Raw genomic sequence first — 72089 nt, forward strand, 5'->3', positions numbered from 1 at the left:
CTTAGCGTGTGGCGCATGCGCAGTAACGCTCGCAGCTCCTCGCTGAGCGGAGCGGAAGCGCAAATACGCTCTGCTAAAACACTCTATTATCAGGGATGCCGTAGAAAACACGCGTTCCACAGCAGCCGACGCTCATTCACAGTCAAAACTGCCCTTGCGAGGCGGGAATGCAAGGGAGTGCAGCAAGCGTGTGCTTTACAATAGGTCAGGGGCTTAACCGTGTCTACACAAGTTCACTCTGTAAGGTAAAGAGAACTTCCCCCTGCAATGGATCCAGGCGTATTGTTTTGGTGGGCAATTTCATTTTGCCTTATGTTTTTATACATCAGTGCATTTGGCCATGTTTCAGAGCCTGCATTCGCGACGATGCTGGCGCTGCCTTGCCCTAACAAAATAGGCCTCCTCCCCACCACTATAGAACGCATCTTCTCGGCCGTTGCAGCTGAGAACCAAAAAGACTTCAACCGCAGGTCTAGGAGGGCACCCATCAAAAAAAATAATAATAATAACAGCGTCAGTCCACGTGCTTGCGAACCGCTACTCCAGCCTACGCTGCAGACCTTTAGCCGCCTCCTTCCGGATAAGTGTACGTATGCTTAAGGTTTCGGCAAGAGAAACCTTCATATTTCGCAACGCTGGAAGGAAGAGCCTGGCTGTGTTCTGCTTTTTCTGCAGCAAATCCGTGACTTCCTCTACAGTGGAGAGAAGCTTAATCAAGTGTTTCGCCAGCCTCAGTTCATATGCAGGCACTTTAGCCTTTTCACACGCGCGCAAGGTTTCTGTCAGACCTAGATGACTTGCAAAAGTGGTAACAAGCTTTCTTATCATTCGCAGCTGCGAGTTCCACCTCGTCGCGCGGTGCGATTCCAATGCAAACCGGCCGCATTCAATACTTCTTCCGTATCGGCGGTGCTCTTGCAAATATATGCAACGATGGCAACGCATTTTTGTACGACTTCCTTGGCATTTGGGTCGTAAAATAAAGCGTTGACGTTAATTAGTGAATACTGACAATAGAGGTACAGGTAGCGCAAACGGCAATCGTGCAATGTAATATAGCTTCAGAAAAAGAATGATGAAGTATGGAATAGTACGGTTTTGCACTCGACCACCCATTGACACTCTTCAAACTGCATTACTCAAAATAAAGTCATGACAGGCCCTACGATAAATTAAGTGCACAATAATGCATATGCTGCACCTTCCTTTTCTTTGTTAATAAATGTCGTGCGTGTAGTCTCATGGCTACGGAGCTACGGCTGGTATTATCTTAATCAAATGGGCTTCGTAATTAAAATAAACATACTAGCAGCAGACTGTCGCCTTGCTGACTGCTCCTTACATGCCAGGCAGCCAAGCGGTTTCAAAAATAGTAATTTATTGTGAAGTTCGTGGCTCTGACGTACTAATGTTTATAGGTGGGCTGGTTGGTTCTTGGGCATGTCATTACATAAAACAGCGCGTGGACGACAAATCGATGTATTTTCTGAAAAAGACGTATTTCTATTCCCATTCCATTCCAGCGAAAATGCGTGTAATTCTATTCCCATTCCATTCCTCCAAGCGTCGTCACCTTTCCATTCCGGGGCCACGAAAATGTGGAATTATTGCGGAGTCATTCCAATTCAGCTGTGGTAACTCTGCAACACTGGAGCCGACATCTCGCAAACGTTCACAGGATAGATGTCTCCCGGATACCTGCCTTTTGGGAACAACTTGATTCCAGCAGTTAAAATTAAGGAGACGGAGCGAAGTCTGAATGCCTGTTACGGTGAGCACGGTATAGGGAACGACCCACCTTTTTCTTTTAATGAGAACTTTTATTCAATAGAACATAAATTATGTAGAAAACACCGTTTGGACCGAGAGCTGTGAAGGCTAGTGGCCGGTCCAATACAACAATTACAACCCATTCAGCCGCACAGCGTGAAGGGCTGAATAACAATTGAGATGTACACAAAATTATAATGTACAACTGTAATAGAACATATTTATGAAATACACACATCGAATCTCAGAGAAAAATATGACACTAAAGGAAAATTCACATAACGAGCGTTTCAGACAGAGTTTATTACAATTGTAATGCAGTTAGGTGGTCATTTTAAGATTTCAAGCTGTTTGAAAGTATATTAGTGCAACGACTAGTGAATGCGTACCATTCCTACCCATAATAGAAAAGCATGAAAAAGTGCTTATGACGAGTTAATGATTGTGGTTAGAGCTTTCATAACATTCATTTCGAGCAATTTGCTGAAAGCCGTTACTCGCACCTAACATTTCTGATTCATAATGCTTGCTTTTACTTGCGTTATATTGTGTTAAACATTATGAAAGGCCCCTATAAGAACTCCGCATTGTGAACGGAAAAAAGGACTGACATTTACTCAATACAAATGCTGTGCTTGCAATCGCTTGGCACATGTGTAACTCGGAAATCCGCACACACGCTCGCTAAGTAAATCTGTCATTTTAGGAGTAGTGGGACATAGGAGCTTAGTTTGTAGGGAGCAGAGTGCTGCTCATGTCATGACCTGTACCACTGTCCAGACAAATGCTTACAAAACGTTGGTAGCAAATAAATAGCCAATTATCAAACTAACAAAATTGTGTGGAATCGTATTCTTTCGGCGCAGGCCGAAATTGTTTATTAGGTTCATGACTTTACAAACTACAGGTGATGGAAGAATTACGCTTTGTGTATTTATAGAACTACTTTTACGGAGGAACTACGCACAGCACAACATATAATACTCCTGAATTCCTGTGGAAACGTTATAATGCATACTATTGAGTAATATTTCATAGTGTCTTTCTAGCTCGAAAAGCGAACAGTGCATTTTTGTACTTGGAACTAATGACACGAAGAAATGATATACACTACTTGTGATGAATGCAGTCAGTTGCATTTCCCTTTAACGTAGTGCACAGTCATCAGCTCTGAGAACAAGCTGAGATATTGGCTCATCATAGTAAAATTCGCGTACTGTAAAAAATTAGATATTTTCGTACAAGATCGTACCAATCCAGCTCTCGATCTCGAGAGCTGGATTGGTACGATCTTGTAAAATAACCACTAACGGCAATTTTCAAGGTATAAAAAGCCGGATTATTTCAGCGCCATTACCGATGTTTTTTACTATCGAGCAAATACATCATTAAAACGTTACTCATTGAATAAGGCACACAGAACACAAAATTTCACAATGACAATGTAACCTCATGGTAAAACGTTGCGGGTTTTATCGCAGATGCATCTAAATCACAAACATAGTGAGGGAACGCTAAAGAAAACATCACGTAAGCGGTAGTGTCTATTCGCTGGAAAAGCACTAAAGCACTTGGATGCACACACATCGTACACCACCGCACATTCCTGACACACACTGCATAGGAAATTTGCACGCTCCAAAGACATGCGGTTCTTTCTGAGTAATATTCGTTGGTCACACGATAGACAAAGAAGTCAATGGCGACAGGAGTCCAACCGGCGCACATCCAATACACGGACACAAAAGCGAATGCATATGACACCGGGATAACCTGCGCCACACGAGCGATCTACCCTCGCACTTTTGATGCTTTCCAACCGAAACAGTTGCAACGCGCACGGAAACATCGCACAGTGCACAAGCGTACCTCCGACACCGGGTCAAAAATTCCCGAGACTACAGTTGATGTCGACGACAGCAGAAAATTATTTAGAACGAAGTGACGGCGCACGCAGGTAGGACAGGTAGGAGCGCAAAACATCATGGAGGGACTTCAATACCAGCTCACCGAAGTAATAGTTCATATCACGCCCCAGCAACGGCTTCCTAAGGCTAGCATAAACATATCTCGAAGGACATGCTTTTGTTGGCTACGCACAGCACAAGTTATTCAAAATGGAAAATACGTAATAGTATTTCTATCTACGCTAAACCATAGCGTACAATGTAGAAGGTTCGATGTTCCTTTTTCTTTCCTAATATTTATACGTAGTTGGGCGCAGCACAGCCCAAAACGTGAGTGTACTTGTTAATATTTTGGGCATCACGGAGGCCAAAACAGCCACTCAAGTATGCAGGCGGAGCTGTTGTGCCGGTTGGTTCGTTGTGCGAGCTGCTACTTCTGCGTTCTTATGATGCGTTTGTTGGATCGTGTTTTTGTGCATGCTGTACTGAAATATGCCGTAGTTCATGTGCACAAAAGTGCCAGAAGATAGCTTGTGTCTTCTGCAACCTCGCAGTATGCGTGGCGCTCCAGGAAAATGTTGACTGACGATTTTCATGCCGTGCAGCGCGTTTCCTTTCTGCCGGGTTGTGGGAAGTTTGGTGGACGTTGCAAAGAAATAATGCGTATTATTAGCGTACATCAGCTTGTCCACTACGCAGCGGTATGTATGCTGGGAGCAACATGGTCGACGCAGCACCGGCAATTTCGAAAGCACTTTTCGATCGCGTCGTACGATTCGAGACGTAAGTAATCGTGCCTGCTAACTGCACGCGTATTGTATGCGTTTCTCGAGCGTGCATAAAAAGCGCGAGCGTAAGAAATGGAACTCCGACGACGGCAGTGGAGCCTGTGCCGATGCTTGCTGACCGCTGGTTGTTAGAATTTTGTTCGACAAGTATATTCCCTGTGAGAAATTGAAAATGTTGACGAGCGTTTTCATTCGATGAGAATTATTACGTTCGGAAATAATCGTGTTCATCACGTGCACATATGCGTGAGCTTCCGCTTTTCTGCTGAAGTTGTGTAATGACGACTCATCTGCCTCTTCACCAATTCTTAATGCAACTACGTTTCCTCGCTTATGAATGCTTCGATATTGTAAATAATGTCTGCTTACGAGGTTTTCGGTTTACGAGCAGTTGTGGGGAAAAACATTAGCAATCAAAGCTTGCTACTATTACAACTTACTTTTTAAGACAAGATGTGTTGACATTACTTATACTAACGAAACATGACACGAGAAAATTGCCTAAACTAAGTTATGGAAAAAACGTTTTTGCAAACAAACTTTTTTTGTAACAGGCTGCTGCGGCATGTCTGCTCAAAATGTTACTGTAATGGAAGGGTCCTTGTGTGGCCACCTTCACTAATACAAACATTGTTTTCCTGACTATTTCTAGATGATCCTTGCATGTGTTTACGATGGAAATTTTGCTTACTACCATGAAATAAGACAGAACTTATTTTCTAGTGGCGAGGCCGCGAGCCAATAGAGTGTCCACATGACGGAGCTCCGGGAAAACAGGGAACCTTAGGATGGTCGCTGTAGCAATGGGTAATCTAGATGCCTGGGTAAGTATGAAGTGTACGTGTTCCAAAAGGTAGGATCTCGGTATCATTCGTGGATGAGTTTATCAACATGTTGGTCAACACAGCTTATTAAATAGGCTAATTATTTAAGCAATATGCTGCTTATTAGTGTTCATACCTGTTAAGCACAAATCATGGTATTTTATTGGGGGCGAGGTGTTACGGAATCGCCATCTGTCGGAGGCGCCTCCCTTGCGTAGTATGAGGGATCAGGCGGCGCGCTCCTCACAGGTTTCGCTTACGGCGTTCAATAAAAATATCACGCCGCAGCCCTCAATTAATGTAGGTACTCTCAAAACGAAGGAAGTTTTTCACTGTGAATATAATAATCTCGGGTACACTGAAAGCACAGAATTGTTTACAGACAGTATCTCTTTGCCGAATACGTACAGTGAACACCACTGCGCGGCGTCGCCGCGATGGAGACTCCCGAACCGGCTTCTTGCGTGAAAGGTAGGCAAACGCTGAGAGTAAATTCTATGAAAGATGTTCTTATAGTGGGCTGTCTGTATAACCAAATGGGGCACAACAGAATGAAGCCTCAATGCAGCGATCGCACGGGTTCGCAGCCACCGACTGCTCGTCTGCATGCATGTCCGCGCACAATATTTTGCTTTCGCTGTGAGCGCGTTTTCGCACCGTGCCGTGAGCTTTAGGCTGAAGCATATGAGCATTTGACAGTACACTCGCAACCTTTGTTGCGTGGACTCCATCTGGACTGTTCAAAAATAATTTAGTCATAGAGACTTTGACGCCTACGGCGACTGTGATGTGCTGTCGCGACGATCCAATCTTTCTTTCTTTTTTTTTGTCTTCTATATTCTTGGACATTTCAATATTATTTCTCAAGCTGCGTCGCACTGTATGTTTATCGGTCTTCTCAGCGTGAGATTTCCCTCTGCTTCTTTTTCGTAAGCCAGTGCAATAATTCTGAACACAAACTTGACCATATGCCATGCCTTTCTTTCATGTGCATCTTACCACTACCTTTCCGTTCCAGTGAACTTGCCAGTATCGATAGCATCAACAAGTTAATAGACCAAACCGTCATAACATTAGCCGGGCAGCGGGAGCGGGCGAGCGTCTCAGTGCGCGTTTTCTCCTACTCACCGAACATCGCGCAGTCCCGCCGCCGTAGCAGAAATCTTCCTTGCGTGTGTGCTTGCTGCGTAGCTGAGTTGTAGCCAATGGCTGTCTGCCGGTTTTAACTTTCACAAGCCAAGCTTCACGCAGCCGCTTGTCATGTGGATGTATACGTGTGAATAAGGCTGACACCGGTCTCCGTTACGTACGTCCGGCACTGCGACACCGAGCAGTAGCCTACCATGATGCACGCCTCCAAAGGCAGCCACGATCTATTATAGTAATTTCAAATGTTGTCAAGCAGACACCTAAGGCAGTAAAGCTTCACCACTTTATCAGAACCACGGCGATGGTGGGACTTTGAACTTTCGCTTTCAGCTCACTTTGGCGCTTCCGAAGCAGCCGATGCGGCGCAGTGTCCACGTGATCCCTCATGACACGTCATGCCGATGGTGGCGCCAGCTTTTCCAGTGGTGGAGCTCGCCCCCAATATAAACCTAGGCGTAACTTGTCCTGGTGGTGAGTATTCTTTATTATATCAATCGCTTGGCTGCAAGTTAAAATTAATTTTTGTTTAGTACACAGTGTATTTATCACTTTTTATTTTGGTCTCATTGATTTGAAACTGTTTCCTGTACTGTAGCTTTTATTCCGAATTTTTCTGTTTATGCTACACGCTCGTACGACTTCTGCGAATGTGGGAATCCCGGCTACGGCGGCCGCATTTGGTTGGGGGCGAAATGCGAAAACACCCGCGTACTTAGATTTAGGTACACGTTAAAGAACCCCAGGTGGTCGAAATTTCCCGACTCCTCCACTACAGCGGGCCTCATAATCAGAAAGTGGTTTTGGCACGTAAAACCCCATAATTTGATTTTAATGTGGAATTCAAAGTGTAATAGGCGGAATGCGTCGCAGGTCTAAGCACACGGCATGCTTACCAATGTTTAACAGTCATTTCTGCCTTGTTTCATGAATAACTGCCACTGGCTAATGCACATTTCATGAGCTTGAGCTTCTTTAAATGATACTATAAAGCCAGCATTCACCTTGCTGCAGGTGCGATTGTACTGAGCTATTTTCTGGCAAGCTTGATTTTTTCTCTCCCATATGTTTTTTTAATGTTCTTGGCAAGTTATCGCCATTAATCCACGTAGGCATTGTACCAGTTGAAAATCTGTGCCCAGTTACATTAATAATAATAATAATAATAATACTTTATTGATGACTTGAGAATTACAGTGGAAGAAATCGGGCCTGCCAAAGCCACAGTGGGCTTGAACGGCAGTGCCTGGCAGACAGCGACAGAGCCATCAGAAACACATTAGACAACAGTGAGAAAAAAAAAACACAAATGACAGGCTTCCCATCACGCATTAAAGTGTCTAAGAGCCTTTCTAAGACCATATTTCGTTTTCACATCTTGTATGCTTTGAGGGAGTAAATTAAACATTGCTGGGACATAATAGTTACGGAGTCTTCGACCATATCTCGTTTTACAGCGGGGTGTAACGTAAGGATTCTTTGGTCTCAGGGAACGAACAGGCACATAAGGAATGTTATACTGACTTATCCAAAAATGCTTTAAGACAACAGTTTCTAGCAGCAAAGAATTGAAATCAGGTAAGGACAAAGTTTTGAACACATCAGATTTGGGGGAGACATCATAAGCAACATGCTTCAGAATGCCACGAAGGACGGAGTTGACCCGGTTTACCAAATGTTGAGTGCCATGAATATATGTAGATATCCCGTACCGGATCACACTGTAGCATAAGGCATGTGCTACAAGCTTTCGGACAGACAATGGCATGTAAAATTTTATATTATACAAAACACAAGACACTGCGCGAAGTTTTTGACAAATATATGCGAAATGAGAGTTCCAGGATAAATCACTGTCAAAAAACACGCCAAGGTATTTAATTGAACAAGCGTATTGCACTGGGGCACACGAACAGTGATTGCAATGTGATGTGTGCAAATATAATGGGGACGATAGGGTAACTTGCTTGACAGGGTTGTGGAAACAGATTAGTTGAGTTTTGGACGCATTGATATGGACTACATTATTCTGAAACCAGTAAGTCACTTTTGTTGTTGCCATTTGTAAAGAAGAGATGGCGTCAGTGTAACTTCGAGCGTGTGAAACAAGAACAGTGTCATCAGCATACTGATATAATTTGACGTTCACAACATTAGACAAATCGTTAAAATATAAATTAAATAATAACGGACTTAAAATTGAACCTTGGGGGACGCCAGCTTTAATTTTGGTCAGGTTGCTACGAAATTTTCCAATAGACACAAGTTGGTGCCTATGAGATAAGAAGTTTTTCAGAAGCCGCAAAAACGCACCCCGAAAGCCTAGCAAAGAAAGTTTGGTTAGCAGTATACTATGGCAGACGCTGTCAAACGCTTTGCGGACGTCTAGAAACAATGCACAAGCAATCTGATTGTGTTCAAACGCAGAGTTTAGTGTATCGGAAAAATCTTCAAGCAGCAACTGCGTACCCCGATTCGGCACAAAACCATACTGGCTAGGAGATAACACGCCATGATTGCTTAAAAAGCTGCTCATTGTCGTGAGCAGATGTTTTTCCAATATCTGCCCAATGCATGAAAGGATTGAAATAGGTCGGTAGTTTTCGATATTGTTACGTGCGCCACTTTTAAAAAGAGGAATGACCAACGCATTTTTCAGATTATCTGGAATGATACCAGTGGTAATAATATTGTTTAAAATAAGTAGTAGCACATCTTTTATTGCTTCGAAAGTTCTGCGCAGCTCTAATATTGAAATGCCATCAATTCCTGGAGACTTATTTGGTTTTAGACTGAAAAGGATTGATTTGAGGTCATGTTCCGAAAACATGGGAAGAAGGGCGGATTCTGAAATACTAGTCTGCAATGTGCAAATATCTGGATGAGGTCTCGCTACACCAGACACCTTTGAAAAAAATGAGTTAAAATCATTAGCGGTGGCAGTACCATTTGAAGAAAAACGAGACATCAGATCAACATGGCGATTAGCGTTTATACCACCTCTAAGATTGTTAATTAGGGACCATGTTTTCCTGCTGTCACAACGAGCGTCCGTGAATTTCGCTCGTAAGTTATTACGTTTTGCAAGACGTATCATAGCATTGACCTTATTTCGAAGCTCTTTGAACCGAAGCCGCAAAACAGTACAATTAGGACTCCTGTTTGTTTGAGCCCATAACAAGTCTTTTGCCTGTATTGCCGCGAGTATTTCTGTCGACATCCATTTTTGGTCCAATTTACGTTGTTTTATTTTACAGACCCGTGTAGCTGCAAGCCGGAAATCGGTGAACAGTGTTACAAAGTTGTGATAGGCGTCGCCTGGAGGAACAGTCATCAAAAAGTTATGCCAGTCGTGATTTATTACAAATTTTTCGAAAGCCAAGGGGTCAACAATTGAGATTTGTTTGATTTCGTTTGGAGCGACCAAGTTGGTAGTGTCATCTGTTAGAGAGCAGCAGACCATGTAATGATCAGCGAGTTTCGTTGTAATAACGGCAGATTTGACACTTAAGTTATGTGCATGTATATTTATATGATCTATGCAAGATGTGACAAGATGACCAGCAAGGAATTCTTCGCGTGTAGGTTCACAGATCGTGTTTTGCAAGCCCCATTTGGAAATGACGTCCAAATAATTGCCAACTGTCGTTGCTGAAGGGCGTAGCGTATCTATGTTGACATCCCCAATTAGGCAAACATGGTCCATTGACGACATCGAGGCCAGGGCAACATCAAGTTCATCCAGGAATATACGACCGTTGCAACACGGTGGGCGATAAACCGCAAGCAGAATTAGTGACAAGGAAGGTGCGCAAAGACGCACTGCCACAATTTCAGCTTGGGAAAACGAGAAAGTCAGCTCAGTTGTCGCCCATGTGTCCCGGATGAAAACTGCCACGCCTCCTCCCCTTTTAATTGGCCTAGTGTATGAAAAAACTTTGTATCCAATAATCTGATACTGATTGATGCAGTCGGACGGAATGTTAATCTCGGTAAGCACGATCACATCGAAATAGGAGTTTAAAGGAGTAATTAAGGCCTGAAAATGGTCCCAATGTTTTCTAATACTGCGAATGTTGACGTGAACAGCACAGAAGGCGCAACAATTAGGATTTGGAAAGAAACTAAGAACCTCGTTTAGATTAGTACATGTCTTGAAGGCAACTTTGTTCATGTTCATGCAATACTCTCGAGATCAGATGCCTTATTGATATACAGAATAGGTGCATCTTCATCCCTCTTAGCCAGTATCCTGCCGTTTTTGGTCCAAACAAATTTAAATTTTGTTTCTTTGCCCTTCTGCCTTGCCAGCCGATACAGCTCCCGTTGGGCACGCGAAAGATTATCGTTGAAGTAAAGCCGCGGAAAGGTACTATCTTGAGCAAGTTCACGCAGAGTTCCTCGTGCAGAGAGCCATTGCTGTTTGGCTGAAACAGTGTGCATTTGCACAAGGACTACAGGAATGGCATTGCTGCGTGCGGGAAGTCGGTGAACGGCAGAAACATCGGTCAGTTTGAAATCAGAAATGTTTAGCTTCGCCGCCAGTCCTGACAAGAAGGAACGCAAATCCTCGTTGGGGTTATATTGCAGGCCATGAATCTCAAAATTGCAGCGCCGGCTGTATTGCTCTAATTCGCTAAGTTCAGAGCCAACCTTCTCAAGCAGCTCAGCCTGGGCAACAATCTTAGAGGAGAGTGTATCTACTTGCGTGCCAAGCTCGCCGACTGCTATCTGGTTCGCAGTTACAGTGGATGACACCGATTCATATTTAGCAGCAAGGGAATCGAGCGACCCCTGTATCAGCAGAACAGTTTCTGCAGTTTTTTCTCCGATAGCTTTGAAGGTCAGTAGTTCTTCCACTCGACTAGCCAACATTTCGACTGTAGTCGTCAGCCGGTCCAGTTTATCGTTTACAGTCAAAAGTTGCTGTTCTAGTACTCCATCCGATTTATTGCCCATTGCAGGTTGCTTGACGGCTTGCGTCTTGCATGCAAGGCATACCCAAGATCCCCGTTTTGCTGCCGACATTTTCGAAAAGGTTGATTCAGTGACCGTCGAGCAGTTTTTACCCAGGTGGAAAGCTTCATTACAAACAGAGCACGTCAGAAACTTATCGTCTCGCGGCAATGGCTCAGCACAAGCGGTACAATCAGGCATTGTGGTGCAGTCGGCGGCAGAGAGCAAAATAGAAAAACGAACGTTACTTTCTTACTTTCTTACGAACATTACTTTCTTTACTTTCGGGCAATACAGCATAGACTACATAGTTGGCTGGTAGATACCTCTGTGTATTGACGTTCAATGGGAGACGAAGAGCACAATTTCGCACAGAGTGCAAAATTGTCTGCTTGCGCTTGCTATGGCGTTTGCTCATTGTTTAAATGTTGCTCATCAAATGAAGTCGATTTTAACAGCACCACGCAGAACACCTGCTTGGCACTGGTGTAATTTTATAAGGGCTGATTCAAACAACAGGCTCTAATTGTAAAGCTATCAAGAATTGTATCTATTACCTTGGGCCCCTTTCTAGGTATTTGTTCAGGACAATGAGTAGTCTGCTATTCATTCTGCATGGTCAGAATATGTTCAACCAGCTAGTCCAAATTATAATGCTATCAGTCAGAGAATACGATTACTACACAGATGAATTGAAAGCGTTTTACCTAATTTTCAGAATATTTTGACAACATTAGTGTCTAGAACTAACATAATATGCACTGCCACTCTTACAGTCTTAAGTTGCGTAGGCAAGTATCTACAGCTAAGTATACCTGTGTATATATTTTCTTCGTACTAGGTGGTGTTTCAGCTATATTATGGTATACCTGCTTGTTTTGTTCTTGTTGACTTACACATCTGTGGTCTCTTAAGCACTGTAGTCATGTGACAGCTGATATATGGCAGCAATGTTGAAACTTGCTTGCACCCACTATTGCTACATTATGTCAACAGATACCTATCACCATATTTATGCATTTTCTGAAGACCAGCCGTGTTCGCTAGGTGAAATTTGTAGTGTCCTTATGATTTCGCCGGTCACTTATCTAATATTTCAGGTCAGAATATACACATGGAGGGAAAGAAGACCATGCAACATGACTGTTGCTAACAACTTACTCTTTATTTTGATGGCAGGATTAAAAGTAACGATAGCACTATATTTATGCTTAAATTGTGCACAATGTTCTTGAAGGAAGGCACAAGTTTCGATGTAAAGGCATAAATTGTGGATAAATGGTATATGCATAAAAAGGAAAAGTAAATCGTGCAGAGGAATTTCTATTGTTTGTCATTTAGAAATAACATTAATTTTCTTGCGTTGATAATGGGGGCTGGCCCACACATCTTATTTATGTGGTATGCCTCACTGATTTCTCTTGTCATTATTTCACCATGAGTGTAAACAGATCAACAATTGAGAGAAAAAATCAGTCACAAAAGACAAGAAGTGAGGTTCGCACTACAACGACTGGACTTTCAACTGAGCTTTATTAGAAAGTGCGCGGAACCTCTCTTCTTATCTTTTGTCTTTTGTGACTGTTTTTTTATCCCTTCAACTATGTACCAACTGGCCCGGATTTCAACCCTTCTGCAAAAATGATCAATGTTAATCTAGACTGAAGTCATATCCCGGAAAAGAACGGCCAAGTTGGACGAGCATACTGGCCTTTTGAGTTAAATATGCCGATTTCTGTGTGGCACACATTTGGCACATTTACTTACTGCCAGTCTTCCCTGTGCACTTTTGACCATACGTGAAAGGAATGCCGTACACTACCTCTCACCCACACTAGACATACTTGGTGGTACCTTTAAGTAAGCTAAACTGACTTGCCTGCTCGCCTTTTTCAATTCACTTGTTAACTGTTGTACAAAAACTGCCTACTTTATTTTTCGATGGAAATGTGTGCAGGCAGTCTACGAGAGAACTGAGAAAGGCACCCAGGCAAGGAAGGCTTGCTTAGTTGAAGATATGACCAAATTTGTCTTGTCTCTTTAAGGGGTAGTGTCGTTTCTTGTTCAATGGCAGCGTAACGCAGAGCGCGTAACTGCATACGCCAGTCGCCTACTGTCACCTACCTAGAGGAATTTTTAAATTACCGTACGGAAGTGCCTGGTGTTAGTTTGGGCAATTCCCAAATTCCGGCCCTACTTGTACGGCCGCACCTTTTCCTTGGCTACTGATCATCACGCAGTGTACTGGCTTTCCTAACTTAAAGACTCCACTGGCCAATTCGTTAGATGGGTGATATGGTTCCAGGAATATTCATTTCCTGTTCTATACAACTCAGACCGTTTGCACAAAGACGCCAACTGCCTCTCCGGTCATCCTGTCGACCACCCTGAATATGATGCGCATGACACCGACTCTTGCGTCCTGGTAATTTCTGATCTACACGGCATCCGCACCGATCAACGATGCGCTGACTGCTTACGTGTACTCGTCGATCGTCTCAGTTCTGGACATTCGGAGCCCATGCTGCACATGTTCGTGCTCCGCGCTGATGTTCCCTGGCGTCACAGCTTGCGCCCTGAAGGACCAGGATTTTTACTCGTACCACACCATCTCCGGACATCAGTTCTTGAACTGCTGCATGATGCACCTACTGCAGGCGACCGCCGCGTTTCGCATACTTACGACCGCGTACGGCACCGCTTCTACTTGCCAGGGCAGTACAGATTTATGCATCGGTACGTTGTGGCCTGTGCGCTCTGTCAGAACCGCAAAATAAACCTGCTGTGTTGCGCACTCGACGCCTTTGCCCTATCGCTGTGACCTCAGAACCCGTATTTCGCGTCAGCCTTCATCTTCTAGACCGTTTTGCAAAGTCAAAATCGGGCAAGAATTTGGTCATTGTCGAGCCTGATTACGCGACCCGGTGCGCGAGCAGGCGAGTTTAGCGGTGCAATTGCGGTGGCAGATTTCCTTTTACACGAAGTAATCCTCCATGAAGGCGCACCCCGGCAGCTCCTCAGTGATCGCGGCCGCATCGTCTTGTCCCGGTAGTTTAAGTCCTACTTCGCTCCTGTTCTGCCGAGCACAAACTGTCCACCGCCTACCACCCGCAGACAAACGGTGCGACGGAGCGGCTCAATCGCACGTTGACAGAATTGCTGTCTATGTACGTTTCTCTCGACCGCAGTGATTGGAACAGCACGTTAGCCTTTGTGGCCTTCGCTTTAATTTGTCCCGTCATGAGAGCGGTGGCTTGCCGCAGTCGGCAGCAAGCGCTCGGCACACGCTTACGCTTGTCTTTGGTGCAGATTTCGCTGGATGCAACAGCATTTGCTGGGAGCATCTGTACCATTTGTGGGCGGCGCGGAACGTGCTTCAACCATCCTGGAGGCCCTCGCCTAGCTTCTGTCGTCAGGAGCTAATCACTGGCTGCGAGATGGCGCACTAGTCAGGATGGCTGCGCCTGCGCATCTGCAACGTGTGGGAGGATAAAGTGTCGCCCAAGGTCGATCCAAATAGGTCGCGAAACTTCGGGCGAAAAGCGGTTCAGTACAGATTGTCACCGACATCAGCAATAGGGGTTATGGGAGCAGCGATTGAAGCGCGACTATGTTTGGAGGGAACAAACACTAGGAAAGAAAAAAGCGTTTTTTAATTCAAGCGAGACACAGTTACATTCATTCAACGAAATTAAAATTCCTGGTGAATTTATATATTCGTGACGAGTTAAGAAAATACAAGTTTATTCAATTTTATTATTACTATTAAATGCATTTATTTTTGGCGCCCATCGTTACAGGGGGCGTTGAGGCCACTATCACTCGCAATGCAGTGCACGTCTTGAAATGGGCAGAAAGGCGCACTCGCGAAGTTCACCTTTTGAAATACGCCCCCCTCACAGTTTGTGCTTTCTTGCTTGTCGAAATTTGCCTGAATTTGGTTACGCGGGTAGCTTCATCGCTTCTTAATCTGTTCAGTCAAAAGTAGTGAGTTACGACCGCCAGATAATTGGGTAGTTTTTGTGCGACTGCGCCGGCCGACGAGCTTGGCGTCCGACGATAGGATCAGCACTCTACACCTAAAGCTTTCGTCGGCCTCCAAAGAAAGTATGTTCTCTGCAGGGATGCGATTTCGACAACCGTACGGCTGGATTTTCCTTCATCGCTTTTCGCGCTGAAACCTCGAAACGCCCATCAAGTCGAATGGCGGGGCATTTGAATATATAGTTCCAAAAGCAGGCCAACAAAACAAATTTCGCGCCTTCGAAAACAAAATGACGTCACTTCTGCTTTTAACGGACATGGCGTCACATTATTTTTTCTTCCGCCGGAAATGTTCCCACCACATACAGATGGCGCTAAGCCCCATGAACCGGCGATGGACCGCCATGTTTTGAACGTATGGGCTCCTATGGAAGCTTCGCTAACAGGTGTATTTACCTTGTCTCGTCCGTGTAGCAGCTTCTTCGCAGTCGGCGGCAAGCGCTCGGCACACGCTTACGCTTGTCGTTGGTGCAGCTGAGGCGTAGTATTCACTGTTTTTGTCTTTCGCAATACTTCATGCTTGCCGGCAACTGCTGCCTTTCTGATTTTTGTGATGACAATGGAACCGAACTGTGGTTTATGTGGGAAAGTTCTGCCGGCTGAGGGCAAATTTCTAACCTGCGTTGAATGCTCACAGGGTTTTCACTTTGGAAAAAACTGTGCTGGCGTCGCTGAGAGTAGCATGTCCGGCAAAGGAGCTGATAAACGAGGCAGTTGGCGATGCTGTGCTTGTCTAGCGGACAACCAGGCATTGACGGAAGATGAATTAGTGCCTGTTTCGGCATCAGTATGTGAATTAGCAGCAAAGATAGAAGCCTTACTTCCGCTGAAAGACGCCATCAACTCCCTTGCCCTAAAACTAGATGAGCTTCTCGCTCTGAGAACTACGGTGGGTGCACTTCGCAAATCGGTGCCGAACGTCGAATCTTCCATTGCTTTCCTGTTAGAAAGGTATGAAGAAGTGCGCGCTTTCGACGCGAAGCGCCAGGTCACAATTTAGAAACTGGAGATAGAAGTAGCAACACTGCGCTCTGCTGCCTCTAAACAGTCAGAGCAAATTGGACAACTGCGAAAGGAGGCGAATGAGGTAGAGCAGTACAGCAGGTTGTCCAATTTGGGAATTGACGGTTTACCGCGGAAACCTAGAGAGGTACTTTTTTCACTAATCGGTGACGGCACAAAAGCTGGAAGTGCCTTTCCATGATTCTGATTTGGAAGCCGTCCATCAAATACCAGCGAAGAGTGAAGGGGCACCTGTCGTGCTGGTTAGGTTTGTGAGTAGAATTTTGAAAGAGAAATGAATGAGTTCACGTGCGAAATTCCGGTCCCTAGTGGAAAGCAAAAATATCTCTCCCATGTTATTCTGCGACAATCTAACGGGCTTTAAGAAACAACTGCTTTGGGCTGCGCGGCAAAAGGAAAAAGCAATGGAGTACAAATTTGCGTGGTCAAGAAATGCAAAATTTTTTGTCAGGAGATCAAAGGCACACCTCTAATACGCATCAATAGTTCTGCCGACCTTGATAGGCTTGTTCGGCAATGAAGACTGTCTTCACGAATGCAACAATTTAGCTGCCTTCTGCAACTTATCGCTTCAAGGGGACAGAGCGTTTTCGGCTGTGCACATGAACATTCGTAGCATTCGTCGTCGCTGGAACCAGTTTCTTGCCATTTTCATAACACTGACCACATAGGTGTCATCGTCCTAACGGAAATCTACATCCATGCTGATTTGGTTCCCCTATTTTCGCTTAAGCAATATTCCAGCTATTCTTTCAAACGGCGGATAGGGAGAGGAGGTGCCGTCATGGTGTTTGTGCATGAAAGGTTAAAAGCTTCATCTCTGCTGAGTGTGTTGCGCTAAAAATTTCAGTGCCTGATGCCGATATCAGCCTAGTTTCTATTTGCAGGCCTCCCTCAGAAAATGAAAATTCCTTTTTAACAGAATTAAACGATCTTCTTCATTCGTTATCACCAAATAGTCTACTTTGTTTGATTTGGGACATTAATATTGACACTGTATCGCCATCAAGGCCAGTGTTTGCGAGTATCATAACATTCTATCAAGATGGGGTGTCACTCCAACCATTAATGGCTACACGCGAGAGAAATACATTGGAAGCAAAATGGTCTCATCTTGCTTTCACCATGTGAATGTAAGAGCCCCATTGGCTTGCACCACTTCAGCGGTAGTCAATTGTAAACTGGCCGATCACTATATTGTAGGCTGTCATCTTGCGTCTCAAGTTGCCTTTAGATCCCGCCCTAACCTTCATCGCCTAAGCATTCTTGCTATCTCTAAATTTGACAGTCTTGTGGCCAGTTATGATTGGACCAAATTTTTACGTAATGTGACGAGGTCCACCGTTTATACGCGTTTTGTTGATGCAATCCGTTCTTTAAAAATTATCGCCCAGAATACAATCACCGTGAAAAAACGCAACCCCAAACCTCCCTGGCTAACGTGTGATATACTGACGGTTATTAAAGAAAAAGATGCCCTTTGGGCATGTTGTAAGCGTTCCCCAAACAATACACACCTTAGCAAAGTAGAGAACTACAGACCGATTTCCATTCTGCCTACAATCAGTCAAATAATTGAAAAACAGATGCTCGTAACGATGACCAATTTTCTGAATAAAAATAATGTTCTGTCACAAGCACAGTTTGGTTTCATCCAGGGAAAAACCACTATTTCCCTACTAGAAGAATTTACGGACAATATCTATTCAGCTGTTAATAATAACGAATTCGTATGTGCCCTTTTTTTAGGTTCAAGTAAAGGTTTTGATTCCGCTATTCACACATTACTTCTTGATAAACTAGAAAAAATTGGCTTCAGGAACTCATTTATAAAGTTATTGTCTAGTTATTTTAGCAATCGCTCTCAGGTACGTGGTGCGCACAGGTGACTATTCAAGTACAAAAATAATGTTAAAATCGGGTGTTCCTCAGAAGTCTGTTTTACCTCCACTTTTATTTAACCTGTACGTCAATGATTTGCCTCAATTTGTATCAAAATGCCGCATATTCCAGTACGCCGACAACAGTGTCCTTCTGTCAACTCATGCATCCTTTAGTACATGCGTTTATTATCTGCAAGCAGATGCCACGTCTGTAATGGATAGGTGTACAAGTAACAGAATTGGAATTAAGGGACAAAAGGCTAAACTAGTTTGCTTTCATAATCCCCACAATAAAATTGAGCGTCCTGCGCCATTTTTTGTTCACAACTCTAATTGTATAAACTGCAAATGCATACCATTAGAGTTCGCAACTAATGTAAAATATTTAGGCGTCATGTTTGATTCTGATATGACAAGGAGCACTCATTTTAGAGGTATTAGCAAAAAGCTACGTACAGTATCCTGTCTTCTGTATAACTCTAGAAACCTGTTCCCGTTTTCTATCCGGAAAGTCATTGTTCACGCACTTGTGTACAGCTATCTTAGATAGGGAATTACCATATTTTAATACTGTTCATTGACATGGCGCGCAAAAGTGAATCCTATTTTGAAATCTGCTCTTCGAGATGCTGCATGCAATGAGACCATTCCCTTTAACAATAATTTGTTTTCCTTTTTGCAGTCACCCTCATTTTAAGCATTACTTTTTCAAACTGTGGTGATAAAAGTGATTTTATCTTTCCGTTGATTCCTGCCAGACCACTGAGACACCATAATACATTCACTACCCCGTGGTGTTATAACCGTTTTGGTCGTTATACCAGAACCTTTTATGTTTCTAATGTTTTTAATTATTTACCTACTGAAATGTGCTCGATCTCATCAAAAGGGACACTAAAACTGCACCTGAAAACCAATTCTTCTTCTGTTTGGTTGTCATCAGAGCCCGTGCTATAGTTTCGATTAGTTTCGTTTGGTCTAGACTGCTGTGTATCCTTGTTTGTTTCACTTTATTTCTTTTTTAGCTTCCGTTTCCTCGTAGCCCACGTTTTGTTTGTAGTAATTTGCTTTTGTGCTGTAGCCCCCTTTTGTCGTTGTAGTTTGCTTTTTTTGTAGATTGGTTCAGTTTACAGCTTGCTAACCTTCCTTTAAGTTTTTTTTGAGTACTTGTCGCTGACTGCCGGGTACAGGCCGAAAAGCCTCCATGGCTTGGGCTGGCCGGTTTTTTGAATGTGTAACATTTTCATGAAATAACGGATATTGTTATTATTATTATTATTATTATTATTATTATTATTATTATTATTATTATTATTATCATCACACTTTTACCTTCTGTTCGGCCGCCACCGTTCCTTTCTATTTGACACACTGCATCCTTCGTCGATAAACACCTCCACTGAATATGCTGAGGACGACTTCGCCCGGACTCACGCGTGCCATGTGAGTCTGGGCGAACCAGAGTGCGGGTTCCCGTCTCACGGAGTCCGAGGAGGCCGCGCACAGGATCCCGTACGACAGCCGACAACGGGACGTTTGACTTCCTCCTGGATCCGTTGTCCTCTAATGGCCACCATGTCACCGCGTGGGCTTGTATGAAAAGGTGCTGCCGCGCTGCAGGGTATTGCCGCGCTACACGATATTGCGTGAGCTTGGCGATGTGAACTACGAAACCGCTGCGGTGGACTTGCGTGTCCCCACGGACGTTGTGCACATGAGCTGGCTGAAGCCTTACTTTGCCCCCAGTTGACCTCCATTTAAGTTGGAGCCGAGACGACGCCTTTACGCGCAATAGTTCCATTCAATTCAGTCTTTATTTTTCTCTAGGACAGAGAAGGAGACAGGACTAAAAGCTCCTAGGCTTGACAGATGTCCTGCCCTCTTTATGATCTTGGCAGTACAGTGCACAAGCAGAGATTTTTAATTTTCCAAGTAAACTCTGAAACAAAATAGCAAGCCACTTTGTAAAAAGCAGCGCTATGCATTGCAGCACAAACATGTATTAGAAAGACAAATAACAGGTCATGGGGAACCGGAAAAAATAACAGGTAAAGCTTTAGACTGAGTGCAATATTACGTAGTCTTGGTAAGAAAAAATCGCTTAATAGCATCACCTGAATGCTGAGAGGGGTCAAACAATTCTTTGTTTAATTAATTTATTAATACTGGAAGAGCATAAGAAACAGACTGCTCGGTATAATATGCCCTAGGCGTCGGCTGTAAATAAATTTGTTTGTTTCTAGTCTGCAGGTTATGCGTGTTTTTCTCATGTTTTGCCAGATAACAAATATAACATTCATCACTTTGTGAGGAGCGCTTATAGATCATGAAAAGTCTATAATTGTATAAACTATAGTTTGGCAGGATTTCATATTTTAAAAACAAGTCATGTGTGGGGAAACAAGAAGGAAGACTAGCAATGCATCTTACAGCTGTTTTTCTAAGAAGGTGAAGCTTGGATAAACTTGTGACACCCATAGTGGGCCAAACGGTACAACAAAATTGCAAGAGAGAGAGAGAGAGAGAACCAATGAGTTGTATAGCAATAGCGTAACCTTGACAGGAAGAATACCGCGCAGGCGCGACATGCAAACCACAGCTGAAGACACTTTTGATCTGATATACTGAACATGACCACCACCACCATCATCATCATCACCATCATCATCAGCCTAGTTACGCCCACTGCAGGGCATAGGTCTCTCCCATACTTCTCCAACTACCCCGCTCATGTACTAACTGTGGCCATGTTGTCCCTGCAAACTTCTTGATCTCATCCGCCTACCTAACTTTCTGCCGCCCTCTGCTACGCTTCCCTGCCCCCATTTCTTTTTCTTCATTTCAACTACGATATCATTAACTCGCGTTTGTTCCCTCACCCAATCTGCTCTTTTCTTATCCCTTAACGTTACACCTACCATTCTTCTTTCCATAGCCCGTTGCGTTGTCCTCAATTTAAGTAGAACTCTTTTCGTAAGCCTCCAGGTTTCTGCTCCGTACGTGAGTACTGGTAAGACACAGCTGTCATAAACTTTTCTCTTGAGGGATAACGGCAACCTGCTGTTCATGATCTGAGAACGCCTGCCAAATGCACCCAGCCCATTCTTATTCTTCTGATTATTTCAGTCTCATGACCCAGATCCGCAGTCACTACCTGTCCTAAGTAGATGCATTCCCTTACCACTTCCAGTGCCTGACTACCTATCGTAAACTGCTGTTCTCTTCCGAGACTGTTAAACATTACTTTAGTTTTCGGCAGATTAATTTTTAGGCCCACCCTTCGGCTTTGCCTCTCCAGGTCAGTGAGCATGCATTGCAATTGGTCCCCTGAGTTACTAAGCGAGGCAATGTCATCAGCGAATCGCAAGTTACTAGGGTATTCTCCACTAACTCTTCTCCCCAATTCTTCCCAATCCAGGTCTCTGAATACCTCCTATAAACACGCTGTGAATAGCATTGGAGAGATCGTATCTCCCTGCCTGACGCCTTTCTTCATTGGGATTTTGTTGACTTCTTTATAGAGGACTACGCTGGCTGTGGAGTCGCTTTCGATATCTTGCAGTATTTTTACATACGGCTCGTCTACACCCTGATTCCGCAATGCCTCCATGACTGCTGTGGTTTCGACCTAATCAAACGCTTTCTCGTAATCAATGAAAGCTATATATAAAGGTTGGTTATATTCCGCACATTTTTCTATCACCTGATTGATAGCGTGAATATGGTCTATTGTTTAGTAGCCTTTACGGAATCCTGCCTGATCCTTTGGTTGACGGAAGTCTAAGGTGTTCCTGATTCTATTTGCAATTACCGTAGTAATAGTTTGTAGGCAACGGACAGTAAGCTGATTGGTCTATAATTCTTCAAGTCTTTGGCGTCCCCTTTCTTATGGATTAGGATTATGTTAGCGTTTTTCCAAGATTCCGGTACGCTCGAAGTCATGAGGCATTCGGTATACAGGGTGGCCAGTTTCTCTAGAATAATTTGCCCACCATACCTCAACAAATCTGCTGTTACCTGATCCTCCCCGGCTGCCTTTGCCCTTTGCATAGCTCCCAAGGCTTTATTTACTTCTTCCGGCGTTACCTGTGGGATTTCGAATTCCTCTAGACTATTGTCTCTTCCATTATCGTCCTGGGTGCCACGGGTACTGTACAAATCTATAAAGAACTCCTCGGCCACTTGAACTATCTCCTCCATATTAGTAATGATACTGCCGGCTTTGTCTCTTAACGCATACATCTGATTCTTGCCAATTCCTAGTTTCTTCTTCACTGCTTTTAGGCTTCCTCCGTTCCTGAGAGCATGTTCAATTCTGTCCATATTATACTTTCTTATGTCAGCTGTCTTACGGTTGTTGATTACCTTCGAAAGTTCTGACAGTTCTATTCTAGCTGTAGGGTTAGAGGCTTTCATACACGTATCCAGCTTTTCTGGACATGAGGGTTTAGTTCGCGTGAGTGCCACCACGTGGCGTACTAACCTTAAACTTTTCAAACTTCCCGCGGTGACGCGTGATGACGTCAACCAAACAAAATAAAAAAAAATAAAAGCTATCCCTGCGCATTGAACTTCGCCACAATGCTTGTCCCGCCGGTGTTATCAGTGTTCTTGATCAAGCGTATTCGCTCGTCGCCTAGAAATTACTCGTCATCCTAAGAGCGTTTAGTCGCGACGAGCAATGGTTGATTCTGGGCTTTTGATGCGGTTCTTTTTTTTTCTTTTTTTTTCTTTTGCTTTTCTTTTTTTCATTCTACGGAGTAAAGAAGCTAGCCTAATCGTCAGAAGTACTTCGGGGCAGCCTTTCTTCAGTCGGCATACATTGTTAACGTCCGAACATCGCACAGCGCCTACTAGAGACGCCGTCGTGGACGGATTTTGATTTTCCACTATCGAATTCGTTAAGGTGCACAAAATTATTTCACTAGCGACATTGCAATGCGCACACATGGGCCACCGCCGCAGCTGCAAATCTAGATGTGCTTAAGCATTAAGACATATGCATGGATAAGTTGGTTTTTCACCTTAACACAAAAGTCACGATACAAGAGTTGAGCAAACTGTCCCTGTGTCGTCGCAGGCTGTGAGACCGGGCTAGTTGGTATTCCATGCTAAAGTGACTAGCGCAAGAGTGGACACGGGACACTAGAGGCGACAAGGATAAGCGCGCAAACATCCAACTGGGCGCTTGTCCTTGTAGCGTCTTTAGTGTTCCCTGTCCACTCTTGCACTAGTCACTTCAGTTTGTGTCGTTGTCCGTTAGCACGCTATAGCCGAAGCTGTTCGCAATATTACGTCTCCATTTACTGGCCACCAGGCCAGGTACACCATTGGGTACGACATATACAGTACTTGCAGTTAGTTTCCAAAAGTAGTCTCCTATGGCGGTTGTCCACGTGCGTGAAGCAAGAACGATATTTAAAATTATTGTGCAGTAATATATGCGGGATTTGTGTGTTCTCCCCATTCTCTACCATGTTGCCGTTCCGCCTTTATTATATAGCCGCAATGTAGACTAGCAGCTATCGAACGCCATAAAGGCTATCCACATACTCAAAGACCTCGCGCTCAACTCCTGACGCTTAATTGTACTCAAGAGTTGTGCGACTGCCCAGGACATCCTTAACGAATGTTACATAACACATTATGAGGTTTTACTTGCCAAAACCACGATTTCATTAGGAGGCACACCGTAGTGGAGGATTCGAGAATAATTTAGACCACTTGGGACTTTTTAACGTGTGCCTAGCCCTAAGTACGCGGGTTTTCGCATTTCACACCCATTGAAATACCGCTGCCGTGGTTGGAATTCGATCTCGAGACCTCGTGATTAGCAGCCGAACCCAATAAAAGCTAAGCAACTACGGAGGGGAAGGAATGTTGGCAGTAGGAGAAAGGTGACAGCCGGAAGGTGAGACAATTTGTTCCAATCCTCATTACGCGAAAATCGGTACCATCTGTTTTGTCGAAGAATGACACCGTAGAATGCACTGTATTCAATGAGTGAAAAAATTATGCGAATCCTATGTATGTGCGAATCGATGTAAGCAAAGCTTTCTGCGTTTGATGTCATTGTCATGCGTAATCTCCACAGAGTACGCAGGCACTCTCTAATGAAATGCTGTCAATGTTTGCCTGGTTACGCCTGCCATTGTGATGCAAATAAACGGGCGCCTTCAACTCTTTTTCTCAGAAAGAAACGCTGAATGAAATGCTGACGTGATCCTAAAGAAGATCAACAAGCGCCGAAGTGCTCGATCTTACGACGCCCATATTCGTAAGCTTATATTCGTGATTTTTTTTTCTTGGGGGGGGGGGGGGGGTTGTGCTCTTGTACCCTAGAAATGTCCCTCGGACGTCTCTGACGTGCTCGTTTTTATTCTCAAGTACGCAATGAAAACTCTCATCACTGCAAGTTCATGATGTATTGGTGGCAGGCCACCATGGCGTGTCGCGCAAGTATGACCACGCTGATTCGTTTGGGTTGACATATACTATTTTGTGCGTCATACTTCCCCACATTCATTTTTCAAACTATGCCAGAGCTCGAAAAGGGCGGCCAACTCACTACGTCCCTTTCCTCTGTTTACTTCCGCAAAATGTGTGTTTATCGCTGTGGTTACCAAATACGCCCAGCGGTATGCTACGACACAAGCCTTTCTGGCGGCTGAGCAACTGAAGTCGCAGGCTTTATTCAACATGGCGTCGACGTTCTATATGGCTATCCTCAATTACTTTTCGCGGACTTCGCTCACCGCCTTCTCTCCAGTGTCATCTCTTACGCTACTAGCTCCTGCTAGACACAACACAAACACTCAACGACCTTAATGAAGTATCAATTACACGCTAATTGACACACTGTCGACGTATATTTCCGCTGAGCACCAGGATGGGAGCGTTGTCCTGTCTATGGTGACATTATCCGTCTACAGCCTCGCTCAACAACACCGCTCGTTACTCATCACGCTTTTTTTTTGTCGGCAAGAGTATAGTGTATTTCCTCCGAATGTGCTTTCGGCTTTAGACGTGACCTTGCACGCCCGCTTATTCTGTTACGTTGACGGCGACCGTTGTCGTCAGGATGCCGCCTCATTCTGAGCTTCGCAGTCACCAGAGACCACAGAAAGCTGTCTTCACAAACAAACCACCGAGATTCGAGCCCATCTCCCAAATGCTCCATCTTGCATTTGGGAAATGGGCACGCTAACCATTACGCTACCACCTGCCTCCACCAATTTCTGTTTATCTATCTGCCTGGAGCAATTGCCGGACTTGTTCACCAGGCTAAACCCGCCTGCTGCTACAATTCACCACCACCACCACCACCATCCCACTTCACGTTTTTGCCGCAGACGCAGGCAGAATGGATGCAGAAACGAAAAAAAAGTAAAGATTGCTTGAGCGGCCAGCTGACACATGACCTTAACTTTGGCAGGTTATTCTCAGTGGAGCGCATGTAGGCTTGCGGCTGTGTGCAGATTGTGGGTCGCCTCAGCTTTATTGTAAATTTGCTTTCACCGACTCTTTTCAGCTAGAACTCAAATGCCGGACAAAAATGATACCTACCGTTGAATATTTTTTTCTTGGTTTCAACCAAAAACGCTGATTTACACAAATAGTGATCTTTTTAAGAAATGGCATAAGGATACTACATTTCAGGTCATGTCGTTGTGTCAGTACGGGCCGGCACCACGTATCGACGAAAGGGCATCACAATGCCGATGCACGCGGCAGGTTACTGAATGAAGAAATCAGGAAGCGACTGTTTTTCAGTTCTCGCAACACATTGTAACAGACACGAAAGGCACGGATAAGAAGAGAAGAAAGAGAGGACGAAGAAAACGAGGAGTTAGAGAGGCCGGGCTGCGCTACGATCACGCTACCATCATCGTCCAATTCTCCTGTAAATAAAACCATTTCTTCGCAACTCCTCGTAACAGTTGTGGTGAAAGGTGCTGCGTAATCGACACCCGAAGACGGAGGCTAAACCACAAGTTCTTCGACGGAGCCGTCGCCTTGCTGGACTCCCACCGAATCTACCGGAGTTGAATATGTCCCACGACGCAGACGAACAGCGGCCCATTCCGACTGCTGCCCCAAGTTCTGCTCTGCAACTGAGAGATGCGCGTCCCTTCGCCGGAAGATCGGACGAAGACGTCTAGGAATGGCTCATCCATTATCACCGGGTGAGTGCCGCCAACAGGTGGAACAGCGCTTCTCAGCTTTCGAACGTCGTGTTCTTTCTAACCGATACTTCATTGGTGTGGTTCGACAACCACGAGGAAACATTCACAACATGGGGAAGATCTGTTTCGGAAATCAAAGAGCGATTCGGTGACTCCGCGACGAAAAAGAAAAGGGCAGAACAGACGCTACTGCAACGTGCGCAAGTACCAGGCGAAACCTGCACGACCTACATTGAGGCAGTAATAAAGCTGTGTAGGATGGTGGACTCTGGAATGTCCGAGGAAGACAAAGTCGGGCACATCCTAAAAGGAATTGCCGAGGATGTTTACAATTTCCTCATTGCAAAAGACAGCCTGGCTTCCGTCGCTTACATCATTCGGCACTGTCGTACTTTCGAGCAACTAAAGACGAGGCGCATAACGCCGAAGTTTGGCAGGCTCGCCAATGTAACGACAGTTGCAAGCGTGGACAGCAACCAGCCCCTTGATCTTGAATCAACGATCCGACAAATAGTTCGGGAAGAACTCAGCCTGCACGCGCAAGTGACATATCCAGCCACTCGTAGCTTCCGCCTACCACCAGATTTTGAGCCAAACGTGGCATCCTTCTCCCCGTATCCTGCGGCAAGGGGCACTGAGGATTATGAACTCGCGCCACGACAGCAGTCCCACCTCTACGACAGAGGCCCTACTTATGGCGCTCGGCCACAACAAGAGCAGCCGCGTTTTTACCCCCGAGGCCCTGCGACTTCTGTCAGGCCACGACAAGAACAGCACCGACCCTACTACCACGACGCGACTTATGAAAGATATAACGGATTTCAGCAAGCAGCAGAGACACGTTATCCACATGACCACGAACTTTCTCGCCGCCCGCAGCCGTCTACCATTCGTTTCGAGGTAGACGCTTTGAACCGCGACCCTCCCGTGTGCTACAACTGTCGTTCCACAGGCCATATAGTTCGGTATTGTCGCCAAGCCCGTCAATCACGTAGGACACCATCGATGTTCTCGCCACTCAGAACCCGTACTTCATATGACCTGCGGATGACCGATTTGCTTCCAAGGGATCACTTCTCACACGAGATCAGACGCAGCGATTCGCCAGCATCTGAGCAGAGTTTCACGCCTCCAAATAGCCGTCCCCGTCGCTCTGCGTCCCCTCGGCGCCGTTCTTCCTGACCGCCCCCGGGAAACTAGCATCCGCGGCCAGTGGATGTGTGGTCGCCGGACGGTCTTTGCAAGAAATACCTCTGCCTGTTGTGATGTTCAAAAACACAGTGAATGTCTCGATTGACGGAATACTGACCATAGCGTTAGTTGATACTGGGGCGACTGTGTCTGTGATGAGCCTCGCTTTGAAAAACCGGCAAGGCCACAAAGTTATGTTTTCTTGGAACGACGGTATTACCTTTCGTGGAGTAGGCGGCGAGTGGTTTCATCCCCTTGGTGTTTGTGCTGTGAGTGTTTTGTTTGCTGGGAAAGTGTTTGTGTCGGAATTCCTTGTTCTTTCTCGTTGTTCGCACGACGTTATTCTTGGTATCGATTTTCTTGAACAGTGCGGCGCTTCCGTGGACTGTGTGTGGTTCTGGCGAAATCTCATTGAACAAGTTATTTATATCAGCACATTCTGAACAAAGCTTGGGTAGTGAAGACAAGGACACAGACACAGTCAGTGTTCTTGATGAAGTGAGTGTACCATCGTGGTGCCTGACGCCCGTTCGTGTTTCTACAACTACTGTTGATACTGATTGTGTTGACCTTGTAGTTAGGCCTCTCCGCATAAACGGTGCTAAAAAATATACTTGTGCCCTGCTCTGTCGTGTGAATGACGAAAGGAGTCGCCACATTGTGGGCGCTGAACTCTTCCGCCACGCCGGTTGTCCTTCCTCGCGGTATGAAAATCGCTCTTTTCGATGAAGCCGCATGTACTTCAATAGCGGCACTAACTACGGACGTTTCTACAGCTTACTTTCATTGCGATAATCGCCATTCTGAAGAGCTAATGCTTGGCATGATCAGCAAGGCTCTCGGTAAATCGGAACGGCAAGCACTGGTATAAGTCCTTGCCAGGCATGAGGCCGAATTTGATTTCACGCATGGAGATGCACCCCTTCATTTACCGTCATACCGCGTCCTGCGCTCGTCACAGAATAGATATTGGCTCAGCACACCCCATCCGCCAGAAGCCCTACCGAGTGCCATCGTCCGAGCGCAAAGTTATTGCCGAGCAAGTCAAGGAGATGATGAACAAAAGTGTCGTTCAAGAGTAATCTAGTCCATGGGCAGCCCCAGTAATCCTGGTCCGAAAAAAAGATGGCTCCTGGAGATTCTGCGTGGATTACAGACATCTAAACGCAGTGACGAAGAAGGATGTCTATCCACTACCGCGAATCGATGACGTCAGTGATTGCTTACACGCTGCTTCTTACTTCTCAACACTTGATTTGCGATTGGGGTACTGGCAAATACCTATGGACCCTGCCGACAAGGAAAAGATCGCTTTCGTGACTCCAGAGGGCCTATTCGAATTTAATGTTATGCCTTTTGGCCTTTGCAATGCTCCTGCCACCTTTGAAAGATTCATGGACACAGTACTACGCGGTCTAAAGTGGGAGATATGCATGTGATACCTCGATGATGTTGTAATGTTTGGCCGCACGTTTGAAGAACATAACGAACGCCTCAGCCTCGTTCTCGACTGCATTGAGAAAGCTGGACTGGTCCTAAACTCAAAAAAGTGTTGGTTCGACGAACGTCAAACACTGGTCCTGGGACACTTAGTCGACAAGGATGGCGTCAGACCCGATCCTCGTAAGATTGAAGCAGTGAGCTCCTTCAAGCCACCGCAGTCAACACGAGAACTCCGCTCATTCATTGGCCTATGTTCGTATTTTCGTCGTTTTCTTCCCCGGTTTGCCGACATCGTTTACCCGTTGACAAGTATTTTGCGACAAAATGCATCCTTCAATTGGACGCCAGAGTGTGACGCATCATTCTCTCAACTGAAGTTTATACTAACGTCAGCACTCCTCTTGCGTCACTTCGATCCATCTTGCCCGACTGAAGTTCACACTGATGCGAGGGGAATCGGGATAGGAGCGGTGCTTGTACAACGTCACAGTGGTGCAGAACAGGTTGTCGCATATGCCAGCCGTTGTCTGAGCAAATCTGAACGCAATTATACGGTCACGGAACAGGAATGCCTGGCAGCCGTTTTCGCCGTACAAAAGTTTCGATGTTATCTTTACGGTAGACCATTCAAGATTATCAACGAGCATCATTCTTTATGCTGGCTGGTCGGTTTGCGTGATCCCTCTGGTCGCCTCGCACGTTAGGCGCTGCGCCTCCAGGAATACGACTTTGTGGGTACAAGAGTGGCCGTCGTCACGCTGACGCAGACTGCTTCTCTCGGATTCCTCTTGCGACCACCGACTGCGATGCTGAGAATTTTGACGACTGTCTCGCTGCTGTTACTCCTACGTTCCCTGACGCGGCAGACTTTCAGCGAGAACAACGGGATGATGTTACCCTTGATCCGCTTTTTGTCGCCGCCCGTACTTCTAAAGGCAGCGGTCGCTTTACTGTCCGTGATAAATTGCTGTACAAAACTAATTACTCCGGGCATGGAGCGCGTTTTCTGCTTCTTGTCCCCGAGAGTCTCCGCTCCGAGGTTCTACGCGCCATGCATGACGATGTGACATCCGGCCATTTCGGCTTCGTACGAACGCTGCACCGCACGCAGGAGCGCTTTTACTGGCCCAAGATGTACGAAGCAACCAAGCGCTATGTCGCTATGTCGCTAGTTGTGAAACGTGCCAACGTCACAAACGACCGACCACCGCAGCCCCGGGTCCCCTTCGGCCATTGACACCGCCCAGTACGCCGTTCGAGCAAGTAGGCATTGACCTTCTGGGTCCATTCCCGCCATCTAACAACAGGAACCGCTGGATAATTGTCTGCGTAGACCATCTTACACGGTATGCAGAAACTGCAGCCATACCGTCTTCCACCGCTGCTTGCGTGGCGGCCTTCCTTCTCCGTTCCGTGGTCCTTCGTCATGGCCCACCACGTGTCATCATCAGCGACCGTGGTCACCGTGGTCGCCAGTTCACGGCTGATGCCATTGAAGAGTTACTTCGTTTGTGCACTTCACAGTTCCGTCATTCCATGCCATATCATCCACAGACCAATGGCCTCGTTGAAAGGACAAACAGAACGCTGACTAACATGCTTGCTATGTACGTCTCCTCCAATCATGAGAACTGGGACGACGTGCTGCCCTTCATCACTTATGCATACAACACTGCGAAGCACGAAACCACGAATTATAGCCCATTTTACCTCCTGTATGCAAGGTTACTGCGAAGCCCTCTGGACACTTTCCTACCTTTCGTTCTGCACAGTGATGATTCTGTATCGAAGACTTTGTGTCTCGCTGAAGAAGCGCGTCGAATAGCTCGTCTTCGTACTCTGGCCTCGCAAAGTCATTCGAAAGAGCGATACGACGACCGTCACGTACAAGTATCGCTGCAAAAAGGTGACTTATTCCTCCTTTGGACACCGCAACGTAAGCGTGGATTGTACCAAAAGTTCTTGTCACAATATTCAGGCCCATTTGTAGTTGTGGACCACCTGAGCGAACTCACTTACGTCATAGCTCGCCTCCTGTGCAATGGTCGGCGATCAAGCAGAACTCAGCTGACTCATATTGCTCGCCTGAAGCCTTTCTACCCTGCTTGTACATCCTGACTCGCCCCACGGGCTTCGTCTGCTTGCGGGGAAATTTAACAGATACGAAAGGCACGGACAGGAAGAGAAGAAAGAGAGGACGAAGAAAACGAGGAGTTAGAGAGGCCGGGCTGCACTACGATCACGCTACCATCATCGTCCAATTCTCCTGTAAATAAAACCATTTCTTCGCAACTCCTCGTAACAATATTGTACACAGCACACTAGGCAGCCACCACCATGACATTTTATTTTTGACAACTGCGACACCAAATGGCGGACTGATATACTTCCTAAAGGGGTTTAACTTTATTTTTTCATCGCAGAACCGCAAGCACAGGTTGCGTCGCGCGTATACCGCAGCCACGTACTGTGGCCGCACTCCTTTTCCTCTAACAATGTGGTCCCCGGCGGCTTCACGCGCTCCCGTAGGTGGCGGATTGGACTGTCACTCCAGAAGTTTAAATACACAACCTCTTTGCATAGAAACGACGGCATGATTGTTAACATATTGTTGGCTTGGATATGTTTGGCACGAGGCCCAAGACCCTGCCTTCTAACACGTTCTTATGTTTGCGTTCGCGTCTCTGTCTTGAAGGGACTCACACCGTGACATGCTACAATGGTGCTTGCGTTGGGCGTATGTAAGGCGAAAAACGCGGTTCTAAAATGTCTGTTCACTAACTTGTGCAGTAAACCCATGTTTATAGTATTCGCGCAGTATAGTCGTAGTATAGTAAGAGTCACGAGTAAGGCATCCGTAACCGCAAGTGCCACGTTATGGTCGTAACTTGTAGGGACAGCGTAGATGTAATCCACAGACCCTGCCACTAAGGAATACGTGGCTAGGCATGGCTGATGAATAAGTAATTGCGAAGGTTGGTTTTCAGTAAAGGTTTGTTACCAAGAACGGTGGGAGCTTATACTGCCGCAAAGGACGGATGCTGGGCGGTGACTCCAATCATTTACTCGGCACATCACACATCTACACTGGAATTCAACTGGTTTCGCCAACTCTTGCTTATATTCTCTCGCCTCTAAGCTGCGACTTCGCCTGCCACCCAGGCCCCAGCTTTTCCTCTTTGTCCCCCGCTTCTTTCCCAGTCTGCTGAGACGCGCTTCGACTGAGTCTTGCTCCTCCTTTTTCTCAATAAATAAAGGCATTCATCCATGCATGCCTAGGTTACTGCAGAAAATAGCGTGTCTTTATCTCCATAACCACCCCGTCTCTCACCTGGACTCTCCCATCGCAAAACAAAGTTGCTGTGTTCCAAATGGCTGGGCGTCACATATACAATTTTCTAGGAAAGGCCAGTAGCACGGCGGGCAATTTTCGGTGGGTGACGAGACATTATATAGAACACCTTCTCTGCCATATATACACTCAGTGCTCTGCTTCGTGAGCTACTATTAGCCCCTACGACGATGTACGAAATGAAAGAAGCCTAGCTGGGCTGGTCGCGCGTAGCTCTTTTTGGATTCGTGATGCGTCGGTTTAAAATAATATTATTTCTTATCTAAGCCTAAATGACAGCGATATAGGCGAGGTGAGTTACGGTAGCTAGTTGGCTTGGACTAACGACGCTCTTCATGCAGCACTTTCGTGTTATGCGTGTTGGCGAACGGGAATGAAAGACAGGAGGGTAACACGCCTTCCTGAAATGAAACATTCGGAATGACCCTTTCTTTGGCGGTTGGACATATGTCGAGGGTGCCCAATACGAACAATCTGCAAGTCTGTATTACCTTGCAAAGGGGAACTCAGATGAAACGCTTTCAAACAGATAGGCTTTTAATTATCGTAAGTAGATCTTTATTGGAATTCTTTACCATGAAGTGAAAGCCGACTAATAAGCATTTAAATTTTCTTTGTTAATAAAACATCCTGTTAGTAAAAGGTTGCTGTGCTTTACAGCCCCCTAAATTAAAACGTAAGTTATGGAAAATAAATTGGTGTGGTTAATGTGTAAACGCATACGCAAGAAAAGGCCTAGTCCATTTCCCAGTATTCTCTCAATGAAGATGGAGCACCTCTATACTCTCACGTTGTAGTGATGTGAAGAACAAAACACTTCCAAAAGAGTCAGTCACGAATGTTACTCATTATAAGATGAGCTTGCGCTGGAAAAGAAAATAACACTCAAAGATACCGATGGCTGCGCGCAAAGTGCTTCCTCTGATTCCGATCTACGGATCAAGGCGTCGGTTCGTCAGATTGGAATGCTCGTACATCGCAGCGCGATCTCGGGTCGGCAAATGTGATGGAGAATGTACGCCAGTATTCGCTTCACGCGAGCAATCTGATAAGATAGCGCTCTTTCGCTATTGAATCCTTGCCAACATACTGGATATTAGAAACACATGCAGGCGCATCTTGAGCTAACTGATAACTTTGGAACTGTGGTTAGACGCTAAACCCCCCCCCCCCCCTTAAAAGAAGGAATACAGTTGCTTTCAATATTAGCTGAAACATAGTGCTGGTGGTATAAAAAGGGCCCACAACACTGCACAGCGGCGCCGATTGACATACAGGAAATTCAAGAGCGAACCACTTTACAATTACTGGTATTTATCAAACCAGCATATCGTGGTTTAATGTAGCCCTGTATTCCAGGGGCCAGTTCCAACACGGGTACTGTGTCGGAGCTCATATTTCATGTCAGCATTATTTGTCACAAAATCAAAGCATTTTTTCTTTAGATCTTAACATTAGACAGCCAAAATACATGCAGCGAAACCCTCACCTTAATATTTCAGTACTTTTCGTTCTAACGTACATATCCGTGCTGATCCATATGTTACAAAGTGCTGAAAATGTACCCAATGCTTTCCTCCAGGAAGCTGTTTTTATTCCTTATGATGCCAGGAAACCGAGTCTGATGCCACCAACGCTCAGAAACCTAGTCGGGAGCGCGCACCATGTTCTCGCACACCTTGTGGGATAAACCGTAGCGCTGAGGTGCTTCTTGTACAATGTATGAGAATCGGTTGTAAAGACAGACGTGCAAGGTAGGGTCATGTGCTTAAGCTCATGAAGTTGATTTGTGCCAAGATAACCTGTCCAAACTTTCACACTTTATAAGAAGTCTACAGCACCATCAATATGCCGGCTGCTTTTAACTGCACAAAACAAAACCATTCGAACGATGCAAACAATGTTAACATCATTTTATCATTCAAGTGTTCAGATTGGTTACCTCTAGATGCGGAGTAAGTTGAGAAGTTGTTTGCATAATTAACAAAGCTACGTAATTAAATTTTCAGTAAGGGTTTTTACGTGGTTAAAGAAAATGAGCAGTTTGGAGCCCGTCCTCGAGATTAAGCAGCCAAACGAACAAATTTCGACTAAATATGCTTCTGTATGAGCAATGCGAACAAAAATTTTCCAAGTAAACACTCTTGGAAGACGTAACTGACGCAGAAAAAGAACATCTGTGAAGTCAAAGAAAGAACAGCACTTCATGACGGGACACACACAGGGGGAACCACACACAAACTGCGCTAACATTAAGTGCTGTTCTTAATGTGATAATGAAGCAACTAGCCCGTCTCTGTTTTCTTCCAAACCTGTAAAGTCAACCTGAACACATCTAGCCTTTTGTGGTGCTGTCATCAATAGTATGGCCCCGTGAACATGTTCCCCATGGTCACATAGTCGCGTTCCATTTTTATTCACGCTGCTTTCTCGAAGGCAAGCATTTTAAAGTTTTAGTGTCAATACGGCAGTGAACGTGTGCCGCCGAAAGCTTGCTTGGTCGCAGAAGCGATGCATGACGGAATGATGGTGCAGATTTAGCGTGTCGTCGGCATCAAGACAGTGCACTGCCGCCGAGCGAAGGAAGATAACGAAAGGGAACAGCTTGGTAGCTGCTCAGGAAGCCGTGCCGATGATGGCGGTGCCATCATGACAAAATCTGAGGCGGCGATATTGACGGCTGAGGCGATTTTTTTTCTTTTATTCTTTTATTACTTTTTTTACAACGAAGTCGTTAAGAGTATGCTTTAACTCGGGCCCAATTCCGACGTGGCCTATTCACATAAATGTAAAACGCCGAAACGATTTTCTGAGATAACCCCTGGGCCGATTTTAATAAATTTTGCTGGATTCGGGAGAGAAAGGTAAATTCTAGTGACTATTAGAAGCGCAAATTTCTATTTAGGGCTTGAATTCTGGTAAAAGATTTTCAAAAATTCAAAAGTGCGAAAAATACAGAAGCACGAAGTTTACAAATTAATAACTCCGCATCAAGAACTGATATCGCGGTTATGTAAACAGAATCCTTTAGACAATTCAAAGCGGACAAATCCAATATGCCGATTTATATCTTACGTGAAGTTGTTACGTTGTGAACAAGGCTTGTGGAAAAGCTGCATTTCCACATTACTAACTTTTTTTTACATTCATGCGTATTATATCAATTTTGTCCGCTTTAGATGTGCTGTTAGATGCAATGTACAGAATTGTGATATCAGTTTTGATTGCCGAAAGACAGAGTTGTAAAGTTGGTTTCGTTTTCTGAAAATTTGTGATTTTTGCCAATTTTGAATAAACAAATGATGACCCAAATAAAAGATTTTAAACCAACAGTCACTAGATTTTAAGTATTTCTTTCAAGTGCAACAACCCTTGTAAAATTTGATGCAGTGGTTGTGGAGAAAAACGAGTTCTCCTTTTACATGTATTTATATAGGACCACCAGAGCTAAAGGTTCCTCTTAAGGGCTACTTTCCCCACTATCGCGTCCGCGTATAGAGCAAAATCCCGAAGATAGCATAATACCGGCCTGACCCGCAGCAGAGGTGCAGCAAACGTTCAGCTCTCCCCATACGTGGGCTGATCCCGAATGTAACGCCATGCCAGGCCGACCAGCGGCGGAGGTGAAGCAGGCATTAAGCACTCCCCATACGTGGGCCGATCCCGAAGACAGTGCAACGCGGTGCCGACATACGGCGGAGGTGCAGTTCGCCATTAAGGGGCCCACATACACAGCTTTGCGGGTCGTATTTCTTCAGAGAGTGGGAGGGCACTGAGATTTTTTACTTATCAAACATCAGGTCATCGACGGCGAAACTAGGGACACCAAAGCCCTCCTCGGGCTCCACCTAGAAAGCGCCTTCGACAAAGTTACGCACTCTGCCATCCTCGCGCAGGTATCGCATCTAAACCTAGGCGAGAGGTCGTACGAATATTTCAAAGGCATCCTCACCGGCAGATGGCGGAGCTCAGACTCGGCGACCTGAAGACGGACGAGAAGACATTAGGGAGCCAGGGCACTTCCCAAGGCTCCGTCATCTCATCCATGCTATTTATTCTTGCTATGATTCAAGTTGCCAAAAGACTACGCAAGCTTGAAGGACTGAAGCACACGATATACGCGGACGACATTACGCTGTGGGTGGACGGGGGCAGTGATGCCCGCACAAAGTCCACGCCACAGACGGCAGTCGACACGATCGAAGAAAGCTTGGAAGGTACGGGACTGCGTTGCTCCCCAAGTAAGTTGGAGCTCCTGCTTTACCAACCGATCAAAACACACAGAATCAAGAAGCAAAGGAAACACGAAAAGATCAAGATCCGCACCAGGGATCGTAACACAATACCGACGGTCAGCAAGATCCGAGTCCTGGGCATGGCGATCGAAGCGCTCGGCAGGAACGGAGACACCATCACCCTCAGCATGGGTGAGGCGTCCAATGCCAGCAGACTGCTCAAGCGCGTTACCACCAAGAAGGGAGTCATGAAGGAGGAAAACTTCATCAGGCTTATACACTCCTTCGTACTCTGCCAGTGTACGTGGCAGCCTTCCACAAGTGGGTGAAAAGCGAAAAGAACAAGCTAGACGTCCTAATCCGGAGGGCTTACAAGACACCCCTCGGTCTACTTGAAACTACCAACATGAAACGTCTCCTCCTGCTGGGCATACACAACACGCTCGACGAGGTCATCGAAGCGCAAAGAGCCGCTCAGTTGGAAAGATTGTCATCAACAAAGGCCGGCAGAAAGATCCTGTGCAGTCTAGGCATCGGTTATCATGAACAGCAGGGACCAAAATGCCCCGTCCCCGACCACGTACGATGAAACGCGCGGGTTGACCCCTTGCCGAAGAGCATGCATCCGGAATTCAACGAAGGCAGAAGATGCGCTATAGCCAAGGCACTAACGGACCTGCACGCGGAAGACATCGGTGCCAGATACGTGGATGCAGCCGAATATGCCGGCCGCAACTGCTTCGCGATCGCGGTGGTCGACTCCGTGTGGGCGACTGCCAGCACATCGAGCAAGCAAGTGGAGGAAGCAGAAGAAATAGCCATCGCCCTGGCCATCGTAACCCGAGAATGCCACATGATCCTCAGCGACTCCAGACAGGCGGAGAGGAACTACGCCAAAGGAAGAATTGCCCCAACGTCGGCACGCGTCCTGCTCCGACAGGCATACCGCGACAAGAGGACTCGAATCAAGTGGTTCCCGGAGCACGCAGGGCAAGCGTCGGAGAAGCATGCCAATCGCAACGAAACGGCACACGCCCGAGCGCGAGGATTAACCGACCGCGCCCAAGGCAATGGCTGCCCGCTGTGTTTCAGCGCCAAAGACCGGATGACCACCTATAACGAACTGACCAAGGCTTTGGGCTGCCCCGTAGACTTCTCCCGCCGCCCTGCAAAGGGCTCAGCAGGTCGCAGGCCGTGCTGTTCAGGTAACTACAAACGAGAACACTTCCAAGCCCGGCGCTATTGCATAGGATGTAACCCGAATCGCACCACCATGACAAGTGCAGAGCGTGCTGCAGGGAGAAGGCCACATTCGAGCACATGCTATGGGATTGCTCCAAACATCCAAGCCAAGCTAACTCAGGACATATACCGCCGCAGCTTGAGGAAGCAACGTGGAGCGAAGATCAAGAAATACAACTACAGGCCGTCGAGCAGGTCATCGAGGCGATGGCTAGGCAGGAGCCTGGTGAGCCGGCAACGGCGAGCGGGGATCCTCGCAGAGCACCCGCTGTAAGAGTCGGCAGTCGTAGCCGTAGGGAGGACCTTGTGGCGACAGGACTAGGCGAGCAGGATTTATTTACATATTAACATTTTAAGGAAGATACATTGGCAGTTTAGCGCGACTCCCATATGGAGCCCGCAAGACTATCATACAGCAAACAGCTTACGAGCACACAGCTCACTAGTACATTTCTAGCATGACAACGAGCACTCAGCTCCCGACGACGAGCACGCTCTAGCAGCCGGTAAACGCTGCTTATAAGCTCTCCGCTCGACGTCATAGTTCGATGTCCCCGTGGACCAGCCCTTCTGGCGGAGGGCTCACAAACACGTGCCGCACACACGCACAGGGGAAAAGGGTCCGGAGCCGACGTCAGAGGGCTTCGTAGAACTCTGCTTTGTCTCGGGTGGCGCAGCCGAGTACCACATTCCTGAGTTGACCGCGCGCCACGTGGCTGCCGGTCATCCGCAGTTCTCTGAAGTGCGCCCTGTCTGGTGGGATTGGAACAGGTGCTGCGGGCTGAAAGCTGGCACGTTGCCACCCCGTACGGCCATTCCTAACACCACCACGATGACGACGTAGGTCACGTCCGAAGCGCGCCTTCGCGCTTTACTGCAGGCTCAATAAACGTTTTCCCAATCTAATCCAATTACTTATCCGCGTTTGTCCTGCATGCGTGTGCAATAGAAACAAGAAGCAGGTATGCATAGAAAATCTGAGGTGGTGGCGGCGGGTCGTAGCGCGGAAGTTAGCATGCCCAGCCCCTCCAGGTACTTACATCTGCATTGACATGGGTTCGTGGTAGTGATAGCGACCACAGCTCTACTTTTTCTGCGCGCGATAGCCATTGTGGCAGCACGCGAAGAACTGGCAGAACTTTCGAAGTTAATCAACAAGCGTAAGACAGCTGACATAAGGAAATATAATATGGATAGAATTAAACATGCTCTCAGGAACGGAAGAAGCCTAAAAACAGTAAAGAAACTAGGAATTGGCATGAATCAGATGTATGCGTTAAGAGACAAAGCCGGCAATATCATTACTAATATGGATGAGATAGTTCAAGTGGCTGAGGAGTTCTATAGAGATTTATACAGTACCAGTGGCACCCACGACGATAATGGAAGAGAAAATAGTCTAGACGAATTCGAAATCCCAAAGGTAATGCCGGAAGAAGTAAAGAAAGCCTTGGGAGATATGCAAAGGAAGAAGGCAGCTGGGGAGGACCAGGTAACAGCAGATTTGTTAAAGGATGGTGGACAGATTGTTTTAGAGAAACTGGCCACCCTGTATACGCAGTGCCTCATGACCTCGAGCGTACCGGAATCTTGGAAGAACGCTAACATAATCCTAATCCATAAGAAAGCGGACGCCAAAGACTTGAAAAATTATAGACCGATCAGCTTACTGTCCGTTGCGTACAAACTATTTACTAAGGTAATTGCATATAGAATCAGGAGCACCTTAGACTTCTGTCAAGAAAGGACCAGGCAGGATTCCGTAAAGGCCACTCAACAATAGATCATATTCACACTATCAATCAGGTGATAGAGAAATGTGCGGAATATAACCAACCCTTATATATAGCTTTCATTGATTACGAGAAAGCGTTTGATTCTGTCGAAACCTCAGCAGTCATGGAGGCATTACGGAATCAGGGCGTAGACGAGCCGTATGTAAAAATACTGAAAGATATCTAAAGCGGCTCCACAGCCACCATAGTCCTCCATAAAGCAAGCAACAAAATCCCAATAAAGAAAGGCGTCAGGCAGGGAGATACGATATCTCCAATGCTATTCACAGCGTGTTTACAGGAGGTATTCAGAGACCTGGATTGGGAAGAATTGGGGATAAGAGTTAATGGGGAATACCTTAGTAACGTGATTCGCTGATGATATGGCCTTGCTTAGTAACTCAGAGGACCAATTGCAATGCATGCTCGCTGAGCTGGAGAGGCAAATCAAGAAGGGTAGGTCTAAAAATTAAGCTGCAGAAAACTAATGTTTAACAGTCTCGAAAGAGAGCAGCAGTTTACGATAGGTACTGAGGCACTGGAAGTGGTAAGGGAATACATCCACTTAGGACAGGTAGTGACCGCGGATCCGGATCACGAGACTGAAGTAATCAGAAGAATAAGAATGGGCTGGGGTGCGTTTGGCAGGCATTCTCAGATCATGAACAGCATGTTGCCATTATCCCTCAAGAGAAAAGTGTATAACAGCTGTGTCTTACGAGTACTCACCTACGGGGCAGAAACCTGGAGGCTTACGAAAAGGGTTCTACTCAAATTGAGGACGACGCAACGAGCTATGGAAAGAAGAATGATAGGTGTAACGTTAAGGGATAAGAAAAGAGCAGATTGGGTGAGGGAACAAACGCGAGTTAATGACATCTTAGTTGAAATCAAGAAAAAGAAATGGGCATGGGCAGGACTTGTATTGAGGAGGGAAGATAACCGATGGTCATTAAGAGGAAGCTTTAGCTCGGACCCAACTCCGACGCGGCCTATTCAAATACATGTAAAACGCAAAAACGTTTTTATGAGATAACCCCTGGACCGATTTTGATGAAATTTGTTGCATTTGAAAGAAAACGTTAAATTCTAGTGAGTGTTGGGAGCGGAATTTCGATTTAAGGCTTGAATTATTTTTAAGCGATTTTCAAATATTTGACCGTTTGAAAAAAATAGAAGCACGAAGTTTACAAATTTACAGATCTGCATAAAGAATTTATATCGTGGTTCTGTAAACGGCATCCATTAGATCATTCCAAGCAGACAAATTCATTATGTCATTTTTCATCTTACGTGAATTTGTTACGTTGGTTACAACGGTTTTGCAAAAGTTGTATGTCCCTATAAATACATTTTTTTTATATTCATGTGCAACATATCGATTTTGTCCGCTTTGGATGTACTACTAGATGCCATTCACAGAATTGTATTATCATTTTTAGTGGTTGAGTTACGGAGTTGTAAACTTGATAGTTTCGTTTTTTGAAAAGTTTCGATTTTCGCCAATTTTTAATAAAAAATTGACGACCTAACTCGAAAATTCGAAACCAACAGTCACTAGATTGTATGTTTTTCTTTTAAATGCAACAAACCTGGTCAAATTTGGTGCAGTGGTTGCCGAAAAAAACGAATTCTCCTTTTACATGTATTTAGATAGGAGCACTCGAGCTAAAGCTTCCTCTTAAGGGTTACGGACTGGATACCAAGGGAAGGGAAGCGTAGCAGGGGGCGGCAGAAAGTTAGGTGGGCGGATGAGATTAAGAAGTTTGCAGGCACGGCATGGCCACAATTAGTACATGACCGGGGTTGTTGGAGAAGTATGGGTGAGACCTTTGCCCTGCAGTGGGCGTAACCAGGCTGATGATGATTATGATGAGCCATTGTGAAACTAAGGATGTAGTTAGCATGCCCAGCCGTAACTGCTGCAAATTGCAGCAGTTACGAGTGGTGGAACCCCGCTGGGGCTGATAGTGAAGAAAGCTTCCTTTCTCTGCGCACTCTCGCGATGGTGAAGCTAAAATGATGAGGAGGCCACCATAACAGAATGGATGGACCACCTGCGGATAGGACGAAGCCCACCAAGTTTTTAGCACTTGGCCTGGAGTCAAGCGCTACAATGGCTAGTATGGCCTCACGGAGATGATAGACCGAACTGCTTCACACTGTTAACACTGGACTGATACTAAGAAAATACTCCGTTCGCAGACACCACGCTACACTGAAATTAGCAAAACAAAATCAGTTTATAAACTGACAGTGTCAATTATCTGGTGTCCTTATTGTGCGTGTGAATGGCATAAAGGTCCTCGCAATGAAATGGTAGTATCTTTGTTTTTGCTGCAGTTGCACACAAACAAACTTCGTTGAAGTGATCGGACAGCAATCTACCAGCAGGGAAGACCAACCCGCAAATTAAAAATAATTGCTGGTTTCAGATCTTCCAGTGTACTTTGCGCTCAGCTACTATCTGTAATATTTTTTTTCTTTTTGTGCTCTTATGAAGAGGAAAACTACACATTTCTACAATATCAACAACAGTACACAAAATAGACTGGCTTTGAAGCTGTGACCACGCACCGCACTTTTCTACATTCAGCACATGTAGTATTGGGGCAACGCGTTTGAGCAAAATGATTAGGTTTTCGGTGAAAGCGCTGTGACAGGCGGGAAGAAATCGTTGTCATGCCCGGTCTAAATAATACCATCTGAAATCTTATTTACCTAACATATTTTTTGAGAAATCACTATAACCCTTTATACGTTTGCTTCGTATGAGTTATGTACTAGCTTGCCTCGTCAATCTCAAAAATGTATTGTCTTTGTGGGAAAGGCTTTCGTGAAAAACGGCCCAACATAACAGTAAAACATCCAGCATGGTTTCTATCCAGATGATTGACGAAATTCTGCACTGAGAACGTGTCGACTAGCGTGCGATTGAAAGTTTAATTATGATCGTTGTAAGCTTGTGTTGCGTCTAGCACGAGCGAGTAGTGTTAGCGATGTCATTGGTGTGAAAATGGTCAGCTCGGTCTGCGATTTGTTTTTGTGGATCTCCACATTGAACGTCGCAGTCGTCACGATGAGAGCACACCCATGACATCATTAGCTCAGTGGGCTGGGAACGCTCGAGTGGTAGCTCACCTTGAGGGATATAGGTAACAAGTATTGACGTACGTACTTTGCGATGATGAAAAATATGCAGAAACACCACTGGTGTTGTCTAACTATTCGTAAACAGGCCCCCAAATTTCTATTGGCCCACCCCAAACAATAAGTAGGCCCACCCCCAAATTTCAAGTTGGCACACCCTCAAATTTAAATTGGCCCACCCTCAAGTTTAAAGTCGGCCACGCCCTATTTTCTTTTTGCCCAGCCTTAAACCTCAAGTTGGCTTAAACCCGAATTTCAATTGGGCCACCCCTAATTTTCAAGTTGGTCCACAGACGAATTTCCATAAATCGTCCTCCAAGTTTCGAGCCGACGCATCCCAAAATTTAGGTTGGCCCACCCCCATATCGCCCCCAAATGCAGATTGGCCGACCCCGAGATTGCTCCCACATTTAGGTAGGATCACCCCGAAATATAGATTGGCCCGCCTCCACAACACCACCAAATTTAGATTGGCCCACTCCAATACCACCCGAAAATCTAGGTTGGCCCATCCCCATATCAGCCCCAAACTAACGCTGGCGCAACCCTCGATCACCTCAAATTTAGGATGGCCCACTGCAAATCGCCCACCAACTAAGGTTAGTCCACCCATATTTTACCCTCCAATTCAGCTTGGCCCAGCCGCGCATCACCCCCATGGTTAGGTTAGCCCGACCCCATGTCAGCCCCAAATTTAGGTTGGCCCACCCCCATATCATCCCCAAATCCAGGTTCGCCCACCCCCATATCAGCCCCAAACTTAGCCTAGCCCAGCCCTCTATCACCTCAAATTTAGGATGGCCCACCGCAAATCACTCCCACATTTAGTTTAGCCCACCCCCGTATCACCCCCGATTCAGCTTCACCCAGCCCCATATCAGCCCCATGGTTAGGGTGGCCCACCCCCCATATTTCTCCCAAATTTAGGTTCTCCCACCTCCGTATCCTCCCCAAATCCAGGATGGCCCACCCCCCCATATTCCCCCAAACTTAGGCTTACCCACCCCTATATCACCTCAAATTTAGGTTGAGCCACCCCCATATCAGCCTCACATTCAGCTTGGCTCACCAGCATTTCACCCCAAATTTAGGTTGGGCCACTCCCATATCACTACCACATTCAACTTGACCAATCCCTGTATCACGGCCAAATTTGTGCTGACGCCACTTCCAATTTCAAGTTGGCCACCACACCCCCTTTTATAAAGACCTATGTATTCATATGGGAAATGCGTCAAGTTTTTTGGCGTTACAGACACGATTTCGCACGATTTTGCTACCAGATCACTGGGGCACTCACCAAAGAATGCTTCGCAATAAAAGCAACTGCACCGAACGAGTGAGGCCATATGTTGATCCTAAATACTGACGGCTAGCCAAGCTAGCTTCTCTGTAGAGCGACCGGGGCAGACAGAGCACGGGACATTTATTCAAATTGTTTTTCTACGGCCACACCTACGGATTCATACCACTTGGCTGTAGGGGACACATTACCAGTAGCTATTAATCCACACGCTGCACATCTCCTATTTGGTGCATTTCTGAATTGGATGAATCTTTAGAAATAATTAACGTTCGGGCAGCGACTCAGCTTAGCAGACATTTTGTTCCGCACGAATTTTGCGTAGGAATGGCACTGGCCACCGGGTGGCATTGTGACCCAGGTTGACCTCATTCGCTCGGAGTATTAAAGACATGGGAAAGTCGAAGAAAACGCACCTTCCAGAAGGACGCAATAAGAATGGCCATTTTGTTCTCCCAGGTGCCACGCTACAGAGCACGAAAGTTTTTTTTTTTTTTTTGCGTAGCACAAAGCTTTGCGCAAGCTTCTAGTTATGATGTCCAATGAATAAAACCTTCATAAATGCGATGACCTAACAAATGAACACGACATTGCTGTGTTTTAGGAAGGAAAAATAGAAAACATTATATTTCAAGAGAACGACTGGAAAACCAGAACCGAAAGCAAATCATGAGTTTTGTGTTTCTTCCATCTGGTGGGAGACTAATATACTAAGTCCTATGCGGCTGTAAAAAAAAACTGCGCCGCTGAAAAACCAGAACCGAAAGCAAATGTTGGGTTTTGTGTTTCTGCCATCTAGTGAGAGACTACAAAACTAGGTCCTATGCGGAAAAAAAAGAAGACCGAAGCGAGAATCGAACCGCGGCCACCGCGAAGCGTGACTAAAGGTGCGCGCAATTCTACCGCTCGGCCACGGCTTCCAAGGGTTCGCGCAGGCGTACGAACGTCTTTTTATAGACACCACGCAAATTTTCACGACAGTGTTACAAAAAACGCTTTTGGGAACAGTGTTACGCCGTGTGTGGAGAGTCGAGCTAGGCAGCAGTCGAAAGCTGAGTCTCCGGACTACATACGCTGCACTGCGTATTGCGATAGAAGCCGTAGTGTAATCACAGCCGCGGTTCTTGCCTCGAAAATGGAGTACAAATTTTCGTCGTTTCCATAGGCTTCCATTGCTAAATCTTTAACAGCTGTGGGAACAAAATTCTTACGTGCCATAGAGTGATCACTGCACTTGGCTCGTGTGGATTGTCTTCCAGAACACGTCTGTCACCTGCGTTTTTTGATAATCGACCTGCAGCTTTTCTTAATCGCGAAAAACCCGCTCGTTCCATTGAAAACGCGCTAGCTTCGTGCCGGGGCCGCTTGGGGCGCTAGTTGGTACGTGTCCAGAAAAGCTGGATATGTTGGCGTTTCTTGAACAGATCTCTCGTCTCCTACGATAGCTTACTGGCATCCTGTCTAACGGAGTTACCAGCGACTTCTATTGCACGCTCCTTAATGATGCCCACAAGATTGTCGTTCTTATCTTCAACACTAAGGTCCTCTTCCTGAGTTAAATCCGAATACCTGTTATGTAGCTTGATCTGGAATTCCTCTATTTTTCCTCTTACCGCTAACTGATTGTTCAGCTCCTCATGTACCAGTTTCCTCCGTTCCCTCCTCAGGTCTAGGCTAATTCGAGTTCTTACCATCCTATGGTCACTGCTGTGCACCTTGCTGAGCACGTCCACATCTTGTATGATGCCAGGGTTAGCGCAGAGTATGAAGTCTATTTCATTTCTAGTCTCGCCGTTCGGGCTCCTCCACGTCCCCTTTCGTCTATCCCGGTGGCGGGAGAAGGTATTCATTATACGCATATTATTCTGCTGCGCGAACTCTACTAATAACTCTCCCCTGCTATTCCTAGTGCGTATGCCATATTCCCCCACTGCCTTGTCTCCAGCCTGCTTCTTGCCTACCTTCGCATTGAAGTCGCCCATCACTATAGCGTATTTTGTTTGGCTTTACCCATCGCCGATTCCACGTCTTCATAGAAGCTTTCGACTTCCTGGTCATCATGACTGGATGTAGGGGCGTAGACCTGTACAACCTTCATTTTGTACCTCTTATTAAGTTTCACAACCAGCCCTGCCGCCCTCTCATTAATGCTATAGAAATCCTGTATGTTACCAGCTATATTCTTATTAATCACGAATCCGACACCTAGTTCTCGTCTCTCCGCTAAGCCCGGGTAGCACAGGACGTGCCCGCTTTTTAGCACTGTGTATGCTTTCTTTGGCCTCCTAACTTCACTGAGCCCTATTATATACCATTTACTGCCCTCTAATTCCTCCAATAACACTGCTAGACTCGCCTCACTAGATAACGTTCTAGCGTTAAACGTTGCCAGGTTCATATTCCAATGGCGGCCTGTCCATTCCAAGATCATTCCAAGTCAAATGCTTTGAAAATAAAACGCCAAGGATTTTAAAAATGTACAATTTCAACAGTATGAGAGCTTTAGGACACGTTCAACGGCCTAGAAATTATCTTTCCTTTTGGAAATTACCATATGTTTTTGTTTTTTTAGAATTAATCTTCAAACGATTTGATTTTACCCATGTGTTAGTGAACTCAGAGTTCTCATTGCTTTCTCTTCAATGTCACTTTCTGACCTCGCGGATCTGAACACCGAAGTGTGATCAGCGTAGTATAGAATCTTTCCATCAGTTAAACATTACACAATGTCATTTCTATAGATTAAAAATAAGAGCTGTCCCAAAATGCTTCCTTGGGGACTCCTGCACAAATATACTGTATTGAAGACAACGAATTTTTACGGTCTATATATTGTGCTCTGTACGAGAAATAAGATTTCATAAAGTCGTGAGCTTTTCCTCGGACAACATAGTTTGCCAGTTTATGTAGGAAAATACTGTGGCTTATCAAGTGAAAAGCCTCAGTAAAATATATATATATATATATATATATATATATATATATATATGACGGCACCTATTTCCTTATTTTGAAACATATCTATTATGATTTCTTTTTGAGTCAGTAATGCTACGTCAGTGTATCGATTCTTTCGAAACACGTGCTGAAAGTCAAGGAGCAGGTCATGTTTTTCAAAGAAAGATGGTACCCTATAATGGAATAATTTTTCTATACCCTTCGAGAACACTGGCAGTATAGAAATTGGACGATAGTTACTAATGAAATTCTTGTCGCAGCTTTTAAAAACCGGTATCACTCGAGCCATTTGCAGTGCCTTTAGAAATACAGCGGTAGATAACATGAGATTGTAAGTGTGAGTAACAGCGGGGCATATTAGGTGAAGAACATGTTTAATGGGCACTATTTCGAGACCACTAGCATCTACTGACTTGCTATTTTTAATACTACTTATGCACGAGAAAGCTTCTGCGTAGCTCGTGGGCGCAAGAATAAGGGATGATGGACAGCTGCTTCCCTTCTAATTTTGGCTGCACTCTAGCTGACTCTGGGATGCCTGTAAAATAAATAGTTGAAAGCATCATCTATACAGGTCCCATAAATTCACTTTCCTTCATGCTGAAAGTTTTAGGGCGTACCAAGGATATTTTTTTTATTCAAGTACCCTAAAGGCCCGGTAGGCATTACATAGTGGGGGAACAACGGTAAGTACAAAGCAACGCAGTACTACAATGTATACAGAAGTCGCTGACCATTAACAGCATGTTGAAAAGAACAACTTAAAATATAAAGACTCATAGCAACAATCATCAACAAACATTCAATTGTTACATAGAGTAGTGTTATATATACACACATATATAAAATGGGGAGAGGGGAAGGATGAAGGTTACAGCTCAAGGTGACGTTTGAGGCTCGTTACAAACGCTTCGTAATCAATGACAGATGCAATGGTGCCAGGCAGAAGATTCCATTCACGGATGGCTAGGACGAGCGGCGAGTGAAAGAAGAGGTTAGTGCGAGCAAAGATGGGTTCGACTTTGAGTTGGTGGTCAATGCGTGGGAATATGACGGGACATAGACGGGACATAGCAAAGGAAGAGTGGCTGTGATATAATTTGTGGAAAAATGACAGTATCGAAAGCATTCTACGTTTTTCAAGAAGGGGTAAGTTGAGAGCTTTCTTTATTTCAGACACACTTGCCGTACGCGAGTAGTTCTTCGATATTAAACGAGCGGCTTTATTTTGAAGACTCCAATTTTGTTATTACGAATTTTTGATACAACGGAAAGCATTGCACCGGATGCACGTATATAGAGCTGTGTATGTTGAGTGAGATAAGTGCTGCACTATAGGCATCGCAGGCAGTTTTAATTGGAGGCAAACTTGGCAAGTGCGCCTCGAATGATAAATTGTTTTGTCTAAACCGAAACAGCGCGAATTGGTAGGCTGCATGAAAGAGCGACATTCTTATTGAATGACAGGAAGTTATTCGGCATATATCTGGCGATCACTCAGGAAATGGTTGTTGTGGAACGACGAGTCAGTTCTGATGTACGTCGCTATAAAAACGCGCGAGATAGTGTCGAGAAGCCTATATTGGCTTTTGTGTGTGTATATATATATCAATTCTAAATACTGTAAGGCAGTTTGTCGTGTGCGTATCATGGACACGCATGCTTATATCGCCTTCCGTTTCCCTACCACGGTTGCGCTTTAAAACCAACAGCGCGCGCATGCGATCCCATAGATGAGATGAATACATATATATAGAAAAGTATCAGTCATAGCTCTCGTAGTATAGCCTTCTGAGCCGTTTCCCTTTTCTTTTTCTTCTCTTTTTTTTTTCTTTGAAAGAAGTCCTGTTAGGGTCATTATAAATACACGAAGGTATTTCGCCCTCGCCAGCAGCAGTACTTGAGATAGCTATTCCGGCGGCTAGCTTCCCACGCTATGCGTGCCGCCCCCGAACCTTTTTAAGCTTTTTCCTAGACGCTAGAGCTATACAATGTCCGCGGAACCTTGAGCGATCGGAAAGCGCGTTTTCCACCCTGGGCCGGCGGAGAGGGGAGACTTCGTTCCGGCCGCGAAGCTCTCTACATCTCAGTATGGTGCCTGGTGGTGGTCTCGTGCTGACGATGCCCTCTCGGTGAGCGCATATTTCCCCCCTCATCTTTTAAGAGATTCAATACATACAAGCATTTGTCTCGCAAACCAGATTTATTTCAAGGGAATTTTCCACGTCTCAATAATTTCTCTCGTCGTATACGAGTGCTGATTGCCGTGTTATAATTTGTTAACGAAGCTTCCCCTCAAGTCTAAATATTTTAAGGCAGTTTTCCTAGTCTATAAAGCCGCTCGAGTTCACGCTGCTCCTCTGGCGGCCATTTTTCAATGAAATTATGCCTTCCAACCACTCAGAATGCCGGCGACAACTTCACGTTTGATCAATTCTGGATATTGTAAATAGTAAACAGCTACTTTTGCTTACATGATCGGCCATGACATTGAAATTGCTGATACAACGGAAAGCATTGCACCGGATGCACGTATATAGAGCTGTGTATGTTGAGTGAGATAAGAGCTGCACTATAGGCATCGCAGGCAGTTTTAATTGGAGGCAAACTTGGCAAGTGCGCCTCGAATGATAAATTGTTTTGTCTAAACCGAAACAGCGCGAATTGGTAGGCTGCATGAAAGAGAGAAATTCTTATTGAATGACAGGAAGTTATTCGGCATATATCTGGCGATCACTCAGGAAATGGTTCTTGTGGAACGACGAGTCAGTTCTGATGTACGTCGCTATAAAAACGCGCGAGATAGTGTCGAGCAGCCTATATTGGCTTTTGTGTGTGTATATATATATCAATTCTAAATACTGTAAGGCAGTTTGTCGTGTGCGTATCATGGACACGCATGCTTATATCGCCTTCCGTTTCCCTACCACGGTTGCGCTTTAAAACCAACAGCGCGCGCATGCGATCCCATAGATGAGATGAATACATATATATAGAAAAGTATCAGTCATAGCTCTCGTAGTATAGCCTTCTGAGCCGTTTCCCTTTTCTTTTTCTTCTCTTTTTTTTTCTTTGAAAGAAGTCCTATTAGGGTTATTATAATTACACGAAGGTATTTCGCCCTCGCCAGCAGCAGTACTTGAGATAGCTATTCCGGCGGCTAGCTTCCCACGCTATGCGTGCCGCCCCCGCACCTGTTTAAGCTTTTTCCTAGACGCTAGAGCTATACAATGTCCGCGCAACCTTGAGCGATCGGAAAGCGCGTTTTCCACCCTGGGCCGGCCGAGAGGGGACACTTCGTTCCGGCCGCGAAGCTCTCTACATCTCAGTAAGGTGCCTGGTGGTGGTCTCGTTCTGACGATGCCCTCTCGGTGAGCGCATATTTCCCCCCTCATCTTTTAAGAGATTCAATACATACAAGCATTTGTCTCGCAAACCAGATTTATTTCAAGGGAATTTTCCACGTCTCAATAATTTCTCTCGTCGTATACGAGTGCTGATTGCCGTGTTATAGTTTGTTAACGAAGCTTTAAATATTTTGAGGCAGTTTTCCTAGTCTATAAAGCCGCTCGAGTTCACGCTGCTCCTCTGGCGGCCATTTCTCAATGAAATTATGCCTTCCAACCACTCGACTGCAAAAATCGCAAAAATCGACTGCCGCGGACAACATCAGTCCCTTTCCACATAAGTATGAGGCTCGGAGCAGGAGCTTTGGCGCTTGAAAGTAACCGTTGGCTTGACGAACCAACCGACTGAGCTACCTTTCCGGGCAACATTGAAGGATCACGAGTTCAAATCACATGTTATGTTCCTTTTTTTCCCTTTCTTTCTTTCTTTTAATGTATTTTCCTTCCTTTTATCACTCTACGGAAACCCTCCTAAGAAAAAAAAATTATATATCCTCAATTATGTGTGGCCACACATGTGCAGGTCATAAATACCAGGTTCTCTAGCCGAGTGCCATCCATGCGGTATAACCGAGCTCAGATTGGTCCACCTTGACTGATCAAATAGGGCACCACTGTAGGTTAAATGAGGCGTACAACTCCTGCGGGACGCGCCGTGGTTGCTCAGTGGTTATGGTGTTAGACTGCTGAGCACGAGGTCGCGGGATCGGACCCCGGCCACGGCGGCCGCATTTCGATGGGGGCGAAATGCGAAAACACCCGTGTACTCAGAATTAGGTGCACGTTAAAGAACCCCAGGTGGTCGAAATTTTCGGAGTCCTCCACTACGGCGTGCATAATCAGAAAGTGGTTTTTGTCACGCAAAACACCATAATTCAATTTTTAATTTAACTCCTGCGGGGACGGTAGAGTATCCGTCTCCAGTGCAAGAGGACCGTGATTCAAATCCCGGTGCCGCGCAATTCTCCACCGGAAAATACAAAAAAAAACCGTGTGTTGAGAAAATTGCACAAACAGGCCTGGAGTGCGGCCTGATCCCGGTGACCAGAACCGGTAACGCACTCTCTCACCAGAGCAGGATTGGCCACCCTGGTGCAGCACTTGGCCACAACCTCCTATATGAATACAACAATCAAACCCCGGCCCTCAGTCCCCAGCAGCCGCGAAGCAACTGACCACGGCGGCGGTCAGATCTGTGACGCTGCAGAGGGTGCTAAGAATACCTGGCTCCGGACAGGCCGCCATTGGAATCTGAACCTGGCAACGTTTAACGTTAGAACGCTATCTAGTGAGGCGAGTCTAGCAGTGTTATTGGAGGAATTAGAGGGTAGTAAATGGGATATAATAGGGCTCAGTGAGGTTAGGAGGACAAAAGAAGCATATACAGTGCTAAAAAGCGGGCATGTACTGTGTTACCGGGGCTTAGCGGAGAGACGAGAACTAGGAGTCGGATTCCTGATTAATAAGGAAATAGCTGGTAACATACAGGAATTCTATAGCATTAACGAGAGGGTGGCAGGTCTTGTTGTGAAACTTAATAAGAGGTACAAATTGAAGGTGGTACAAGTCTATGCCCCTACATGCAGTCATGATGACCAGGAAGTCGAAAGCTTTTATGAAGACGTGGAATCGGCGATGGGTAAAGTCAAAACAAAATACACTATACTGATGGGCGACTTCAATGCCAGGGTAGGCAAGAAGCAGGCTGGAGACAAGTCAGTGGGGGAATATGGCATAGGCTCTAGGAATAGCAGAGGAGAATTATTAGTAGAGTTTGCAGAACAGAATAATATGCGGATAATGAACACCTTTTTCCGCAAGCGGGTTAGTCGAAAGTGGACGTGGAGGAGCCCGAATGGTGAGACTAGAAATGAAATCGACTTCATACTCTGCGCGAACCCTGGCATCATAGAAGATGTGGACGTGCTCGGCAAGGTACGCTGCAGTGACCATAGGATGGTAAGAACTCGACTTAGCCTAGACTTGAGGAGGGAACGGAAGAAACTGGTACACAAGAAGCCAATCAATGAGTTAGCGGTAAGAGGGAAACTAGAGGAATTCCGGATCAAGCTACAGAACAGGTATTCGGCTTTAACTCAGGAAGAGGACCTTAGTGTTGAAGCAATGAACGACTATCTCATGGGCACCATTAAGGAGTGCGCAATAGAAGTCGGTAGTAACTCCGTTAGACAGGAAACCAGTAAGCTATCGCAGGAGACGAAAGATCTGATCAAGAAACGCCAATGTATGAAAGCCTCTAACCCTACAGCTAGAATAGAACTGGCAGAACTTTCTAAGTTAATCAACAAGCGTAAGACAGCGGACATCAGGAACTATAATATGGATAGAATTGAACAGGCCCTCAGGAACGGAGGAAGCCTAAAAACAGTGAAGAAGAAACTAGGAATAGGCAAGAATCAGATGTGTGCGTTAAGAGACAAAGCCGGCAATATCGTTACTAATATGGATGAGATAGTTCAAGTGGCTGAGGAGTTCTATAGAGATTTATACAGTACCAGTGGCACCCACGACGATAGTGGAAGAGAGAATAGCCTGGAGGAATTCGAAATCCCACAGGTAACGCCAGAAGAAGTAAAGAAAGCCTTAGGAGCTATGCAAAGGGGGAAGGCAGCTGGGGAGGATCAGGTAACAGCAGATTTGTTGAAGGATGGTGGTCAGATTGTTCTAGAGAAACTGGCCACCCTGTATACGCAATGCCTCATAACCTCGAGCGTACCGGAATCTTGGAAGAACGCTAACATAATCCTAATCCATAAGACAGGGGACGCCAAAGACTTGAAAAATTATAGACCGATCAGCTTACTGTCCGTTGCCTAAAAAGTATTTACTAAGGTAATCGGAAATAGAATCAGGAACACCTTAGATTTCTGTCAACCAAAGGACCAGGCAGGATTCCGTAAAGGCTACTCAACAATAGACCATATTCACACTATCAATCAAGTGATAGAGAAATGTGCAGAATATAACCAACCCTTATATATAGCTTTCATTGATTACGAGAAAGCGTTTGATTCAGTCGAAACCTCAGCAGTCATGGAGGCATTACGGAATCAGGGTGTAGATGAGCCATATGTAAAGATACTGGAAGATATTTATAGCGGCTCCACAGCCACCGTAGTCCTCCACAAAGAAAGCAACAAAATCCCTATAAAGAAAGGCGTCAGACAGGGAGATACGATATCTCCAATGCTATTCACAGCATGTTTACAGGAGGTATTCAGAGGCCTGGAGTGGGAAGAATTAGGGATAAAAGTTGATGGAGAATACCTTAGCAAATTGCGGTTCGCTGATGATATTGCCTTGCTTAGTAACTCAGGAGACCAATTGCAATACATGCTCACTGACCTGGAGAGGCAAAGCAGAAGGGTGGGTCTGAAAATTAATCTGCAGAAAACTGAAGTATTGTTTAAGAGGCTCGGAAGAGAACAGCAGTTTACGATAGGTAGCGAAGCACTGGAAGGGGTAAGGGAATACATCTACTTAGGGCAGGTAGTGACCACGGATCCGGATCATGAGACTGAAATAACCAGAAGAATAAGAATGGGCTGGGGTGCGTTTGGCAGGCATGCTCAAATCATGAACAGCAGGTTGCCACTATCCCTCAAAAGGAAAGTGTATAACAGCTGTGTGTTACCAGTACTCACATATGGGGCAGAAACCTGGAGGCTTACGAAAAGGGTTCTGCTGAAATTGAGGACGACGCAACGAGCTATGGAAAGAAGAATGATGGGTGTAACGTTAAGGGATAAGAAAAGAGCAGATTGGGTGAGGCAACAAACGCGGGTAAACGACATCTTAGTTGAAATCAAGAAAAAGAAATGGGCATGGGCCGGACATGTAATGAGGAGGGAAGATAACCGATGGTCACTAAGGGTTACGGACTGGATTCCAAGGGAAGGGATGCGTAGCAGGGGGCGGCAGAAAGTTAGGTGGGCGGATGACATTAACACGTTTGCAGGGACAACATGGCCACAATTAGTACATGACCGGGGTAGTTGGAGAAGTATGGGAGAGGCCTTTGCCCTGCAGTGGGCGTAACTAGGCTGATGATGATGATGATGATGATGATGTCTGGTACGGTTTCCAAATCAAAGAGGCGTAGTCCAACTGCGAGCGCACTAATGTGGTGTATGCTAAAGACTTAGTGTCTGCATTAGCTAAACGCAGATTGCGTCTGAGAAATCCGAGTGTTTTATAAGCCTTGTTAATAACCGTATCTATGTGAATGTTCTATGAAAGGTCGGATGCTAAGTGGATTCCTACATATTTTATGACAGGTACCGATTCTACGGTCATGCTGTTCAGAGTGTATTGGCAAGGTTTGGAGTCGGTTTTTATGGTAAATGTCACGACTTTTGTTTTCGAGGTATTGATTTCCATTTGCCATTGCGTGCACCAATTGTTAATCTTGTCTAAGTCCGATTGTAACTGAAGTGATTCAGAAGACTCAATTATTTGTCTGTTCCAATGAACAATTCAGTTACCGCCAGAATACATCCGATCGCTGTTCATCAGGCCTGCAAAATACATTGGTGAAATACGTGTCTCGAGCCATTTTTAGTTTTTTGAATCACCGAAGCAACTTTTCATCTTTTGATTGTACAAACTGTGCGTACAATCGGTTCTTATGCTTGATCATTTGGAGCAAGTCGGACGTCATCCAGGGTTTCCGTGCTTTTGATAGCGTGACTGTCTTTCTTAGTGGAAAATGCGCTCGATGAGGATAGCAATAGGGGCTTCTTGGTACGGCATATCTTATCTTTTTCTAGCGCTGTGTGTGTCAGATGTACCTTCTGTTGTCCTTGTCAAGCTTGCGCTATAACAAAACAGGAAAATGTGCGTCATATATAGCTTTGAATATAGTGATGAAGTTAAGGTAATTGGTATCACTGTTATCTTCCTCGAAAACGTGGTTCCAGGTCTGTTGGCTAATGGCAGAAAGAAAGGATTCAAGATTTTTTTCGTGTTAGATTGTGTATAAATTATTTGCCTTTTGTGATTGACATGAACAGCCTTATCAGCTATCATCGCGATTCCAAGACGATCACTAATATCGGTATAAACTACGTCCGCAGTTACTAAATTGCTGTCAACATTTGTAATAATTACATCTAATAAAGATTCACTTTCTAACGTCACTCGCGTCGGCTCTGTTATTACGCTAAACAACACTAGCAGCAATTAAATACTGGAGTTATTTTGGGATTGGGTCAATGAAAGCATATTTATGTTAATGTCGCCACCTAGAACCATATCTATAGATTGATCAGATGCATAGCTAAAATTGTTTTAAGAACTTCAAAGATGACACCAAATGGTGGCCTTTAAATACCACAAAAAAGTTTGTTGGAACTTCGTATAGTGAGCACCTCGTAATCAGCAGTTGTCGTGTATTCTACGACTGTTTCGCACGGTAATGTTTCTCTAAGCGGAAGCGCGACGCCGCCTCCCTTTTTATCTTCGCGGTTTTGATAAAATTTGATAAAAGGACTGATAGCAAGGACAGTGAAATACAATCGATGATGGTGTGTACAAGGCTTCAGTTAACATTATCGCTGTAAGTGACACTCCGAAAGTATCGAGTAAAACAGCTAATTCACCTTCTTTGTTTGTTAAGGATCTGACGTTTAAATGAAAAATGGACAAAACAGATTTTTTTGGTTTCACTATATGCCTCATTTCGCGTGGCTGATAACCCACGTCGAGAAACAAATTTTAGATGCCTGCAGGTATAACTACACAATTTGAGGCAAATCATCAAACTGAGTGATCGCTATGACTGCTGAGGTATCCGTTGTGCGCACAAATAATTTACCATTCCGAGTCCATGCATATTTCCACTGGCGCTCTCTTTTATTTGCATTTGCCGCACCGAACAGTTTTTTCATGGAAGGGCTCAAGTGCTCAATAATGAAGATGGGGGTATTGTGTTCCAGTTCCATGTCCTTTGACGTTATCCTCAGCTTTCGAGCTCTCTCAAGAAAGCAGTTTATGTTAGGGCGCAACCAAGAGCTAGGCACATGAAGACAATTTGCTGTGTAGAGGTGGTATTAGTCTCGACAGCCATCTTATTTATGCAACTTTGTCTCTCTTCTAAATATTGTAACTACATCTTTATGTGTGACTTCTTCAAAGTAACAATATTTTAAAAGCTTTTTTTGAATGTCGCTGGCATGTAGAGGCTTCTTAGTTGTTCGGTTGCTGTGTAGTCAGAAATGTAGAAGACGTAGCTAAAGAACTCGCATTAGGCTTGATGGATGGATTTCTCTGTTGAAGTGCTTGTGACATTTACTATAAAAAGGCTATTCCTTTCAATTTTTAGTTTTATTGAATTTAACATATACTTACGCTTTCACTTCTATTTCCTTCATAAAGGCACATGTAAACCATGGTTTTCTGAATATTTGTTTGCGACCGTGTTTTGAGGAAGGTACCTTTGAGATATGCGTTTTAGCTGTGCCGTTATTGCATTTCAAGCATTACCTGCATCATGTATTTATAGTATTTGTGAGCAGCTGCCTGTATATATTTAATTGCGAATCCTTTGGATTACATTTCAACCCATGCACCAACTATAGGTCGCCAGTCATTCACACGTATGAGCAAAGTTGGCAACAGTAATAATGACACATACTTTAACCCTTTAACTGGCAAGATAAGGAAGGCTTGGCATTGAACATTTTGAATTCTTTATTTCTTCATTATATTGCTCAAATACACACCAGCTGAAATACTGAAGAGTTTGTCTAGAAATTAGGCCAGATACAGCAGGTGAAAAAATATTGCTGACTAGCTGGTTGAAGGTCAACTTATGGTAAAAAACTGGTGTATGATACTTGCTTTGGCAAGGTCAATGCGTGTTCTTGTGAAGCACCTCTTACGGGATGAAAAATAACACCTTGCTTAAACAAGAGAAATGGCATTGGCGAGAGCACGACCACCATGTGGCGCTAAGAGAATGACGAAGTCGTCCAGGTTGTCATCAAAATATTTCCTGCTGAGCACCATTGACATTTTTGTAATGACAATGCTAAGCAGGAACATCATCAGATGTAAATCGAGAGGCACAAACTAATGTTTTGAATTGTCTTGCTTTTACCAGATGTTTTTGTTAGTTCAACAATATTGTTGTGTTTCCAGAGAAAGGATTGTTGTGCTCACTGGTGTCAGTCGTCAAAGTTACAGCACGATATTTCTTTAGGCATTACTGATAAGTAGATGTAAGGAGGAGGAAGCGGAACAAGTTACATGCATTGGTAGAGTGATGACATTAAACGAACGTAAGCATAAAGTTAATAATTAAATTCGGCATCTTCCGGCGACGTTTTTGGCGCCCGATAAGTATAGTACTACCTCATTTTTTGCTATATAATGAAAAAAATAGGGTTCTAAAAATTTAAATTAATGTATTTTTTTCTCATCTCGAATGACATAGACACCACAGAAAATAGATTTATTTCTTTGAACAGAACACATTGCAATCCGCAGGAGACTACTTTTGAAGATAAGAAAGTAAATGAATTCAAGAGAGAAACGGCCACCTGTTCTAGTTGACCAGTTATAACTTGTTAGCAAAGTGAGTGTAACTTTCTAGAATCAAATATACAAAATCGTCCTGGTGCAAGGTTTCACTCCCTGCAGGGGCGTGTGCTGCGGCAGGCGTTTAAGTTTTTTGCGACACCACGTAGCTGAGCAAAGTAGGGTTGGACCCTCCTGCGTGTAGTCCTGCGCGGCTTTTTGTGTCTAAGGAAAGGGGGATCCGGGGTTTGAGCCGATGCAGGGTGTTCGGACCTTTAACACCCGTCGGTGGACGCAACGCACCTTTGGCCTCTGCTTCACATAAATGGCGCCGCCAAACTGACCGTCCTGGGGAATGTTCCTGGGGAATCAGTCGCCTTTTCCGGTCCATCTTCTAAATTTTTGCCTTTCTCTCGCACTTTCAATCTATCGGGTGTTCTACTGACTTCTCCTCACTTCGACATTTCAATTCGGCAAGGGCTAAGCTGGTGCAGTTATCCAACTTTGGGTATTTTGTATGAGGCATCTTCATTGTTTTTACAGCATACATACCAGCGTTTGTCACTGATGCTGGATCAGTATGTATTCCGCAAACAAACTGGTTAAACTTCGAAAATACGTATATCATGTTGCAATCAGTGTAGGGATGCCAAGGAAAACCAAAACAAAGCTTCAAATCTGCTTTGTCACTCTCCAACCACAGACAATATTATTACCCTAAACATGAAAAAAGAAGACAGTGAAGTGCCAAACTATTTTGGCGCTTCACTGTCTGTTTTCTTTCCATCTTCATGAAATTTATTTCGCGCCATAGTCAACTATACCTTGATAACATTGCCATTGCTTGGGTAGCTCTCATCAACAACTTTGAAAAATCTTTAATAAAAACTGGCCAACTTCTGACTCGAAAATGCTGTTATCACTTTTGCTACTCTTTTGTATTCCCTACTTCGAATTATTCTTTCCCAATACAAAAATCAAAATTATTGTATGGAAGAAACATTGTTCAGCGATAACTCCAGACAATCTTTCTGCAGGCGAAACCACAGGCACATCCATCCCTCCACCAAGCATGCAAGCAGCTGGCACGGGTTGAGCCTTTTCTACATTCGGGTAGTCGAGCAAGTCATGGCATAGCTGCTTAGTTGTGAGCGGTATTGCTGGTGAACAAGGGAAGGGCATCAATTCCTGGGAGAGAATAACACGCTCCAGGATTTGTTCAGGCACACCATTTGTTGCTATAGCTAACAGGCTGTAGCTTCAACTGTGGCTGTAGCTTGACAAGCTCGCCACTTCCGCTCTTGAACCCAAATGCTGAATGAGCACACCGTGGACCAAAGCAGCAGTCAGTCCGTGCTGAGTGCGGGAGTTGATGCATATTGAATGACATACGCGCCGTGGTTGCTCAGTGGCTATGACGCTAGGCTGCTGAGCACGAGGTCACGGGATCGAATCCCGGCCACGGCGGCCGCATATCGATGGGGGAGAAATGCGAAAACACCCGTGTACTTAGATTTAGGTGCACGATAAAGAACGCCAGGTGGTCAAAATTTCCGGAGTACCCCCACTACTGCATGCCTCATAATCAGAAAGCGGTTGTGGCACGTAAAACCCCATAACTAATTTTTTTAATGACATGCACAGTTCATTATAGAGTGCTGCAGCTCGGTTGACGAACCAACGAAGAAGGTTATCTGGAATAGACACTTTTTAAAATATAATGCAGCACACTACTGCTTCTTATGAAAAAGTCCTGTTGATGAAAATGAATTGATGTATACTTTATGATCACTGTACACTTAACAACTGCCTCCATGCCCTTCATAATCTCGCATTTTTGTAATGTTACAAAAAGAGCCAGGCAAATTATTACTCCTGAAACTCCACAACACATAAAATACCAGCAATATACAATGAAAAACAAATGTGATTCTATTTTTTGTTGTTGTCCTCAGCATATATATGGAACAGTGCTGCAACAGATGTGTTGTTCAATGCATAAGAGGCCGAACTGCAGGAGCCATCACAGCACTACAGACGTGTGATGCGCAACACACAATTAGGAACTTGACATTGGCCAGCATCACATAGACATATGTTAGCAATGAGAACAGAGAGCAGCCAGTATTTATTAGTACGTCCAGTGACTGTGTCAAGCAAAAGGAACAGAAAACACAGTATATAAAATATTATTGCATAAAACGTCTCACAGTACCGCACTGATGCATCTACTGTGGAACAGAGCTGCCTCTCTTCACAACGAGAATAGCAAATTTACCTCTAGAAACTGCTCTTTTTGTGTTTTTTCCAACCTGAGAGGTCTAGGCTATGCAAACGATTCAAATCTACGGTTAATTTCGTCCTAAAATTTACATAATTATTTCTATAAAGATTAATGAGAAGGACGTCCAAATATCAAGTCTTAATTATTGATTTCATTGAATTTGTCTTTCGTTGCCAACTGGCACAATTTAAGTACATTTGCAGCATTAGATAATTTCCATTGGATCTTTTTGAAGTTGTAATTTAACCGTACATACAACAGTGTAACAACACTGAGTGGTGATAAAGTTAGATGACGTTCACCGAAACGGTTACCCTGGCTAACAGAACCCAATCTCGAAGGCCATACACCAAAGGCAAATAACAATTTATGTTAGAGTGAAATGTGTAAAATATAGGTATCTATTATCCACAAGAACGCTTCAGAAATCGAGAAATTAAGGCAAATTTAGGGCAAGATTTGGGACAACAGTGGGACATTTTAGTACTAGCCCGATGATGTAGCAGTCTCTCGGTCCCTTAGCTCACGTGAAGCAATCTGTCAATCCGAGGTCGAAGCCGCTGGTAGAGTAGCACTGGACGCTGCCCCTTTTCATCATTAGTTGATGTTGTTAGCTGCAGGAGGCGGGTTCGTTTCGTGACACTATAACCTTTGGTTCCAAAGCTACGTTGACTTCTGCATAGGCGCTGATAAAGGAAGCGTGGGGTGCCTCGTGCTAACCGTCTCATTAATGCGCTTGGCGGTGTTGAGACGTAACAGCAGAGGTACAAAATCATGACATAGAGGTTGTGCTCAGGCCGTTGGTTGTAGAGTTGGATAGAAATGAAGTGTTTGTAAAAGTGGTAGTTTAGCTTTCTACGAAGGCAACTTGTCCACGCATCGATTAGGGTGTTTCTTCTAAAATTTTGCTCATGAATCTGCTTGCCGGTATTGCATGGCACAAATCCAAAACCATTCATCAATAGCAAGAGAGGACTTATGCTAATTAAGAACTAAATTTAAGGGAAGCATAGTACGTGTAGTATAGATTAAGTGAAGCATACTACAAGGCAAAAGTGCTCTGAAGGGCACTGCATCACAACAATTGTCTTTTTCGGCCCGTCACAAATATTTGGCACATAAGTTCGAGAGGGAAATGAGGACCGGGAACTATACGTCCTTCTAAGAGAAATTTCAGACATGCTTCTATCAGAGAGTGTCCCATCACAGTCCCATTCATGAGTGGAAAATAAAGTTCAAAAGTTCCTTCGCTTCTTCGTAAGTAGCTAGCCATCTGTCCGTCTCATTCTAAAGATGCACTATGTCATACATTACCCCCCCCCCATGATATGCCTCTTCGGATCACTGAAACGTTTGGGGTGCATGAGGTTGGAGGCAAAACATCAGTATTTTCAGAGCCTTGCAAGACGTGCCGAGAATTTCAGGAATATCTGCAAGACCCCTGCAGGGAGGCACCAGCTGCTCCAAAACTTTGAGTTCAGTGAATTAGCTTTAGGCGATGTTCTATCTAAAAACAGTACAATACTTATAGGGAGGACTAAGCTTCACTCGTGCATTCAAGAGGCGCTGTCAGTTTGCATCACCAGGCACGCAACGTCAGTGACATTGCGTAAGGTAGCCTACAAAGTAGAAGATGTGCTTGTAATGTACAAAGGGGATGACCGAGAGTTTTGCCAGATAATTGGCATCTTCATTGTGAGCGATGAAGTTGCTTTTTTAGTTGAAAGAGTTGAGGCACTAGAATTCAGAAGCCACCGATATTCCTTTCGGGCTGCAAAGTGTTCTACAATGTCAGGTGCGAAACCTGGAGCGGAAGCATTTTCCGAGTGCGTTGACATTTAGTTTGAAGGAGAATTTGTAACAAGATATGAAATTGTGTTGTTTTATTAACGATGTTGTTGACACTGTTTTTGTGCTGTCCTTGTGGTGACAGCTTTTGTTATGTATCTGGCAATCCATATTTTTCACATTCAACAATGTAGTTCCACGTAGTTTCAAAGTCGATGCATGTAGATTCAACATGCATTACTGCTGTAGCCATTATGTACATAACTTATACAAGCATTTTTTGGCTGCGAAAGTAACTAAATAAAAAATGTGCCCTTGTAAATCCTTATTTTTCTCATACACTTATATGGAAGAAATGAACATGCTATTGTTTCTGTATCGATATGCGAACACCGAATACACGTTGTATGTATGACGTGCTTATAGGTGGTATCAGGGACACAGAAAGCTTTAATATAGGAAGTTCTTATACATGAAATTTCTTTCGTGATGTAAATTGGTTGATCTTAAGTTATTGGTAACTTACCATATTTGAACAATTTCTCATCATTTGTGCCACACTGGTCTTGTATTCACAATCAGGAATAATATTTGTGTGCAATTATGTGGCTATCTTGCATTGGTTCAGTAATAAAATATAAAACGTGTGTAAAACTGTATAGTACTTGCATTACGTTGATTTAACTAATGGTTACACTAAGAAACTTGTAATGGGGACATGTTTAAGCGGAAACTCAACAAAAGTCGGGAATGCAATTGTCGAACTTTTCTACTCCTGAAGTTTAAGCTTTACGACGCCGAGACTCTTCTCCAGTCGCCCAGTCGAACGACCCTTGCAGAAATGTTCTATTACTTTGCGACTCTACTAGTGCAAAAAGGGTCTTCGGTAGAGAAAAGAGAGTCCGGATGCCGTGACTCACTTTTTACCCTTTTTTCTTAGAGTGTATAAAGAACCACTCACGACTTCAAGCATACCAGAGAATTAAAAAAAAACGGAAATAATATCCTAATACATTACAAGGATTACATTATATAATGGTATAATTATTGGCGGATGAGCTTCCTTTCACTGTTGTATAAAATATGTGGGGTCTTAAGGTCTCACAGGAGTACCGACCACCGCGGGTTCGAGCTTAGCGAGCCACAGGGCCGCATCAGCCGTCAGCCTCTAGCGCCGTTGCGCGCGAGCTCAGGCCACAAGGGGCTACCGAGCGACGCACGCAAGAAAACAGTATTGCCGTGAGTTGACGGAAACAGTTTATTGTCTCCAACGACACGCGACAGTGCACAAACGCGCAGTCCCGGGACAGCGGGGAACCAAAGGGGCACCGCACCAAGGGCGAAAAATAGTCAGCACTGTAGCACGCCGCTGCGAGAGCACAGGCTCAATCAAGCTGGAACACGCCGCTAGGGAAACTCCCGGCGGCTATGCTACTTGCTCTCGCGATAACCATTGGGCCAACACGCGAGAGCTCGGGCAATCTCCTTCGGCTTGGGCCTCCGATGAGTGCGGCTCGGCGTGGTACGACCTCGAGCAAGCACTAGGCACCCGTTCTTCGGCTTAGCGTCGGGATTGGATCAACACGAGGTACGCGCTCCCCGCACGGGCAAAGGCGCCGTGCGTGAGCTCAGTCCTAGTCACAAAGGTGTCAGCGGACGAGAGGAAGCATGTACGTACCGGGCGCCGTCCCAATGAGCAAGAGAGCCGCTACCGTCACGGCAGAAGCCACCAGGGGCCGCTTCGTGACGTCATTAGCTCCGCCCTCACCGCGAACCACCGCGAGTCCATGTCATCAGTTACATAACAGTGAACTCGGTGGAGCACAGTCAGGCTATCTCTGCAGGTGAGTTTCTTAGATGATCAAAAGAATTTGATTCAGTAGACACATAACCAGTCATCAAGGCATTACATAATCAAGGGCCACAGGAAGTCATACGTGAAATATCTTACGAAATATTTATAAATACTCCACGACCACTTCAACTTTGCCTATAAAAACGGAAAAAATACCTGTCAAGAAAGCGGTCAAGAAGTAGGTACAACCTCTCGAATGGTAGTAAGTGGATGCTCACTACAGTAAACTATTATATTGGGAAGGCTTGGATGTGACGTGCAAGGGTAAATATCTCGGCAGCCTATAGTGTCCACGTGACATTGTCCTGTTCATTAACGATGTGAATAAATGGCAACAAATAAAAATACCGAGAATTTTATCCGCGAATGTGTAAAGGCAGCAATGGAGATAAATATGCAGAACACACTCGCAGTGCTCAGAAGCCGGGAAAGATAGCAAGCATTTCTCATTTCCAGTCAGCCTCTAGAACCTGTGCGAGAGTACGTTTAGCTAGGTGAATTACTCACAAGGTGCACTAATTATGACAAGAAGATTTACACAGGAATCAAATAGGGCTGCAGTGTACGTAACCGGTATTACCGAATCATGACGGGCAGCTTACTGTGCTTTCTAAAGAAAAGTCAATGTCAATACACTTTCTAAAGAAAAGTGTATGATTGGATTCTACCAGTATTGACATATAGAGCAGAAGCTTAGAGGTTGACAAATATACCTTGCCGAAAGTTAAGGACTGCTCAACAAGCGATGGAACGAAACAAGTTGGGCGCAACGTTCTGAGACTGAAAGAAAGCAGACTGAATCAGAGAGCAAACATGCGCAGCTGATATTTTAGGTGCAGTTCCGGAGGTGGGGCACCTTGAATACGTGCCTAATATGTCTGATTTTGCAGTTTCCTGAAACTTGTGACAGATTGACGAGCTCTGCGCACAGAAGCCGAGGCAATTCCAAGACAAGAGACAAGTCTGCGTCAATGCTGACGTCGCTGCCAGTTTGTACGCCAGGCGTCGGAAGTAGCAGCTCATGATTGCTTCTACAAGGGGGTACGGCAGTCTGCAACCGACTAAAGCCCCTTGGTAATTTGAAAGTAGCGACACTCTCTTCCTCGCGGCGCTTTCCTCCAGATTCTCCTCGCCCGCCGGTTGCGCACGGCACGCTTGTTCTACTGGGCTGCCGCGGACGGGACGCCGCATTCCACGGAGGCGTGTTATTTCGGGCCAGTTGCGCGCCCTAGTGGTGCTGTAAATTTTGAGAAAGGCTGATAAGAGCATCGATAATGCTGAAGGCAACGTTTATGAGGAGCTTGGTATTTTCTTAATGCTGTATGTACGGGGTATATTGATGTAATAGGAGCTTTCAGGCGGGTTCTATACTGCGGACAATTTTTCTGCCACATGATAAGATCCTTTACATTGGGCGTCTGCTTGTGGCACATCCCTTGGCTTATTGAGCGAACGCCTTCAATCTCTCTTTCAATGTCGCCTTGTGAGCTACAGAAGATATCACGTGACCGAAGGAAGGCCGGAAGCAAACCAAAGCATGCGCAGCGGCATATAAAAGATGATTACTGTTTAGCAAAGTTTAGTAATGATTGATTAGTGATTGGATTAGGATGAATTAAGGGGGATTAAGATGTATTAAGGAAAATTAAGGTGTATTAAAGTTGATGAAGGTGAATTAGAGTGAATGCAGGTGGATTATAGTGCATTAGTAAGGATTAGGGTGAATTAAAGTGAATGAAGAAGGATTAAGATGGATTAAGGAGTTTTGAGGTCATCAAGGGAAATTAGGGTTACGGTCGATGGAGATGGATTAGGGTGGATTAAGATGCATTAAGGAGGATTATGGTGGACTGTGGTGCTTTAAAGTGAGCGAAGGAGGATTAGGGTGGGTTAAGGTTCATTGAGAAGGATTAGGGTAGATTAAGGTCGATGAAGGAGGATGAAGGTGAACTAAGATTGATTAAGGTACATTAGGGAGGATTAAGTCCGTATAATGTGGATGAAGGGCCATAATCCTCTGAATCCACCATAATCGGCTTTAATACGCCTGCATCAAGCCTAATCAACGCTAATCCGCATTAATGGTTATTCATCCAACTTAATCCTCTTTCGCAACCTTAATCCTTATCCACGCGTCTTACTCCTGCTTATTACACATAAGTTCACCTTAACGCACCCTAACCCGCCTCCATGAGCCCTAATCGTCCTTAATCCTCTTTCATCCACCTTAAGCCAACCTAATCTTTGTTAATGCACCCTAATCCCTCTTAATCACCGTAATCGGTCTTAGTACTCTTTCATCGATCTTAATTCACCTTAATCCACCCTAATCCGCCTTAATCCTCCCTATTCAATCACTAATGGTTGATTAGTTAACTTGGCTAGTCATTCTCTTATACAAGGGTGGACATGCTTTGGGTCGCCTCTGGCCTTCCTTGCGTCACGTGATATTTTCTGTTTACAACACCACCTTGGAACAGAGATCTGAAGGCTTTCGCCTTAAAACATAAAAACTCTATGCCCGTGGTATTGCAGTGGTGAGCTAGCGCTCACCACCTGCAATACCACGTGCATAGAGTTTCTCACTATATTACCTACAGCGAAATGTGGCGCTGCTTCGCTGTGGTATACATGGGAATGCCGGTATATTGTTACTTCGGATTGGCATCGTTCTCGAAGAGCCAGGCAAGGACTGTTCCGTCTGGCACAATGACTCATTTTCTACTAAAACTGCACGTAAAATGCTGTTTTAGCTTTATTATCACAAAAACACATGCTTCGTTTAATTATGAGAACTTGTTATTGCATCTACAATTGCATGATACATAAGAAGTATCAGCGGGCCGCTAAAGTTGGAGCACAGACGACAAGGCTCGCGCTTGCTTTGAAACAGTTTGTCGTCTGTTATTGCTTTTATTCCTTTCGTCATGCATTGTAGGTGAGTAAAGATGTAATTTGCGCGAAAGGAAAAATTTCATGAAGATTTTACTTTAAGAACCCGTTATTTGTGTAGCCAATCCACGTTTTAGACGAAGCATCTTACAACACCAGCCCACACAAGCCTCGCAGACACATATACCGTCATTCCCATATCGGCACTGCGCCCCTTAAAAAACTCCCATATACGGTAGCGCCAGATTTCCCTCTACGTGTTATTGTGAGAGACTATGACCACGGGTATACTTGCCACTAATTTTTTCAGGCCTTGCATTCGTTGTATCTGACTGACGCACAGATCAACGTAAGCTAGCAATAATAGCGCCTCTACAAGCTGCTATTTTAAGTTTCAGTAAAACAGGCAGCGGACCCTAACAATCGCAAAAAGCGCGATCGAGAGGCTGCATCTTCGCACATAATTCTTCTCAGCGGAAAGCAGAATCTATAGTGCTGTGTTTCCGACTGAATAACAACAGTTGGCGACGTGCGAGCTGACGGAGCCGCCGCGGAATATTAAGCATCCTGAGGACAACCGTATTTTTATGCAATGTACAAATTGCCGCAACAAAACGCCGGTGAGAAGGCCGGAAAAATGAAAAGAAAAAAAATGCAGCATTAGGGGTTGCTTTGCTACGAGCAATAACAAAGACACCTCACTTTGCAAACAGCACTGTTCTTTGTCCGAACAAAGTTGTTTCGGCCAATGTTATGTAGGCACTGCTGCCTGCGCAAGCCGTCACACTTTCCTTGTGGTATTACAAAAACGCCAAAACCATCTTCCGGCTTCTTGCTGCAGTTATATGCGCAACGGCATGGCATAGCGCTAGCACATAGAGCAGGAAACGCAGCGTACAACGTTCGCTACGCCGAGCTAAAGTACCGAGCCAGCCGAGCTGAGGAAAACAAATGGCGCGAACGAAAAAGAAAAAGACTAGCAAAAACGCAAGATCAGCGCGTTTGTAGGGGCAGCGGCAGGGAGACCAATCGTCGTGCACAAAAATGGGGGCAGAAGTCGCTGCCGTGGGGCAGGGGGGACGCACAAGGAGCGAGGAGGAGACGAGGAGGTCGCGCGGCGGCGGCTGAGTTCAAATAGTGGCGGTACTTCCAAATTATCAAGGGACTTTACAACCGACGATATAAGCGTTGTCAGCTTGGCAGGAACCTGCAGTTCGGTGGTTTGCACCTGGATTACGAGGCTCATCTGTCTGGTCTTGCAAGTGGGACATGTTCTGCGTCTGATTTCTTGTTCCGTATCAGGGCGTCCACCGCTGCCGAGTTGAGCAGCCTCGTGTGATTACTATTTTTGCGGTGCTTTTGGCGACTTACTTGACTCAGTGGCTATGAGCTCAATTGAAGACTTGCGTAGTCAGCTTAAACAAAAACTTATGAAAGCTTTGAACAAACTCAATGAACTTAAGAAAAATGTTAGATATCTTACGCGCATGAAAAACGAACTCGCAGAAGTGCTTCGCGAGAAGAGCTACGGTCTCATAATTGAAAGGTATCGCAAAGATTGGAAGAACAGGAATAGTATCAACGTTCAAACATAGCAGTCGAAGGTTTACCGCACCAAGCTGACACATTAAATATTGTACAGAAAATTGACCAGCTTATTAATGAAGAGATGTCACACTCAGATATAAATACATCCCAAAGTGCCAACGGCTACACAGACCAAATCAACATTATTGTGCGCTTTGTACGACGCAACAAAAGAAATGCTTTCCTGTCCAAAACAAACAAACAAGGTTTGAGGTGCGAATGCTAGGCCTCGTAGTTTCTCGCCCTGTTTATGTCAATGAGCATTTAATTAGGCAAAACAAACAAATTGTTGGGAGCAGCTATTAAGGAAAAAAGAGAGGCAAACTGGAAATTTTTATGGACAGCAGGCTATGAAGTCATTGCCAGAAGACTTTTACGCATCTGCAATATGGATGACATTGCAAAAATTGCAAGATGAAAGCACTGTGTTACCCATACGTCTGCTGTACAGTTCTCGTTAGCATGCAGTTCTCATCGTACTCTACAACAACAAATTATTCGGTGATTTTAATAAAACATTTTAAAGCGTAAACCTTAAAAAGCAACGGTCCCATCACGTTACGCTAGAAGTGTCCGTAACAAGGAATATTCTTTACATAATTTATTACATAATATAAAGGGTTAATTCCATGTAATATTGCTTATTGACTCGTGATTAGCTATAAATGACAATCCGCCACATATCCGCGGTTACGATTACATTTGACGCATTTGGGCTGCTGGTTGTGGTGGTGGTGGAGCGACGTGTTTACAATAAGAACTACCGTGAAGTGTTACCACAGTTTCCTTTTATTGATGATGATGTTGAATGCCTAACACTCTTTTTTTTAAAGAATGCTATAGTTGGTGTGGTCGACAGGCTATCTGCAAATATCTGCAAATATACAAAAGTTATTTGTTAATAAATTGTTAAATTGCCTGTGTGACTCTAAGGCTACATTTGAAAATAATGGGAGATATGAATATTAATATGCCAGCGAGCGATACACATGCGAGAACCTCGTAGGATATTCGAGTCTTATGCATGTGCACACCTTATATTGAACATTTGGTACACTTCCCACAATAGTTCTCTTTCTGAACCTTGAGAAAGCTTTTGATTCGATTAATCCTGACGTACGGCTGTCAAAACTCAGTTTATTTATTTATTTATTTATTGTACCCTCAACGCTTTACAGCATTGTGGAGGAGATGGGCACACAAAGAACACACAAATTTATAAGAAGTACTTTACCTAAAAGAAGATAGAAAACATCGAAAAAGAAATCAGTGAAAGATTGACAAAAGAATCAGTGAAAGCATATTGACAGAAGGTACATGAAATGGCATGGTTGTTTGACATCCAAAGAATTGCACTTGACCTAATCAATGATTACCTAACAGACAGGCTACAGTATGCAGCCTTCAATAACGATGTGGTGCAAAAATTCAAAATAATCAGAGGGGCACCAAACGGTCGATACTCGGACAATTATTGTTTAATTTGTACATAAACAGCCGAACTGAATTACTAATTGCCAGTTTAGTTATGTATGCTGATGATGCTAACGTCCTTCTTTGTGGCCAATACAATTTCGCATATCCAATAGTTAGTTGATGAGTATTTATAGGTTTTAGGAATTAAATGTAAAAAGAAGTAAATATGCTATTTTCGGACCAAGAAATAAACCTTTTAACGAAGATATAACAATACTATTTATTGACGCTACTGTAGAAGAGGTAGAGGCACATGAATTTTTAGTTGTCTGGCTTCAGAAAGAATTACGTTGGAATGCACATGTTGAAAACTTCACGGCAGAGCTAAGTAAAGCTGTTGGCTGCCTATCTTAGTGAGTTGCGGTCATTGTAGATAAAAAAAGCGCTATGTTATACTCTGTTTAATTCCAGGTTATCACGCTGCTGCCTAGTATGGAGTACCACAAGCAAGCAGATTTTATCTAAAATAAATATTACAGAAACGGGTTCTACGGAATTTTGAAAACTGTCATGGACAACAGCAGGGTTTACGTAATCATCAGCTGTTTCTTAAGCAAGAAATACTAAACGTAGCCTAGGTATATACTTATACACTAATAGAGAATATTGAAAATTAATTTAGCAGAATTTCGCTAATTAAACCTTCACCGACGTATTGCCTGAGTAGAAAAACAATAAGGTCCCCATAAAATTTGAACAAATTATGGTAGATAGCATACAAACTATCAAATTCCCATTTTGTTAAATTAAGTAGGGCAGGAAATTGACTTTAATGAACACACCAATAAAAACACATTAAAAGATTAGTGTTAGGATATCGTAGTGTGCAAAATTGAGGTTGCCGTCTGTATTTTCATGAGCATTTTATTTCTACTGATTTTTAGTGCGTTTTGAGTACTTTTAGTGTATGCGTGAACGCATTATATGTAAAAAAAACTGTGTTTGAAATAATGGTCTGAGTTACCTCGAGCGACAATTATTGTTCTGAGCTATTTTATGTGTGCATAAGTGCCTTTGCCCGGTGCAAGTGAATATTGCTTGATATTTGTAAATTTCAACTGAAATAACTACTCTCTTTATTTACACAGAGAAGTTTGTAAAAAGCTACAATTTGTGTCTAGATATCAAAGGAATTGCATCACATGTCATTTCTCGTATGTGCGCTTCCCGCTTGAAATGCTGACTGCCGCAAGAGCCCTTGCCAGGCTATATGCCTTTAGGTTTCGCTTCACTGTCTCTTTTATGTTGAACGAAATAATCTTCTTCATATTAGGAATAAGTAATGGACCTGGGCAGGTCGTGCAACGCGTACAGCAGATAAGCGGTGGTCCATCATATTTACAGAATTGGTACAAACGCTAGGGATGCGCATTCGGTGACGGCAGAAAATTAGTTGGGGAACTGAAATGAGTAAATTAGTAGACACAACTTAGGAACAGTTGGAGAGAGGCAAGCGCAACTGGAGATCGCTGGGAGAAGCTTTTGTCCTGCAGAGGACATTAAAATACCGATATGGTAATGATGATGTTAATGTGTCTAGAAGCGCTAGCTGTTTCAGGGAATCCTGATGTAAACTGTCGTGATCTCGCTCTCATAAGCAAATTGTTGCTATCACACGGGCAAAAAAGAAAGCGCTAAGATAGACTATTATTCGCAGGCTCTATTCCAGCAGATGTGGCCTAAAGCAAGCTTTCGCGAACACTTGCTTCAGAAAACACAATTTGACGGTCGCAACTCTATTGCCGGAAAGGCGTAACGTTGCGGGTGATAAATTGCCTAGACCCCCGTTCACTGCTTCTGTGATTCAAAGTATGAGCGCCGTGCATTTGCCTAAGCTCTGCCATAAGAGGGCTTTATAAGGAAAGTTGTACTGTTTCAAGCTCTGCACGAACAATCGTGTCATTTGTCACATAACGTAGGGCATGGCCCAAGGCTGCGCAAATGAACGAGTCATTTTTCACACAAGGTGTCGCATGGCCGTAGGCTCAACAACAGCGTGCACACGCACCTTCTCAAGTACTAGTGCTCAGCGAAGGACTCAAGAAACATTACCATTGTGTCTCCAAGCAGTGATCTGCCCGCCAA

Source organism: Dermacentor variabilis, chromosome 11 (assembly GCF_050947875.1).
Source record: "Dermacentor variabilis isolate Ectoservices chromosome 11, ASM5094787v1, whole genome shotgun sequence".
Classification (NCBI taxonomy): domain Eukaryota; kingdom Metazoa; phylum Arthropoda; class Arachnida; order Ixodida; family Ixodidae; genus Dermacentor; species Dermacentor variabilis.